This window comes from Crassostrea angulata, chromosome 2 (genome assembly GCF_025612915.1).
Source record: "Crassostrea angulata isolate pt1a10 chromosome 2, ASM2561291v2, whole genome shotgun sequence".
Lineage (NCBI taxonomy): Eukaryota > Metazoa > Mollusca > Bivalvia > Ostreida > Ostreidae > Magallana > Magallana angulata.
This window is the reverse complement of record NC_069112.1, coordinates 9879990-9933626: the sequence shown is the minus strand read 5'-3', so window position 1 is coordinate 9933626 and position 53637 is coordinate 9879990. Positions and strand designations below refer to the sequence as shown.

Genomic DNA, 53637 nt, shown 5'->3' with positions numbered 1-53637 from the left:
ATATATGGGAGGCAAGAAGATTTTTTTTAGATTAATACATTTTTACTATATGGCCATATGGCCCAACCCTAGAGCCTGAACCCTTGACCCAGGGGCCATGAATTCCACAATTTTAGTAAAGGGCTTCATGAACATCATAACCATGCAAACAGTTTTTTCCTTAAATGTGTGGGAGAAGAGAAGAAGATTTTTGAAAATTTGACACAACTTGTGGCACCCCGGGGTGGTAAAGCCATGAATTTCACAATTTAGATTCCTCTTACCATAGAGATACCTCACACCAAAAGGTAAAAATTAGCCTTGTAGTTTTTAAGAAGTTAAAAATGTAAAATTGTTAACGGACGACGCACGGCGACGTTTGACGAAAACAGATAGTAAGTTTACTCAGGTGATAAAAACATTGTTGTTCAAAGTTTTGGATTTGTAAACAACGATATATCAGATCGAATGTTTTAGAAACGATTTGTAAATTCAAAATAAAATACTCTTTTTAATCGGTTGACGTGTGAGCATGTATATTTAGTAAGGCGGGCATCCCTACACCCTAATAATAAAGAGGAATGAAATCCGTTAGCAGATAGAGAAAACCAAACTCCATGGCATTTTAGTTCTTCCTGTTAACTTTCCAGGCTACATGTTAAACTTCATTTATGATGTTGCTTATTAATAATAATACACATGCGGCGAATCAAACTAAAGACAGCATTTATATATATTTAAGATCCATATCTGCTTATATAGTATAGCACAATTAGTGGACATGTTCTTTTCATAGATCGCCTTGGCAATGATGCGTAAAAATCAGTACAATGTTGTTCGAAGAAGACTGAGAGGGAAAGGACCAGAAGTAAGAAAACAGATGTCGATACTTTATAATTATTTTAGGAAAAAGACATAACAACAATTGTGATTAAGATCAAGTAATGCTGCTTTCAAAATAATTGAAATGGTACCGATATGTTTACACATTTAATACGATGGACACCTTGACTTCCATTTCTTATACTCTGTCCCGAGTTTTTGCTTCCACCACTTTTTGCTTGATATTTCAATAATAGTAAATACCTTTGTGCTCAAACTACGTTCATCCACTAATATGAAAAATGTCCATATTATCTGTTTTGAAACGCCCCCTCTACCGCTTCAGGTTTCAATACACATCCCAAAATTGAAAGTCTACAAAGATTTTGCATTGCATCAGCCATTAATAAGCCCGGATGATAACGTTAAAAAATCGCGTGATGTATTCCGAGTGTATTCCGAATGGAGAAAAGATGTAAACATTTCCCATTATAAATCTCCGTAAGAAAATTGTTTTCGTTCCTGTGAAATTTTATGAGTGAAAAGGGATAATTGTTCAATGAAGATATCTTGGATATATTCCCTTTCATCAATTTCAATTGTATTTCTTTCACAGGTATGTGTATTTTTATTAAAAATCATCAAAAAGAGATGGAAGCAATAACTTGGGACAGACTATATCATGCACTATTAAAGAGTTTACAATAGAGTCGCGCGATCAAAAACAATCTATACCAATGATATATATTAACTTTAGACCCAATTAAGTCCTATAAGCAAATAATCAATGAACAAGATATTTTCATCCAATCTAATACTTAATCACATGTATTAGCCTTATATGGCTGTAAACATTATTAAGACTATAGTAACAAAACATAACGATATTAAATGTATCTATTAAGTTGCATTTATTTGGCTTGAAGGTATTTCACAAAGAAATCATCATGAAAATTTATTTTATGTATCTCGAAAGCATATGTCTCTTTTATTCTGTTTTTTACATCTAATATTATATCATGGTCAGGAATCAATTTTCTGTATTATGTCACAAGTATGACATAGCTGCAGGTCTGTAGCTCCCGGTCTGAAAAAATTCGGATGGACGACCTGGGAGCTACAGTGCCTCCCATAGTAAAAAACTGCAATTTACGGCGCACAAAAAATTGCGCTAGTTTTGGACTGATTTACCTTATTTTCACACAAATTCTTTGAAAACAATTAGTGCCATTAAATTCTTCAGACAATTTACTACTGATATTGATACTTTACTTGCCCCAGACTTTCTTTGAAACATGCTAACCGACCTCGGAAATAAAGTATATTAATTCACGTCGAGATCGAGAGTCGCCATTTTTACATGTTAACAAACTGCACCACTTCACTTTACAGGGCTGGTGATCGTGTTTAAAAGAATATCAGAGGCAAGTAAAGTGATGATATTTGTAGTAAATTGTCCGAGGAACTTTTTGGAATCAAACATTTGTACAAAATATGTTCGGAAATGTGATTAATCAGTCCAAAACTAGCGCAATTTTTTGTGCGCCGTAAATTGCAGTTTTTTACTATGGGAGGCACTGTAGCTCCCAGGTCGTCCATCCGAATTTTTTCAGACCGGGAGCTACAGACCTGCAGCTAAAGTATGACACAGCTGCGACGGAAGACCTAGTCGTTGCTTGCAACGAGCCTGTCTCTAGTAAACATTTTATAGAATTTTAAAAAAAAGCAGCATCTATTAACTGTTAACTGTTAACATATACTAATGATTTATTACATGACTTATATAAACATAATTTATAGTACGATGTAGGGCATGTTTGAAGAATTTTGCATTTACTGTTAAGGTCAACATTGCAGGTCTGAAAGTATTTATTTGTCATTCTATCAGTATACAGTTTGTTAATGTACATCGATTACTAAGACTACAGCGTAATTGATAAACATTGAACAACGTTTTTATCATGCAAATTGTCTCCAAGGAGGAGTGCAGGTACATTTATAAGACACAAGTTATTAAATTACTTCTACTTAATACTATTGTATGTACATAATTTATAAATTGCTGATGAAGGTTGTTTAGTATTTTCATTCGTTGATGTTTTGCATATAGTTAAAAATACGCAAAACGCGGGGCAAGTCATTATATGAATACTTATAAATTCAGGCGTTTTGCAAGCAAAATTTACAAAAATGTCTGCACCAGAGTACTTGCTTACACCTTTGGTATATCAACACAATAACAATCAACGCGTGATGATGACCATAAGGTATAATTGAATTTTAACTTATAAGTTATTATTGTGAAATTAATCAAAAACCCACATTCATTTTCAATAAAGAAGCCCGAAATAGCAGATATGAGAGGAAGGTTGGTGGGCACGCTTTTGCGGATCCATGTCAAGGACAGTTAGCATCAAAACATATACGTTAAGAGTGAATACATTTACTGCGAGTCTATTTAGAGAATAGTGGACGATTTTAGTTTTGATACACATTCGCTTGAGAACTTTCGAGAACGTGGTAACCAAGAACGCGGATTAAGTAATAAACGAAAAGCAAAGGACGGGTTAATCATGCATCGCATCGGGGGCAGATACCTTGAATCCGGCTTCTATTAATAACTAAAATGGAACAATTCATGCCATTTTAATTTAAATTCAAAGAAAAATTCCAGAACGGGGTGCTCGGAAACGGGTGTACTAACTGACATCATGGCGGAACGTGTAGGGCAAGTTAACCATCGGTGATTACATGATACGTAAAGTGTAAATGCCCTTGGCTTGCGCGGGGTGTCATCTAGTCCATAATAATAAAAATTAAAATGCATTTGAATCAAATAGTAATATTGACGAATATTAAGTTCACTTCTTGGAAATCATCTACTCAATAACAATATTATTTTCAACCGGAATGAGAATTTTGTAATGCTTTGAAAGAGAACGTTTTATTGAAATCAATCCTATGTTCATTCAAATTGTCAGTGTATATTTGTATGTCAGAAATACACAGAATGGTTTCTGTGACGATCGTGTATTGCAGAACAATGTAGAACCCTTTTATCAACACATCTTTCAGGTATGAAACAATTTAAGAAATCCAAGTCACCATAAAGAAGTTGGGATTTAAACGTGTGTACTTTGAGCTCTACAAGCACGTGCACTAATGTCTGGGCGACAGCCTATATACAGCAACCGACTCTGCTATCGATCGATTACATGATTCTCGGAATGCATCTATATATAAAAAGGGGCACAACTTTCAAACAAACAACTGAAATAAAATCGAGGAGATTCATGTTTATGTAATGAAAATGTACATATCCATTAAAACATTTGAGTTTTATAATTTGAATGATCTTTAATGTATCAGTGCATAAAAATAACCATTTATATAACTGCTTAAATGTGCAAACCCCATGGAAGGGTGTTGATCCCGCTAAAATTGTTTCTGCAAAACTGACTTTATATTATAAAAAACAATATCAAATCGGATGAAATCTTACTTACAATTTAGCTTTAATAATGCATCAGAAATGTTTCTTTCTTTACAAGTTTTGACCCCAAAAATTGTCTATAATGATTGAAGCAAGAACTTTTTTTTGCATACCACATGCAAGGAATCGGTGCATTTAATATCAAAAACTTTTGAAATACACTTTACACCTTAAAGCAAATTATTAAAAGATAGAAAACTAAAAGGAAAACTCGTGAATTTTCGCAATTTTTCCACACCTATATTTAAACACATATACCACTCCCTTTATTTGCATCATTTAAATAACAAAAAGATTATATCGTGCACCTATTTAATGAATCTTTTTCCAAAGCAGCTAAAGTTGGAGACTCTGTCAGTCATCTTTAAAGCTGAACCCATCGAACAAAATGGGTATTAAATTTGTACTAAAAGAGGAATAATTTTTTAGAGTAATAGGAAGGTCTTCCGTTCGGAACGGAAGACATAAATAAAGTAATATTCATTTTATTTATTTGAAACTATTGCTTAATTATGTCTATCAGAATTAGTTATAACATAACGTTTAGTAAATAGTTATATCAAAAGTCTTCGGATTTTTTATTGCCCCTCGCACAAGGCCTTATATACGGATTTTTATTTTGGTCAGTTGTGCGTTCATTTTCGTCATAATAAGATTTCGGAACACAACATTACTAAAGTGACATTTCGCTGGTCTGAATATTTGTTCAGCTTGCTCAGAAGTGTAAACCATGTGTTGAAAACGATTTTAAATTTCATGAAACATTTTTTATGACATAAGATCAACCAAGTATTCCTTTCTTCATCCTTTCTAGTTCTAAAGATATTTTCTTCTTTAACTTAATTTAAGATAATAGAATTTTCCACTCGAATACACATGTCCTAATTAAGACTTGACTAAATACATCATTAAAACGAATAGCAAACAAACTGTTTAGAGTATATTACAGTAGAGAATATGTACTTACTTCATTCAGAAAAAAACCGATTCTCTTTTTGAAACTGAACAGACGTTGAACACTCTTTACATTAAAATTTAATTAATATAGAAAATGCCTTTAGGTTGCAAGAGAACACATTTTATCAAGACTGATATAAAACTTGTTTTTATTAGGTTTTTCCTGAGCCCCCGTCATTAACCTATATCAAATAACAATGAATTAAAAAGGACGGGGGTTTAAATTTAAATTGTTTCGTAACCTAATCTTATAATGACAAGGTGTGTTAGGATGGTTTTCTGATGACTGTTTAGATTTTCTTGACAAACTGTTTTTCAAGCAGCAGAGTTTCTGAAGAATGCAATAGATGGCAAGAAAGATCGGTTTTGATTTTATTAAAGAAAGTAGCAAAGCAAAATGTAAATATTTTGTCCCAAAAAAATAAATTGCAGGTTCTGTCTTAAAATACAGTTCAATTATTGCTTATTTAATTTTTGCTTTTCTTTTAATGAAATCAACATATATCTGCTTCACCACAAATTAAATCAAATTGAGTACTGGGTACTTAAAGATAAACAAGTCAAACTAGATTTAAAATCATATTTGTTCTTGACTTGTGAATCATTTTTTGCAGTTAAAGCGTTCATTTTGCTAACTTGACTGTGAATGTGTATTGTCATTCGACTCCGCTGAAGTTTGCATAACAAATATAAAAGCTGAGCTCTTTTTTCAAAGAATGCTTATTTAAATTAAGTGGGGGTTTTCCTCTTAATATTTTGCACATATCAATTTACTCTTCCCCACATCCTACGGTTTCGTGGAAATGTGACTTATTTAAATTAAGTGGGGGTTTTCCTTTTTAAAACATTTTGCACATATCAAATTACTCTTCCCAACATCCTATGGTTGCCCAAAGAATGCTAGTGTGGACGACAAAGATAATGGGCTTACACTGAATATTTTCAGATTTTCTTTGAAATGTGACTTATTTGAATTAAGTGGGGGTTTCCTCTTAACATTTTGCACATAGCAATTTACTCTTTTCCACATCCAATGGTTGTCCAATAATAGTGTAAATATCACGATATTATGTATACATATTCAAGTGTCTTGAATTGTTATGATTATAACACAATTCGATTTTGTTGATTGAATCAAACTCGTGCTTACAAGACCATCTCATTGTACTCTAAGAATGATACCTACTTTCTTAAAAAAAATTAATGTTTCCTCCTATGTCTATCCAAGAAAATAAAAAATAAAAAACTCTTTAAATGACCAAATTCAGAGCGAAAGAGTCCAAAACAATTGGATCGGAAATAGGTACATCTATCTTAGTTTTATGAAATCTAAGATTTAGAAAAAATATGATACTTTTAGTGATGTTCGGAATTTTTTTTGAACTTTTGAATTTGAACACTGTTTGTTATCACCACATGGCACCCCAATGCCGACAAGACGATGATTCATTGTTCAATAATATATTAGGCCAAACATTTTGTGCTAATAATCGATCGTAATTCACATTTGATTCGGTGTATATTAATAGTCAGCTGTTCATGTTCGTGAAATCGACTGTTGTAGTTTATGCTAATAACATAACTGTCCACTTTGAATGCTATTCAAAGTATCACCTTATAAATTCTATATCATGGACGATATCATTGACGTTTTATAAACAAAGGTCAACCTAACAACGATTTGAATATATCTTAAAGTAAAAGGCAATTAAAAATGTTTGAGCGAAAAATCAAGACAAAAAATCTTAATGAAGAAGGTAATTTGTAAGAAACAATGAGGAAATCTTATTCTAAAGTATTTTGTTACGAAATTCAGTCGGGGAAAAGTTTATAAAGTAAATGTTTCACTTGGATTTACACAGTCATTTCAAATCCCTTGCTTGTATTGATCAAAAAGGCGTGGGTAATGACAGGGTCGAAGATGAATAAGAGGTTATTGTAATGAAGTAGAAAATGATATATCATTAAATGAAATTAAAGATGCTATAAAGACTTTAAAACCAGGAAAGAGTCATGGACTGGATGGTATATTTAACGAATATTTCATTGAATTCAAGGATATTTTGGTGCCTTTTGTATACACAATTTTTAATCTGTTTACAACAGGTCAATTACCGCATATAGTCCGGGCTTCTCTTATTGTACCACTTTATATAGGTGGGACAACTTATCCTGCCAATAATAGAGGAATTAGTTTTATTAGTTGTAAGACAAATCTTTTTACTTCAATTTTGAATAAGAGATTTATGTCATGGGCTAAGAGAAATGACCATTTAGACCATTTCATAGTACTGTTGATGCCATTTTTCCAATACAAACACTTGTTAACAATTACCTCTCGAATAAATGTAGATTCTTTTGCGGCTTTGACACTGTGGATAGGGTTAAATATGGAATAAAATTTCTATGTTTGGAATCAGAGGTACACCTCTGAAGATTTTACGTTCACTTTATAACAATATTAAGTCTTGTGCTTTATGAGATGGTAAGTTCTCATTAGTTTGTAAATAATCTTAATGTTTACCAAGGGGAAATAATCTCCTCTCTCCTTTTTTCTCCTCTATGTCAATGATTGCAAAATTTAATTTTTAAGCAATGGAAATGCCCAAACTGAATCAAAAGAGCTCTCCTTATTTTTACTGATGTATACAGACGACATTGTTATTTTTCCAGTCTGCTCCTGACTTACAGTCAATGTTGAATACTTTAAAAATTTATACACAGATATGGTCATTAATGGTACATGTAAATGTGAACAAAACAAAAATATTGTTTTTTCAGAAATGTGGGAATTTTACGAAGAGAACATGTGTAGTTTTATAAGTAAAAACAAATTGAGGTATTGAACAGTTTTTTGTTATCTCGGGCTTCTGTTGAATAACAATGCCAAATTAATGTTGTTATAAGAGTCTAAATTTTACTACGCTTTTGTTCCTTTTTGACACTTTTTTGTCACTTATGTTATGCTTACAACGGTTATGAAGTCTGGACTGTCATTCTGCCTCAGATATAGAAAAAAATCATCTTACTTATTGTAAAAACATACTTAATGTTAAAATATGCACCTCTAATGCAGTTATTTATCCTGAAGTGGGCAGAATGCCTCTGCAATGTATCAGAAAAAATAGGTATTTTAAGATACTGGATGGAGTTTTCATCATCAAAAAAATGCATTTCGAATTCATGTAATGTTGATATGTATAATGAAACTTTATGTTAAAACTAGGCTGCAGATATTAGTAACATGTTTTCAAGTATTGGACTTATGGACGTATTGAAAAATAATTTTTGAAAAGCCAGAAATTATTTTAACAGTCGCCAAGCAACGTATTTTTGATAAATATAAACAGTCTCTACTAGCTGATATAAATGCCTCTTCCAAATGTTCAATCTATAAATATTTAGTTCATCATTGTTCTTTCCAGTCACATCTAACAAAAACAAATTCCTTTACAATATAAGAAACTTTATACAAATTAAGATTATCATCTCATTGTCTTACTGTCGAAACTGCTAGATATAACAATGTACCATTAGAAAAACGTTTATGTCCTTTATGTACTTTAGATAAAGAAGATAATTATCATTTTATATTGAAATGTCCCTATTACTGTAACTTAAGAGAAGAATTCCTAAAGAAGTTTTATTATATTAAACACCTGTCGTTAAAAACATTCAACTACTCTCAACACAACATGTAAAGGATTTGTACTATTTAGGTAAATATATCAAGATATCAAGCTGTTGACTATAACACAATACAATACACTATTTAATCGTACGATTATCTCAACGTACAATAGATTAAGTGACCTGTATCAGGGTACTTTAAATATCATTCACAAGGTTAAATATTATAGTTGCAAAGTCCATCGATCAGATGACACGATCGGACAGAGATAACATTTCCACTTACCTGTATACTGGTTAAATCAATTATACTACATATAAAAGCTTAATACAGTGATTAGATATTCGTTCACCATTACTACACATGGAGGAAAACGTCAACTTAAAAGCAAAATATACAACAGCATTATGCTTCTGGGACTAAGCCTTATTCCTACGACAGTTTAAATAGTAAGTAATCTATCTTGTGAATTATTAGTTTAAGCAATGCGATTCTATAGATGTCAGATATTGTCGTTTGGAAGCTAGCCAGGTAATCATATATACAAATTATTATTCTACCTGTATATATATTCTATTTTCTGGACAATTAGAAAATGCGAAAGTCAATCATAGCATTTTGTCTAGCTCAACAGGTCAAAGAAACTAGTTATGTATCTATTTCTTCACTCAAACTTTTTATCTTAGTCTCTAAAATATTACCTTTTTCTAGAAATAAAACCCTCTCTTTTTAATTCAAGATTCAATCTATTACTCTCTATTCCTATATTTAAAAATGAAGAGTTGGTATGTATTCTGTATCTTGTTCCTCTTTCGTTTAACAGATTGCCTTTTATTGATACCAGATTCCTTATTTCATCATTTGTATGAGATGGAAAGCAACTGCTTTAGAGTACATCACTGTTCTGTGTGTTCCGGGGACACAAATTCCTTTTGTACATCGTGTCAATGTGATCTGTGTCACGAGTGTAAAGAAGACCATGTAAACCATCTCCTAACAATAGACCACAATGTTGTTATATACCATGAAAAATTAAACTTTCTCCCAAATCAAAACATTTCTAAGCCACATTCTGACAATGTTTATGGAGACAATTTGCAACTTTCTGCACACTCTGACGAGGCCTGTGAAAAGATATGGGTATGTTGCCAATCTTCTGACTGTTCCATTTGCAAGAAAAAGAAAACACACAGGCAGTTATATGTTAAAACAGCATCGGACACAAAGCGTCAAGTATACAATGGAATCATTAATGTCATTAGAAGTGAGATCCTCTTTAGCAGATCTGTTCTTTTGACAGGAATCAAATCTGATATCGAAAAATGTCAAAGAAAAATTTCCTGCTTTCAATCAAAAATAACAGTTAAGGCCCAAATACTGAGGAATCTCATTGACTATGTGCGTAACGATTTCATGAACAATGTGTTTTGTTACTTTGATTTCAAACACCGGTGTTTGAAACAGTTGATGCACATAAATGAACATATATTAGGCATACAGAAATTTGAACATAGACATGAGAGGTCAGCAATTAATCCGGTAAAGTTCCTAACAAAAAAAGCTCGCTTCCCAAAGAATCGTTATCTTAAACAACACATTAATCAGCTATCGATGATTGAGTCAATCAACAAGAAGGACGTAACGAATCTACTGAATGAAATAAAAATCACAGAAAGAAGAGTGCGAGAAGTAAAAAATGAGAGTTTGCTGAAACTGATGCCTGGCCCTGAGCTCCATCAATTTCTCACACTGCCAGGTGTAGATAGTTGTTATCATATCTCCCGAGTGACATCAGACCATGTATGGATCAGTGATGAAGGACAGAATCTTATATTGACAAACACAGACGGTGAAAATCTTCATCACATTGATGATGTGTTTGACGGTTATTTTTTTGGTAATAAAGTACACACGGTAAGCAAAGACGGTGAATTAATTTACATAGATAAAAATGGTAACCTTAAAAAACTGTCAAATGATCTAAAAACAACAACAACACTTATTAATTCAAACTTGAATTCGCGATGTGTGTATTGTTCCTTGATCACTGGGGACCTACTGGTTGGAGTCTATTACTCTGAAAGTAGAACAGGCCTTGTAATTCGTTATAACCACGCCGGACAACTTAAACAAATAATACAAAACGACACATATTTAAAGCCACACTCTGTAACAGAAAACAACAACGGAGATGTTATCGTTTCTCTGTGTGACTGTGGTTATAATTGGACTTGGGATGGTATTGTAGTGGTGACAGATAATGAAGGGGATCATCGTTTTACATACCAAGGGAATGGATATGGAATCTTTCCACGAGGAATCTGTACTGACGCGTTGTCACACATCCTAGTGTGTGATGGATTAAACTTAACAGTACACATTTTAGATAAGGACGGTCAATTCCTGTCTTACCTATTTATAAGACCCTCGGGAATATTCTCACCACTAAGTCTGAGTTATGATGTCAAAACCCATCGTCTCTGGGTCGGATCAGAGAACAACAACACGGTGTGTGTCTACAGGTTTATAACACGCCAGACTTTGCTGACCGGTAAGTTGACTTTTTTAATCAATTGTACATAGCACATTATGTAAAGCGATTGATATTTATAGTCGTTAAACGTGAGTAGTTGGTGAAATGTTGAAAAGAACTGCGCATTCTGCATTTGCTTTTCAATTTTGAACATTTTCTTACGGGAGCCCACGAAATAAAAATATAAGGTGGAATATGAGTATCACTTAATAATATTCCCATTGCTTTGCTTTAGAACAACTCTCCCTAGCTATAGTTTCTTGATCGAAACGATAGTTATAGTCTTTTATGTAAAATATACCAAAATATGCAAAATATGTACATTTTGCCTCAACTGCAAAAGAGGTGCGCTGTGAAAACAATTTATTGGATTTTTTATAATACCTTTATTAAAGCTTACATTATTTAAAAGTAGAGCTCGAAACCTTACCTGCTTAATGACGATTTTGAAAAAAAAAAATTTAGTCTCAGGTTTTTATAATGATAATAATATTCATACAGTTATGTTGAACAATCTGATATCATGTGTATGTTTTACAAATTACAAATACAAAACGATTTATAGATTTGATAATAAAATAGTGTCAGAAAGAAACCTTTTACATAAACTAAACAAAATATAATATTTGTTTACAAAATGATATTTTGAAATACGCGAATAAGATTTAGATGTAATAATGATAATACTATGTTTACAAACTTAGGAAATTATTTGTGAAGGAATATATTGTTTTAAAAATATGATGTTCATGTTTCTTTATTATGACACTTGTTTTCATAAAAGAGAGAGTGAAAAAAAGATTGGATATTTCCTTTGTTTGGTAGAAATAACTTGAATTATTAATTTTATAGATCATCCACAGATTAATAATGCGAAAGACTTGCAAAGTGACATTCAACCCACTAAAATAGAAAGACAGGAAGTGGAGGAGTGTCAGCTGAAACTGTCTTCTTATTCTAAAGAGCTTCATTCTTTTACGGTGACGGGTCTCCAGAATTGTGTCCACATTTCCTGTGTTACATCAGGTAGGGCCTGGGTAAGCAGTTATAACCACAGTCTCATCCTGACAAACACAACAGGTGTCACATTACATCATGTGCAAGACCTTTGCTGTCCCTCGGATTTTCATGATTTATATCTTGATTTTTTTCATGCTGGTGTACACACTGTAAATAGTAAAGGTGAACTGATTTATATTAGTAAGGATTATAATATCAAAAAGCTGTCCAAGGATATGAAAACAACTTCAACATTCATACAGGAAACAGAAAGTACATGGGACCCATACTGCGTCTGGTCTTCTGTTTCTACTGGGGATCTATTGGTTGGAATGTATTCCAAAGTGGCCCGGTACAACCAGAAAGGGAAACTGATACAGACAATACAACACGACAACACAGGACTTGACATGTTTTTGGAGCCTCACTTTATAACAGAAAACAACAATGGGGACATCATTGTATCTGACTGCAGCATCAGCATGTTCAATGCTTCAGGGTCTGTAGTGGTGACAGATTGCGAAGGAAGACATCGTTTCTCTTACACAGGACATCCACCAGGATCAGACCTATGGCCTCATGGGATCTGCACCGACGACCTATCAAACATTCTAGTTTGTAATCGGGGAAATATACACATATTAGACAGTTCAGGCCAGTTTCTGTCACATCTAGAACTTAAAGAGTATTCATTTCCGTTCAGTCTGTGTTATGATGTCAACTCTCGCCGTCTTTGGATCGGATCAATTTTTTCCAAACAATTGTTAGTTTGCAGCCATTATGAACGACAAGAGGCTATAAAAGGTAGGTATTTAAGATTGTCGTTTTAAATAGCTGTATATTTGTTTAATACTTGTTCATAAAACAAACTGTTAGACGTGTTAACATGTACCGTATGTTTAGTTGTGAACTGGTATCATGATTGCATACGTTTCACCTTGTTTAACAACAGGCCTCTTGTTCAGGTTAATGTGAGTAATTCGATTGTGGGGTGTTAGATTTGACTGGATCCATCTTAAGACTATGTCAAGCTTTAATGAAAACCTATTTTAATACATATGCTGATATTAATTTGCTCATTTTAAATGGGTTCTTTCTATGCATGGATAAAAAAGACGTACGTGAAAAATTCATTAAAAAACACTGGTTACAATTTTTTTAAATCACAAACAAAAATGAAAAATTGAACGTACGTAGACTAAACGAAATGCGAAAATTTTAAAAGAAATAGTTATTGACCCATACAACAGGAGTAAGGCTCTCACGTTTTTACATGGACAATAAAAAAAGCGTTCACATATTAAAGTAAATTATATCTTTCACCTACTCCATATTACTAATTTTGCACGAGTACTTAATTCTACGATTCAACGCTTTGAATCAAATTGCTAGAATGCAAAATCGCGAAAGCCAAATTTATACCATAGTCTCATTTAATTTCCACCTTTCCGAAAAAAATAAAAGCGATATTTTAACCCGCGTGGGATGTGTTTATTGCAATTGTACGCTTACAGGTATTCCTTTCTTAATGACAATACATTATGTGTACCAGAGGAAAAGCTTTCACATATTTACATGTACCAGAGTATAGACTTTCATGCACATGAACATATATGTGTACCAGAGTAAATAATATCACGTATTCACATGTACCGGAGTAATACCTTTCACGAACATATGTGTACCAAAGTAAATACATGTACTTTCACGTATTTATCTGTACCAAAATGAAGGCTTTCACTCATCCCCTGTACCCGAATGAATACTTTCACGAATTGACGTGAACCAGAATAAAAGATTTCACATAATAATATTACCACAGTCCAGGCTCTGACGTCTTTACGTGTACATGTGTAAAGTCGTTTATGTATTTACGAGTAACAAAGTAAAGACTTTCACGTATATATGAGTACACTGTACTGACTTCAAGTTGTCAAATCAACAGACACTGTGAACATTTTAACAAGTGACCAGTTAACTTTAGCTTTAGCTTTAGATAAACATCAGTGTGTTACCGAGAGTAGCCAGTAAATTCAAGCCATCATATAGCTTAAAGTCGAATTTGTGTCTGATTATAAAACAACTGTTAAGGCAGTATACTTATCGAATTACGTTAAAAGCAATCAGTTACAATTAGTCGTTTTCTTTCATGGACACGCGTTTTTTAACAAAAGCAATCACAAAGTAATTATACCGACTGTTGGGGGAGGGGTGCACATTTACAAGAATGTCGAAAATACAATTGTCATGCATTTGTTTTTTTATTGAATTTACTGTTGTATATGTTTCCTAAGTTAATGAAATGTTTCAGGTAACACCTGATGTATGAATGTTAATAAAAAATACATTAATGCTCTTTTTGTAGATGGTTATTTAATTTATTTAAATGTTTCCTTGGATATTTAATTGGATTGAATAAAGATGTTTACTTAGTTAATAAAGTCTTTCAATTATCTTTTTCTTTTCATCTTTTTCGTAGATGGTAAATCGAGCAGCCCAAATGAGGAAGAAAGCTTGTCCCACTCACGACAAACCTGATAATGGAGATGTATTTTATACTGACAGACTGTTATTTGTTCATATGTATACTGTGTAGTTCTTTGTTTTAGTCTAATGTTTTTCCCCTTTGTCCCTTATAGTTGTACTGTACACTTTCTCAGTCGATTTACTTGATATGTCGTAGAAATATAGTAGATTTGGCACAACCTGTCAATGCGTGGAAAGAATTTCATGCTTATGAAAATCTAGAGATACATGTAGAGCATTTTCTTCAAAACAGCATTGACAGGGGTGTATAGGCATGTAAAGACGTTTCAACACCCATCATCAAGCTTAGTTATGAAAATGCGTTGCTTATCGACAGACCCATGGCCTAGCATAGGAAAAAAAGTATCAACTGTATGGATTAGACAGTTGGTCATATTTTTTTTTCTGAACTAAAAACACAATGTTTTTATCGCAGTTATTTGATTTTCTGAGCACATTGGGGCCAATCACACAAAAAAAAACGCAAGAGATTTGTTAAACATTAAAGGTTCATTGACACACTTATGGTCAAATTTTATGTTTTTTCCTTCTTGATTAGAAAATGATCTTTCAAAATTAAAGTGTCAATCGTAAAGATATAGCATGACACAGAGCCCATAATTCTTTGTTATGAGCACGGCTCCTGCCATGTTTTTATTTAGTAAAACATTGGTTCAATACTGGTAAAATCTCTTCTTCAAGCTGATTTTTTTTATCTGCAAATTTGTTATGAACATAAATAAACAGTTCCAAGAGTTTGTCCATTAAGCATGGAATCGTAAATTTTTAAAATGCTTTTTCAAACAAATGTTTGAATCAGCGTTTTATACATTTATATTGGAATATATATTTTGAGAAAGCTAGAGGTATAGACTATAGACTGGTAAAATCTCTTCTTCAAGCTGATTTTTTTTATCTGCAAATTTGTTATGAACATAAATAAACAGTTCCAAGAGTTTGTCCATTAAGCATGGAATCGTAAATTTTTAAAATGCTTTTTCAAACAAATGTTTGAATCAGCGTTTTATACATTTATATTGCAATATATATTTGAGAAAGCTAGAGGTATAGACTATTTTTAATTATATTTCAGAAAACATCATAAGATATAACAATGCAAATGCCCTTCTAATTTTAGCCCAAAATCAGCTGTTTAAAGTGGACACCCCTATGAAATAATTTAGACTCGTCCATACAGGTGAATAACACACCTGAGTGACCACCCATCAATGCTTTTCAATTTTAGCTCTCAGAGTGCGTGGTCGTGTTCCACGTTCTCTGTCCTTTTCCCGAGTAAGCTTAAGTTATGGCACAAAGTCAACTATTTACTCCCGAAGCTACCGGGAGACATACGCCTACTTCAGATAGACTGAATGTTCAGGTAAATTTGTCAGAAAATGAACGTATATCCGACTTATCTTCGGAAGAAGAGTCACACTCGCCAATTCAGGGCACAAATAATACGCCATTACAGGGCAAAAAAGATATGCCAAGACAGGGCAAAAACAAACGACCAAACGTATCATGCGTACAGGGTCACAATGAGTCTTCTTCGGAAGGCGAAGAAAGAGAATGGCTCAACGAACGAGTTACTGAAAAAGAAAACGTACGAGTTAACAAGAATGTAAGTAAGAAGAAACGTAAACAAACCGAGAGGTCAGATTCAGATTCTAGTTCAGATTCAGACAGTGGAGAAGATGATGACTCAGAGCTCTCCGAGTCAGAATTGTTTAATCCTTCTCAAGTTTTACAGAACAAAGGAGGTGAGAAAATTAATCGTAGAATTTCCAAATACATAGAGAAATTTGCTAACGGTGGAATCTCTAAAACAACAAGACAAGAAATTACAACAAATTGTAAAACACCAAACACAAAACGACTGAAATCAAAAGAAACAGATCGATTCATTAAAAAACTCTTTAGAAAGAAGTTTAATACCCCAATGTCAAACAAGAAAGAGAAAGTTATCATAAACACACAGAATCGAATCCTAGATGCTACTGGTCCATTGGCTATTCTCTGGCAAGAAGCTGAAAAACTCAAGTCCGCGAATAAAGGCATTGACCCAAATGATGTTATAAACATTGTCCAAAGAGCATTAGTGTTAATAGGGAATGCCCATTACATTTATATGTCAGATCGTCGCAAGACTTTACTTAGCAAATTGCTTCCAGAATCAGTTGATTTGATAGGTGACAGTTCTGGTAAAAAAGCCTTACGTAAATCAAAGGACAAACTCTTTGGAAATGAATTTAGGAAATTACTTGCTAAGGACAGCAAGGATAACAGAGAGTTGTCCGAACTTCTTCCAACAAGAAAGCGTTTTAAATCTGACAAATATGCATCTGACAAGAAAGACTTTTTCAGATCTGGTGAAAAATCTCAACAGTTTTTTCGGACAGGGCCCTCGAACAACAGATTCCAGTTTGGGGGCCACAATTACAGAGGGCAGTTCAGCCAAAGAGGGAGGGGCTACAGAGGAGCCCCCTGATCTGCAACATTTACAAGGAAAACAGAGAATCAGTAAATCAGGTAAACTTTTTGAGTTCAATGTCTTACAAACCAATAAAGGAGAATATTCCTGTAGGGGGGGGGGGGGGGAGAATGAAACATTTCCTTTACAATTGGGAAAAATTATCAAAGGATCAGTGGGTATTAGAAACAGTAAAAGGTCTCAAATTAGAATTCATCCAGATTCCCCCAGTCCAAACAAAATTATCAAATTGCCATATAACTTCGAAAGAGAAATCCCAAATAGTGAGAGAAGAGATAGAATCTATGTTAGAGAAAAAAGCCATTTGCGAAGTAAACCAACTAAAGTCGGAAATCGGCTTCATAAGCCCCATTTTTTTGGTAGAGAAAAAGGGAGGGGGGCACAGACCTATCGTAAATCTCAGGGATCTAAACGGTTTCATGGTTTACAGACATTTCAAGATGGAGGGCATCAATCAGGTAAAAGACATAATCCAACAGGGGGACTGGTTAATAAAAATAGATCTGAAAGATGCTTATTTTACGATTCCAATTTACAAAGCAGATCAAAAATACCTGAGATTTCCCTGGGAGGGAAAGATTTACCAATTCCTCTGTCTGCCCTTTGGAATAACTGTAGCTCCCTGGGTTTTCACAAAATTGATGAAGGTCCCAATAAGCTTTCTTTGCCGATTAGGGTTAAGAATGGTGATTTACTTGGACGACATACTAGTATTGAACAAGACAAGGGAAGATGCAGTGTTAGATGGCATAAAAGTGAGAGAGATTCTGGAAAGTTTGGGGTTCATGATAAATTTCAAGAAATCAATATTCACACCCGTTCAAGTAATAGAATTTCTAGGATTCAAAATAGATTCTATGACAATGAAAATCTATCTACCACAGGAAAAGATAAAAAAGATCATAAAAATATGTCAAGAGGTCTTAAAGACAGACAGAGTATCTGTAAGAAAGCAGTCAGAGGTCATAGGGAACCTAACAGCAAGTTTGCAAGCTGTTCACCAAGCCCCATTACATTATCGCCATTTACAAACGGCCAAAAATCAAGTGTTGAAAAAAGGTCAGAATTACGATGCACTAGTTTTTCTATCTCGGGCAATGAAAGAAGATTTAACTGGTGGACCAACCACCTGAAAGAGTCCAATGGCAAGAATATAGTTCAGTTAATAGATCAGAAGTCAATAATCATTCAAACCGATGCCAGCAAATTAGGGTGGGGGGGGGCAGTTTGTCAAGATCTAAGAATAGGAGGAACTTGGTCAGAGAACGAGAGTCAGTATCATATAAGTATTCTAGAACTCCTTGCAATAACACATGCAGTGAAATCATTTTTAAAACAAAAATTAAATCAAGTTGTGCTAATTCAAACAGACAACAAAACAACAATGACCTATGTGAACAAAATGGGGGGCACAGTGTCCAGTCTTTGCAATCAATTAGCGTTAGACCTATGGAAATGGTGCATAAAAAGGGAGATTTTAGTGAAGGCGGAATTTATTCCAGGAAGGGAAAATGTTATGGCAGATTGGGAGTCCAGACATCACAAGGACTCAAGCAGTTGGGGGTTAGATCCTTACATATTTCAGATTTTAATGAACAGAACAATAGATTGCAATGTAGATCTTTTTGCAAACAGGTTAAACACAAAACTGGAGCAATTCATCAGTTGGCTCCCAGACCCAGAAGCAATAGCTCACAATGCCCTGTTACATCCATGGAAGGGAATAAAGGGTTATGCATTTCCCCCATTTTGCTTAATATCCCAGTGTCTAGCAAAAGTACAGAAAGAGAAATCAACTATCCTTCTAGTAACGCCAGCATGACCAGCCCAGCCTTGGTATGAAACAATACTGAAACTCTGCATTCAGAATCCAATTCTCCTCCCAACATTTCCTCATCTTCTGTTATCGGACAAGGGGGATCCCCACCCTCTAGTAATGAACAATTCTCTCCAACCACGAGGTTGGGTTGTCTCAGGAGATCCATACAAACAATGCAATTATCAGAAGAAGCTGAAGACCTTATCTATAACTCATGGGGGAAGGGCACAAAAGCTTCTTACAATTCAGCCTGGAAAAAGTAGGGTAGCTGGTGTGATAGAAGGGAAATTGATCCATTTTCAGCACCTGTAGCTCAGGTGTTAGAATTTTTGACTTACTTGTTCTATGAGGGCTTCCAGTATATAACAATTAATGTACATAGATCGGCTATCTCTTCTGTTCTTCCCTACGTCAATAATTAACCTATAGGTAAGCACCATTTAGTTAAGATGCTAATGAAAGGGATTCTTAGAGGGAACCCCCCTTTACCAAGATACAAAGACACATGGGACATAGATATTCTTTTGAGGTTCTTGATCTCTCTTCCAGATAACAAAGACCTTTCACTAAAGCTACTCTCTAAAAAGCTAGCTACACTTTTAGCCATTACAGCTCCTAAAAGAGTTTCAGAAATAGCTAGGTTAGATAAGAAATTTATGAGGGTGACCCAACAAGGTATAACATTCTACTTACCTGGTCTTTCAAAAACACAAACAGACTGCAAGTCTCGTGAAGTTTTTTATGCAAAGCAAGAAGAAAATCAAAAATTGTGTGTTATTGATTGTTTGACGGAATATTTTGAGAGAACTAAAGCTTTCAGAAATCCTGATCATTCAAATGATCCATTATTGAGAACAATTATTAGACCTCACAAAGGTTTAACCAGTAATACAGCCTCAAATTGGGTTAAAGATATGATGACCCTCTCTGGTATAGATACCACTAAATTTAAAGCGCATTCAGCAAGAGGGGCCAGTACAAGTAAAGCCTTTAGAAGTGGTGTTTCTGTTGATGATGTTATTAAAATGGCAGATTGGACTAATGCTGGAACATTTTTCAAATTTTATTGCAGGTTAAAAGATGGAACAAATAAGTTTTCTAGAGCAGTGTTGGAATTAGGTCAGTATACATATAATAATTTTGTAGCTTTGAACCTGCAATGTTATATCTTATGATGTTTTCTGAAATATAATTAGAGATTTTATGAGGGCATATTTGCCCGAAATGAAATATAGATTATATAAAGAAAACTCATAAAATATAACATTGCAATCCCACCACATCCCTCCCATATAATGGAGTTTTATGGGATGTTATTTAAAATTTGATTTTTAAATACAAATCATATACTTGATGCATATTCTTTTTGTTGTAGAAGAATCTGACGGATGATGCCGGTTGATCTCTGCGGGATCCTGTTTTTTGTACATGTATATTATCCTGATTCAAGAATGTCTCTCAAAGTGAATTTTGTGTATAAGTGTTCTCCTCTTAAATAAGGGCAAACATTGAAAGCATTGATGGGTGGTCACTCAGGTGTGTTATTCACCTGTATGGACAAGTCTAAATTATTTTATAGGGGTGTCCACTTTAAACAGCTGATTTTGAGCTAAAATTAGAAGGGCATTTGCAATGTTATATCTTATGAGTTTTCTTTATATAATCGATATTTCATTTCGGGCAAATATGCCCTCATAAAATCTCTAATTGTGGAGTAAAAACTGACATACTTGTTCCTTTTTCATGATAAAAAAAAACCATATTTAATATAACATGTATTCCAAGGCAATTCTAGAGGATTTCGTAAATCCCCAAAACAGGAATTTAATTTTACCTTGTAAACTTTGGGCCAAACTACTTTGAACCGATAGTGTGTGAGGTCGAAACGACCAGGCACCGTGACATAGCAACAAGAGACAGGTAAATAAAGAAGATTATAACATTAAAATGTTGGTCATTCATTCAAAATGCGCAATTTGATATCTAAAAAATAAGACATAAAATGTTGATCTTAAATCGTGTCCAATTCCCTTTAAGTTACCTTTTATAAAAAATATAGAGCGGAATTTAATATTGTAGTGACAAATTTAAAGGTATCAAACCGGAGAACATTAATAGTTAATTCTGAACTCACGGGAGAGTCACAGAAGAATTTACTGATTTATGACTATCATTAATTAAAACAACAAATAACAAAAAATACTGCAAAAGACAAACTTTTCTTCCATTCAAATTTCACTAATTAATTTTGTAGATGAACATACAGACAGTGTAAATGGTTTTTCCTGGTCCAGCTCAAGACAAGTCCGAGAAAGGCGAGTATTAAAATACTAAAATGTAAATGTGATGAACTGATTTTAAAGGAAAATATTTTTAATTATCTTTCGAAAAGTATACTTGAAATAGTCGCGTTTCGAGTTCATCCGGAACGTCCGTTTTTATTTGCTTTTTATCGCATCGATCACGTGATTTACAGAAAATGTTCAGCAGGCGTACTTCCGGTAAAAGTTGTTTACAATAGTTACTAAATGTCGTCTGAAACAAAATCCTATTTTTGTGTTGCGGAGGGATGTAATTCTGATGAGAGAAAAAGAGGAAGATATGGTTACATGAAAGATGTAAGATTTTACCCCTTTCCAACCCAGAAAAAAGCGCCTGCACTAAGAAAACGCTGGCTGGACCTCTTGAGAAGAGAAAATTACGAGCCAAAGAGAAACCACAGAGTATGCTCTCTTCATTTTAAGGAAGGCAGACCAACAGAAAATCATCCATACCCAGAGCTCTTTGCATATAATAATTTTAAGGAAAGTCTGAAGGTTTGTTTTGGTTTTGATTGCTAAAACATCCAAACGTTGGTATCATGATTCATCGATCAATTTCATGGATGTATATCGAGTGTCTTGTGTATCAAGATATATAGTCTAAAAACCTGCATCAAATTAGATGGAAAATGCTAATTATTTATGATATATTGTAGGATGAAACACAAAATTGAGAACTGTTTGAGCTTTGAACATTTTAATAAGTTGTTGAGTATTTATAATTTAGAGACACACATGCTAGTCTTTAATGCTTATAAGTTGTTATATTTAGATGCGTTCAACAACTTCAATATCTAAGAGAGAACAGTATATGGTAAAAGACACTCAGTTTGATATCTCAGTTCCTCCCCGAGTGGATTCCCCGGCTGCCAGTGAAAGTGTACTTGTATGTAAGATTATTTGCTGATATAAATTAAGTAGCAAAACTTGTGCTCAAATATTTTTCATTGTAGATCAATGAAAATACTAGTATTTCTGATTATTTAAAATGTACTTTTGAAAGCATGATTTCATTTATTTTTCATTTAAGTATTATTATTTTTCAGCAAACACAGATTAATAATGATAATTCATTGTTTGTTGCTGGAGTCAGTGGAGAATTGAATGGAAGTTGGCCAGTTAATCAAGAAATTGAAGTGACTGATCATGAGTGTCCAACAGTTGGATCTCTTTCTGTCACAGGTGAAAATTTTGATTTGAAAAAATAACATTTTTTTTAGATTCTGGCTTTTTAAATAGAGGTAAGCTTATTACACAAAAACTTACATTGAAAATATACTGCAGGTACTCATGTAGAAATGGACCACTGTTACATCAGTGGCAGCTTTTGCAGTAATGACATGTCAACCAGAGATATAGGAATCCAAACAACACTCACTACTGCAGATATCAAGGTTCTGGAGCAGAAATCAACCAAACTTGAGGATCACGAGAAACTCATGAGAGAACTTTTTGTCAACAAAGTTGTGAAAGATGACAAAAATGTACAAATGTATACTGGACTACCATCGAAGACAATCCTAAATGGTGTATATGGTATGGACTGGTGCACAATAAATTCAGTGATATTAAAATGTTAATACTTATTTTTTTTTTTTTACAACATGAAAAAAAAGTTGATCATAGTTTATTATTTAATATATTACAAAACTTAATCATAATCTAATGTTCTATAATAAGGTAACATTTTCTTATAAATAATTTTCCTCTCTATTAAGATATCTTGGAAAAGGCTTCACCAACATTGAAGTATTGGTCAGGACAAGGGAGTGCTGCAAAGAAAAAATATCAGAAAGACAGTCTAAATGCAAAGTCAGGCCCAAAAAGGAAGCTCAGCAGATTTCAGGAGTTTGTTTTAACTCTAGTCAGATTGCGACTAGCTTTGACTACATTTGTCATGGCAGATTTATTTGGCGTATCCACCTCCAGAGTTTCTCAAGTCTTCACCACCTGGATCAATTTCATGTTTACAATCTTTAAACCTTTATTAAAATGGCCTTCCAGAAATGTATTGAAAAAATTCATGCCTTCATCTTTCAGAGCTAAGTTTCCAAATGTAAATTGTATTATTGACTGTACTGAATTTTTCATTAAGAAACCAAGAAATCCAACTGCTCAGTCTCAGACATTTAGCTCTTATAAACATCATAATACTTATAAAGCATTGGTTGGTGTGTCACCTTCTGGTGCATTTTCATTTATATCAAATTTGTGGGGAGGCAATGTTTCTGATAGGTACATCACTAAGGAAAGTGGATTCCTGGACAACATACAACCTGGAGATGAGATAATGGCAGACAGAGGGTTTTTGATTAGGGATCTTTTGCTTCATCGCAGAGCTAAACTTATAATACCCCCATTCACAAGGAAGTGTTCCTGGGGTAAAGGTAAATATCTGTCTGCCTCTGAAATTCTAAGAACAAGGAACATTGCAAAATTCCGCATCCATGTAGAGAGGGCTATAGGAAGATTAAAAACATTTCATATGCTGTCCAATACCATGCCAACAAATTTAAAACCCCTTGCTGATCAAATGCTTGTCATATGTGCATTTCTTTGTAATCTTCAAAAGCCTTTGGTCAAAAAGTAAGGAATTGATGTCCCATGGTGGAATGTTTTACTTTACTTATAGATGACACCTGTGTTCAGAAATATTTTTTATTGTGTTCACTTCTTATATAAAATACATGTAATAGAACTTCAATGTAACAAGTAACATAAATTTCTTGAATGATAATCAAATAAAATCTAAGAAAATTGTACATGTCTCATTCTTACAAGAGTTGAAAACTTATGTGCAAGACATTAAAAACACATTCCTGCTGAGATATAATTATTTTTACAATTTTCTTAGTGCTCTAAAGAGGTATTTCTCAAAAAACATCTGAGATTTTTCAACAATTCTCTGAAAGACGAGTTCATCAAAATATATACGATCAACAATAAAGCCCTTTTTAGTGTAAAATACAAAATCACACCACTGTTTTTGGCACACACCTAGCTGGCCTTGAATTTGTACATACCATGGAGAATCAAATTTCAGTCTTATATTTTCATTTTCATCTAAGACAACATGATAATGGTCATCAATACAAGCATCTTTGGGCATTTTATTTTGATACAAGAAGGAACATTTTATCTCAAGTAATCCTTCACCACAACACTTGCACTTAATAACACCATCTGGGGAAGCCCCTAAAAATGGATAATCTGAGTCTACATATAAACCACATAACTTAATCTCTGCGTGTTTGTGCTGCTTTTTATAATTATCAAAATATAGCTGTCTAGCAACTGGTTCATGTAGCTTGCCAAATGCCATAGAAGGTACAGATGCTTTAGAAGTTTTCCTCATAATCATTTTTGAAATATAGTTCTCTTCATTTTCAGTAAATCTAAAATGTAAAACTGATGAAAAATGTGATGCAGTAATTCTACCGATTCTTTGTTCATACCATTCTTGATTTTCATCCTGCCCTTTAGTTTGATCTTCAATTTCAGTAATTATTTTCTTATCAAAAATATTCTTCAATTTTTCAGTTACAGAAAAAATGTCATAAGGGGGTAGCATATTCTTGCAGGCATCTGACATTGATGGAAGTACAACATTATCATCATCATCATCATCAGCACTTACAAAAGACTCATCATACAGTGTCTGTAACAGAAGCGCCCCTGTACCTCTACATAATTCATAGAAGTCCCTCTCATGGTTGGCCATGGGACCTTGAATGGGAACGATCGGGTTGTATGAGTCAGTAGTTGCGGATGTTGGTTGGGGATGCGTCTGGTCCACCCTCATATCAATGTCCGAGATCTTCTGGGGATTGGATTTCTTTCTAGGTTTATCCCAGATACACTGCATGTCGGTGCCTACTTCTGTTCCTCGGTCTCTGTGTCTCTCACAAAAACTTGATAAGGAGAATATAAAAGCAACACAGTGCTTGCAAGTTCCATTGTCCCTGAAAAAAAATATATAAGAATTAAATTATTTTTCATTTGTAAATCATTACTAAATACATGCAATATGAACCTGAATTATTCAATAATAAGAATGTGACTACAAATTCCTCTCTATACTGTATCAGTTTTGTGAGATTATGCTTTCATGGAAACAGAGAATACCATGAATGAAATGCAGGGTTGTCCCTTTACAATTGAAATGGCAGGGAACATTAAAAAAGAAGAAGGGTGTCTGGGGCTCCTCACCTAGCAGGAGGGTGAATGGGAATACCAGAATAATTGGGGTATTATGTCAGTATAGGGAAGGAAATTCCATGGGTCTTAGAGACAACCCTGTAACATATTAAGGTTACCTCAATCTGGAATATACTTACGCCACACAAGTGCATCCGCCTGACAAAATTTCCCCAGTTGTCTTGTTTGCCAAGATCCAGACATCATAAGGCTGGGCATTTTGTCTGGTCTCAGGCATGCAGGTTGCCCTCAAGTATATATATTCCTGATGGAGATGATAGGCAGCCTTGACATCATCAATATGGCAAGCCATGTGTAAACGATACCCATTATCCTGCTTATAAAGTCTTAGTCGTTCGTGAGTCCACCCACACCATCTCATTAAGTATACCAGCACATCACACGATTCAAAGTCTGGTACACTGGCCAAATCCTTACTCCTGCAAAAGTAGTATACACTATATAGATAGTATTTAAATATCCAATGCTTTGAAAAGCTCAGTTCACTTTGTGAAAACTCAAGTGGGTTTAAGTGTGTGTTAACCCAATATTGTTTAGTTTGATGTATAAATACTAAAAAGCTTTGTCAACATGGTCAATAGAAACAATTTTATAGAAAGTGTGAAAATGAAAGTCTTACCACTCGGTCACGGCATTTACAGGGTCCAAAATAATTTTGTCGTTCCCCACTGCCACCGTCCTGCGCCTTGCATCAAACACAGAGTACTCTTCTTCGTCATTTGCAGATGTCAAAACCTAAAGCCATCATTGCACAGAATGAATATGTGTTTAACCCGGTTATAATACACCACAAAACATCCATGAAAAATATGAATTTGAATTATTTATAAAATGTATGATAGGTACTATCATTTTCGTCGCTCTGACTACGAATGTCAAAATTAGCTTTTAATCAGGCTTCAGTGAACGAACGATTACCTCAAGACGAAGTTCCTCTGCAAGCTCACACAAGCGCACAAGGTCTATTTTCTTGCCTATACTGCAACTTATACCCCTGTCTTGCAGATACTTCTTTAGATCTGGTACTTGAAACCCGTAAAAATGAATTCGTTCTGTCATAGTTATGAGACGCCGTAAAACCGGAAGTTTACTTGCTGAACATTCTTGACCTGGCGTGATTAAACAACGAATAAAAACGTTGTTCCGGATGAACTCGAAACGCGGCTATTGTCATACATGAAATTGTAGCTCAAATAGACTTAAACAATGCTTTGTGTTTATTTTAAACGTTGAAGAATTAATTATGTTTAATCATAAAAACTTATTGTGTTCGTATATGGAGCTTATCAATGCAACTACATATTTTGTTTTTTTTATTTTTTTTCTCTTTTCTTTTTTTAACAGTTGTCGTTGATCTGACCTAATTGTCCACGACATGCTAAAATAAACGGACACCCGCTCAAGTCCATATTTTATTTGAACAAATCGTTACGTCACAATACAACGCTCGTACAGAACAAATTATTTTCCTTGACGATACATTTATATTTTGCACAAATTAACGTCACTTTCAAAATACGCATCTTCTTTCTGTTCATTATAGTGACAACATTAAATTGTCTGGATTGAACTTAATTTATGCCTAGCTATGATTGATGATTATAATATAATTTGGGGCAGTTAATTCTTTATTAACCGCTAAATGCATAAATGCTACCTTGTTTGTAGTCATTTTAGCTTTTTGTTCCTTTTGAATAAAACACTTATTTTATTTTTTTATAAAGCATCTTTGTACACATCAGGTAACATTTTCTTGAGATGAACTAGAGGTCGCATGCGATCAGTAAAAATCGATTTTAAATGGGTAGTTATATTCGAAGCTACTTGTTCAAAATATTAAAAAAGAAAAACAACAACTTGAATTCGTTTGTGTAGTTTGTTTGACATCGATCTCTTATGGGTAATTATACTTATATAAGTTGTTGAATTCTATTTCTATGTCTATATAACGGAAAGATTAGGTGTACCTTTTAATTGAGTTAGCATGCTCTTATGGTTACAGCGATTATACAATACACAAGATTTGCTCAATCATAGGTTAAACGATTTCAAAAGTTGAGTACATTGAATTTAGTCACGTCCCTAGTACAAATATGTTATAATTGAAGCTACCTGTACAAAATACTAAAAAAAACCAACTTGAATTCGTTTGTGTAGTTTATTTGACATCGAGTATTCTATGTTGGTTAGATCCAGGGAAACCAATGCCAGCCGCCGGTCTCATTGTGGTCTCTTCTCACTAATTATAAAGTGGGATGACATCCGGCGACTTTTCTCTTTCCCTGCTATCAATATTAGCTCATTTATTGCATCTTATAGCATTTAAATTTCCTTATTATTACCCATGGAAAATGCTCTTTTTTCAAAAAAACTATTTGGGTATATAAATTTATAACTTATATCTTAAAGGTAAGAAAATTAAAAGGTTTATAAGCCGTTCATTCGAACAATGAAGGCCATATACCAAACTTGTTATAAACTTTTATTTACAATTTAATACAAACATGATATAGTTAAAAGACGTTTTAATTATATGCATGTACTATTATTTACAATTTATATTTATATATACTTGTCGTGGTAGCTAAATTCGATATAAATCTTACAATGTGTGTTTTCTCTTAAAAAAAGAAAAAAATTCTGATTTAAATGGGCCAAGATATACACACTTAAAATAAAATAACACCCGTTTGCGCCCGCTTGTAAAAGAAAAACCTTATCAAATGACTTAAAGGGACTTGGAAACGATTTGAGATAAAAAAAAAAAAAAATTATTTATTATGTATAATATGGTGTACTGGTGCATTTTAAATGATTGACCAGAATATTGAATGTTTAAGTCAAGTTACAAGCGATATACAGAGGTAAGAATTGGTTGTTATGTAAACAAAGCTCGAGTCTTATAGTTGTTTACAAAATTGTATTGCAGAGAATTACCATTTTTAAGAAAAAATGACACGTGAAAAACAATTTAAACTAATTCAGTATCTTCTTAAATACTACTATCAACAACAGAAAGATACATTTGATTCAAAATTACACCAATACTATACATATGCAAAAATGAAAATATTCGAGCTTTGTTTACAAAGAATTATAAGCTCTGTATCTTGGTCATAACTTGATATCTGACTTCCAAATTTTGATAGGGCATTATAAACTTCTATATTTATAATCATAAACATTGAAAATGCAAAAATAAATTTTGGATAATTTAAGTCAAATCGTGTCTAAGTCCCTTTATTTGTTTACCATGAAAATGCAAGGATTTGTAGAATGAAAGAAACAAAACAATATACCATGCAATCAAGAATCAAGCAGTATATGTTACCTCGTTCAATCCATTCAAGTTTCTTTCGTTAAGAAATGGTGTATTTCCAATTACTCCTTCTTTTCCCTGATTTACAAAATGTTTATCATTTGAAATTCATAAAAAGGCAATACTTGCAGGAGAAAAACTTATCGGAAAATCAACAAAACGAAACATATAGACTGATCCTAAAAGTAACATTTTTGTTGAAAAATTAAAGGTTTCTTTGTTCATATATTTTTTTGTCAGAGGTGGCGGGTGTGGGTTACATTCGAGTCAAATTTGTGATTTTCTTACCGCATTTAGTTGGTTGCTTTCCATTACAGAAGGTCTGTCGAGGTACGTTACACCTAAAATGTGTTGTATCTAGTTATTGATCAATAATTCAGGAACTTGATAAGTAAACTGTTAGAGGAGGTTAACAACTCCAAGTAATTGTGAAATGAAAATAGGTAACTTAAGATACAGAAATGAAAATACTGTAGACAAACTATTATTCGCGATTTTTTTTTTAGATAAACTGGTTCGCGGCGACTAATTTTTGCGATCATGCCTTATTCAGACATGGCAAATATTGGTCCACAGCGAGAAATGTGAGAGACAAGAGGCTCTAGAATACCCTGCGAAGAATTCTAGCACGCACAGAGAAGTTGGTTTTACAGTATGCATGTGTTAGGCGATAAGCCTTCTTACATAAGAAAATTTATACGTTAGATTAATAGCAAATAGACAAGAAAAACAATTCTCAAAACTAATGATCCAGTTAACTTGTTTCCAGTTAGTCTATAAACCTGGCGTGTAAAATAAAATGAAAACCCAACTCAAACATAAACATCTTACCCTGAGCAGGTATCAAGTTCACCAACAAAGTGCCCAAGACAACAGCCAGTTTGAGATTGAGCGCCATCATAACGGTTTTAACTGAGGACAAGTGAATAGTCTCAGTCTTTTATAATGAAATAACTGCTCTAAATCGTGTTACATATTGATATTCGTGTCTACTTAAGTTTTATACAATATAACTATCATCCTTAAAAGCAGTCATGCGTTGAAACCATGACAGTTTTTTAAATTAAATTATATGGCGCAGATAAGTAACATCCGTATTTCAGATTCATTCAGATGCATTCCAAGGCAATTCTAGAGGATGTTTTAAATCCAAAAACAGAAAATATGTTTAATTTGTTTTGTATTTTTGATGCGCGTTGTCTCTGGAAATGGTACAAAGGTCTTGTATTTTCAAGGAAATGTAACAAAATATGATGTCCATGTGTTTATGTGTTTCTTTGCTATAAAAATATATTTGACGTCTTTTTGAAAATCTGCCAAAAGAAATATATTTCCAAAGTGTAACACTGTGCCGGATAATTATGCCAGTGCCAAGGTGGCATTTTTGCACCCGCTTAAGATGGAGTTTCAGAAAAGTCCATGTATACCAAATGATAGACCATTGTCTAGAGAGTATATAACCACTTTTGTTTTTAGTGTGTTTCACCTGACAGGTGAGATATTTACCTTTAAAAATAAATATCCCATAGGAAAATGATAATTCCCATAGGAGAATTGAATCTCCTACAGGAAATATTGATCATCCTATAGGATTTTTAAAAAGTCCTATAGGTGGCTGTTAAAGGGGAAGGAAACTAAAAATATATTGTACAATAAATCAATTAATTGTCATCTACTTTAATTGTAAATCGTATTTATTTTCATTAAAAACCCCGAAACAATGAATAGATCAAGAAAATCGATCGCTTAATTTAAATTTCCCGCCGCCATAGGGGCTACCATTGAACTTTAATCTATGACGTCACACCATCTATTCCGGTTTGTCTTATCAACATAACATCAGTATTTTCGCTTTTAATGACAAGTTCTGGAAAATTTGAAACGGTATTGATTTGAGACCGTTCTTTTACCTTTGCAAACTACAAACTAACGTCAAATCGAGCATGTTCGTTGAAATCTAAAAGCGGAGGATAGTGTCGGAGAAATCTCCGCGTAAATGTGGAAATTGTCAACAGATGCCAAGTATCATAGAAAATGTCTGCCGTCGTTGTTACGACATGGTAATTCCGACTTTAAAGAATGAATTTTAAACATCCCGATTACAATTATAACATTTATTCAGTTTGCGAAGAACTTGACTTGGAATAAAAAATTTAATCGAGGTCGTTTTCAACTTTGAATGATAGCAGCTGTCATTTACTTATGAAAATGCATATATTTATGCATACAATGATACATGTATTTATTCTTTAGATTGACGTGTATATATTTATACTTACAAGGGTTGCTCAGTCATAGGTTAAACGATTTCAAAAGTTGAGTACATTAAATTTAGTCATGTCTCTAGTACAAATATGTCATATTTGAAGCTATACTAGTACAAAATAATAAAAGAAAAGAAAACCAACAACTTGAATTCGTTTGTGTGGTTTATTTGACATCGAGTATTCTATGTTGCTTTTTTACAGTTGTTTTTGTTGTAGATTAGATCCAGGGAAACCAATGCCAGCCGCCGGTCTCATTGTGGTCTCTTCTCACTAAAGTGGGATGACTTCCGGTGGCCTCCCTCTTTCCCTGCTAACAATATTTACTCATTTATTGCATTTTATAACATTAACATTTTCTTAATATTACCCATGGAAAATGCTCTTTTTTCAAACAACCAATAACTATTTGGGTATATAAATTTATAATTTATATCTTAAAGGTAAGAAAATTAAAAGGTTCATAAACCGTTCATTCGAGCAATGAAGTTCATATACCAAACTTGTTATAAACTTCTATTAACAATTCAATACAAACATTATATACAGTTAAAAACGTTTTAATTATATAAATGTACTATTATTTACAATTTATATTAAAACACAACTTGTCATGGTAGCTAAAAACGATATAATCTTAAAATGTGTGTTTTCACTTGAAAAAAGAAAAGAAATGACGGTCATCAATGTTAAGACATGGCTCGTTTACCATGCATGGCCATCTTTCTTATTTAAGGTCATACGAGAACTATCTTCCATTTTTTCTTAAAAAAAGTTTATCTCCACAATGTGAAGATTTCCACTTAGTAAGATTATAATTATATTTTTGTTATATGATTCTTTTTTTATTTAGATAAAAAGTGTTCAACTGAAAATGTATAGTATGGCTTTATTTATAAGCATTCAATTGCATTTTGCATGCTATTTTAAGAAAAATTCGAAATATTCTAGCTCCGAAAAGAGCTTGGTAATGTACCCAGAATTTTTTGAGAATAAACATGCAGGTTTAAATGTTAATAAATATGCAATAAAATAACAAGGACAATTATATAAAATTGAGGAACGTCTCGTGTGTGCTTAAATGGGCCAAAATATACACAAACATAAAAATCAAAAAAGAAAAACCTTATTAATTTACTTAATTGTTTACCATGAAAATGCATGGATTTGTAGAGTGAAAGAAAACAATATACCATGCAATCAAGAATCAAGCAGTATATGTTACCTCATTCAATCCATTCAAGTTTCTTTCGTTAAGAAATGGTGTATTTCCAATTACTCCTTCTTTTCCCTGATTTACAAAATGTTTATCATTTGAAATTCATAAAAAGGTAATACTTGCAGGAGAAAAACATATAGGAAAATCAACAAAACGAAACATATAGACTGATCTAAAAAGTAACATTTTTGTTGAAAAATTAAAGGTTTCTTCGTTCATATTTTTTTTTGTGAGAGTTGGTGGGTGTGGGTTACAATTTGTGATTTTCTTACCTCATTTAGTTGGTTGCTTTCCAATACAGAAGGTCTGTCGAAGTATCTTACACCTAAAATGTGTTTCATCTAGTTATTAATCAACAATACAGGAACTTGATAAGTAAACTGTAGGATGAGGTAAACAACTCTAAGTAATTTGGTGGTAATGCAGGTGAAAATACTGTAGACAAACTATTATTCGCGACAACTTTATTTCGCGATTTTTTAAAGATAAACTGGTTCCCGGGGACTAATATTTTGCGATCATGTCTTTTTCAGACATGGCAAATATTGGTATCAACGGCGAGAAAGAGTAGAGACAAAGAGGCCCTACAGAACCTTGCGAAGAATTCTACCATGCACAGAGAAGTTGGTTTTACAGACTGCATGTGTTAGGTGACATGCCTTCTTATATAAGAAGATTTATAGGTTAAGTCAATAGCAAATAAACAAGGAAAAAACCCAAATGTTCAAACGTTATGATACGGTTAACTGGTTTCTAGCAAGTATATAAAACTGGCATGAAAAATGAATTGCAAACCCAACACAATCATAAAACATCTTACCCTGAGCAGGTGTCAAGTTCACCAACAAAGTGCCCAAGACAACAATCAGTTTGAGAGTGAGCGCCATCATAACGGTTTAAACTGAGGACAAGTGAATAGTCTCAGTCTTTTTATAATGAAATAACTGCTCTAAATCGTGTTACGTATTAAAAATCGTGTCTACTTGAGTTTCATACAATACTACTATCTTCCTTAAAAGCAGTCATGCGTTGAAGCCATGACAGTTTTTTAATTAAATTATATGGCGCAGATAAGTAACATCCGTATTTCAGATTCGGAAAGGAGTGGAGGTTGTAAGGCATGAACTGATTAATCTTTGTTAATCATAAAAGTTGAACGTTTCAGTGAATAAAATTCAAATTTAATAATTCGTACCTAGTAAAGCTCTGAAATTTGGGAAAAAATACAAAACTTATAACAACACAGCAACATTTACAATTTAAGGACATGTAGTTGCTTACCGGAATTATTTAGAGTATATTTTCATTCTTTTCTTTATTAGGTTTATATTTCATTTGTCAGGTTTTCATTTGTAACTATAAAACTCGTTCAAAAATTTTCTCTACATCTTAACTATAGCTAAACTATACATGTACATGCACTTTATACATGTATATAATATCAGATTTTTATAGTCTTCAAATAACAAAACTATTTCCCTCTTCATTTGATTTTTCCACAATATACAGTTTAGAAATAAAACACTTTCTCTGATTTGCAAGGAATCGAATCTTAATGTATTTTTTAAAAGTTTTCTAGATTTATTTTGTAATTAAGATAATCCCTTTTATCTTAGTCTTAACCTCACAAGCATAATGTTTAAATGCAATTTGTGCCACATGAAACAAAAACTAACAAAAAACATAACATTTAAATAAAAATTTGACATCTAAATATATCCACTTCTGTCGGTAACTTTTTTTGTTTTTGTTTTAAAAAATGTAAAAATAAACAAAACGATGGAAGCAAAACAACATTTTCTTTAATGTACGATAAACAATGACATACAACGCCCTGAATTGTAAAAGATGAACATAAACAGTAATTGCTAAAAATACCAGAGGTTCAGACACGTGGGCAACATTTTTAACTATAATTCAAGGAGGGGGCTTGATATCTTAAAATGTTAGGTAGGTCTGATGGTTTGTTTGTTGATCATCCAGCCTCCTTACTAGCTTGACAATATGAATAATATATACATGTTAATACAATAATACATGTGTGTACAACTTCTGAAATTTTTTCCTCTGAAAAAAAAATAATAAATCAAATTTCAATTTAAAAAACCAATCTTACTCTTAAGTGTTCCTAATGACTTAAGTTTGATTTTCCAAATAAGATACAAGTACACAGAGAGTTCAATTAGGAGAAAAGGTCAATGCATGTCTCATCTCTTACAATTTTGATATGATACCATCATGATGATAAAAAAAATTATATTAACTCATATGAAGCGTGTATTATAATTAAAATTGACTTTTCAACAAATCTCATCGTAAACTAGAATTAGCTCAATTCTAAAACTCATTATAACATATGAAATGGTGTTTGGTAATAGGATGGGCTGAAAAAGCTAATCAACACTCATATTCACATCCATCAGATGAATGAGAAAATCCAACTGTAACAAGAAATCAAAAATGTAGTAAGATTCTTTAATACAAAATATGAACTACTTATTATTTACAACAGTATCTCTAGTAAAATTTACCACAATCTGTGTCCAACATTTATCCCCTACTCTCTCTCTCTCTCTCACTCTCTCTCTCTCTCTCTCTCTCTCTCTCTCTCTGTCTCTCTCTCTCTCTCTCAGCACCATCTGGCAAGGTCCTCTTCACAGAGTTGTTTGGCAATATTCACATCCTAAATAAATGTGTAAATTAATCATAGCATCAGATCTTTCCTCTTTTATCATAAACTTTATTTAACATTAAAGAATAATATTTAAGGAGGCTTAATAGTCAACAATTTTCAATGAGATATGCATGCCTAAAATTTCAAATATCATATTTATGGCCATAACATGTAATTCAGTGAGGAATAATTTCAAATACACGTATGTGTCAAAGGTATGTCCATTTCCTCTTTTAAGTATACATTTCATTAAAGGCCAACTGCTTTTAAAAATGGTTTTAAAGTAACCCCTTGGTCAGTTTTGAAAAGATCTGGTTTGAAAAGATTGATAAATTTAAAATTTCTCTAGAATTTTTGGCGTAATATTTAGATAATTTCCAAACTTCTGTTCCTGAGATTTGATATACACGATCTAAAGAAAGATCTTTTTGCCTTATTTTTTGCACAGGATATATATTAAGGCTCTTAAAAACTATCTTGATGTTTTGCTTAAAATGTTCAATTTTACAAATCTTCATAAAACTAATTCAATTAATGTATGTCAAAAAGTGCAAATGCTTAATTCAATTTATCAATCTTTTTTAAATCTGACAAAATTAATGCCAGACAACTTATTTAAAATAAGTTTTCTTGTTTTCAATGTAATATATAGGGGGAAAAACAGATATAGAAGTTACACTTCGTACTTGAGTGTACGTTAGCTTTAAAATTAAATGTTAGGTTTAATGCAGATTTCATATTATTATTCATTTAATAAATGTGTATTACTAAAGTCATTAGTAATCTTTTTTTTGCGTTAAGTTTAGGCCACTTTTAGATTACATGTTGTGTTTCTTTTTCACGAAATAATGATTTATAGCTGCAGAAAAAAATCATCTTTGAATATTAAGGAGGTCTGATAGATAATTCCTTGACACCCAGCCTCCAAAAGATACATATCTAGAAAAATAAATACTGTGGAATCATTAGAATTCGTTGTGACTCAATTTTCGTGGTATTCTTGGGTAGTCCTCTCCAATGAATTTACATCCTCCACGAAAACAATTTTGAAAGAGTTAGTTTTCTTACTAAAACTGAAAATTTTTGAAATAACAACCCCACGAATAAGAAAAAAAACCCACAATCCACGAAAATTGACCCCCACAAATTTAAATGATTCCACAGTACCTCGGACCCCGCACAGAATTGTGTGACATACACAGAAAAATTTATAAACAATATAAACAGGCTACCTTCTCTCCGTTTGTATCCACCAGCTCCACTAGGTGGATCTTCTCCCCCGTGGATAGCGTCTTTGTCTCCACGAGTTTGGCCATCAGGACTTTCCACATGGCGGAGTAGGTCATCTGTTCAAATCGGTCCACCACCGACTCCTCCCAGGAATCCCCATCTGTTGAAAAAGAAAGTAAAAGTTGTGATGATAGGTCTGCTTGAAGGTAACTGGAATTTCAAAGACTACCTCAGCAGTAGAAGTTACAGTCTGAATCAAAAGAATTAAGAACGAGTGGTTCTGGTTATGGTTTTAGCTAAAACTTCAAGTCCAAACAATTTCTCTGAACATGCTGAATTCAAATCAGATTTACTTCACCTTGCAGAAGAGAGCTTTTATATAAGAAATGAACAGATTTTGTTCACGTCCGATTGTATTTGATCCCTTCATAATATTTAAAGAATAATTCCTTATTATTTAAATATTTAATACATAATTTTCATGAATTGTGCAATTAAATGTTTAAAATTGTCATTGATGAAATGTATTTGACTTAAAATTACAAAATCAATTTGTAATTTTATCACAGAGAAATCCACAGGAGAAAGTTTACAAATATCTAGTAATAGCTCTATCGTAATCAATAAGAAGGATACAATATGTAAAACTTGTCTACTTTTTATTTTGAACAGTGCTCGTTATTACAAAATTTTATTTCTAATTATGTGCAGGAAATTCCAATTACCATTATAAATACACTTGTTTAAATAGCAAATAGAAGCTAAATCAAGTCACTGTTTTTGTTTTAGATTTTTTATCATTTCAGTTGTCCAAAATCATGCATGGTGTAACCTAAGTCATTTTATTTTTATCAAAATCTTTAACACTTTCAATGGTTGTTCATGTGTCTTGTTTACCTTTTGGACAAATATTGGCCAATTCACACTCTACTGCTTGAAAAGGGAGGCTTAAAAATTGGGATCTGAAAAATAAGCAGATATTATATTGGTTGTAAGCTTTAAAACAACATCCTTACTCACTCCAAAAATTTTTTAGGGATTTTTCTGTAACAATTTTAGAAAGGTTAAAAGGTCGCTTATTGTTTCTTGAACAACCAATTTTTCTTCTTTTTTGATAAAATTGATGATTGTCATACATTTCTGAAAATGTTTAATTTTTATTAGATCAAATCTATTTATTCAAACAAGTTAGGACCCTACAGCTAATATAACATGACGCCAACAAACTTACTGTAGCACTCGGACTTTGGCCTTGTCCAGGTAACAGCTGTCTCCATAGTCAAGGTAAAACAGGTCAAGCTGGTCAGGGTCGTCTCCTAGAAAACCACACACACGGGCCCTGTACCACGATGCGTCCTGATCAAACGGAGCGGCTACCAAGTCTCCAAAGTTGACTGTATCTACCATGTCTTCCTACAGAGAGAGAGAAAGTATTAAATACTTTGGAGTTCTTCAAATTCGTAGGAACCAATTTTCGTGGACTGTGGGTTTTTTTGCTTATTCGTTGGGACGTTATTTGGTAAATGCTTCGATTTTCAGTTTCAGCTTTCAAAATCTGGTTTTGTGGAGTATGTGAATTCATGGGATAAGGCTACCTTTGAATACCATGATTGAGCCACCACAAATTTTATGATTCCGCAGTATTGAAATAAATTCAAGTTAAATTTCAGTTTATTTACTAAAGATGGTATATGAGGTTCAGAACATATTATACAACATAACAAATAGTCAGAGGAAAAGGTACATCAAAAAAGTGAAAAAGTACATCAAAAAGTGAGTGAATACAGGTATCATGACAGGTATACATTATTGGCTGGCAAAGATGGGAAACAGAATGACAGATGAGAAAATACATCCCAATATTATACCATGAACGTTTCAGGAACTGTACCATGGAACTACAGGTGAACAAATAATGATGGACAAAAAAACTATAAAGGTATTACCCTACAGAAAGATAGGTAAGTTAACATATTACAGTGATACGCTAAGGATTGATAATGTACTGTTGTCTTGTTCCATTATTGAGATATATTTAATTCCATACCAAAACCAAAGACCACATAAATGCTAAAACAGTTAATTTGATAATCAGTTAATCCGATAATTTTTCTCTGAAAAATTAACTTTTCTCTGAAAAATTAACTTTTCTCTGGAAAATAACTTTTCTCTGAAAAATTAACTTTTCTCTGGAAAATTGACTATCAGTCGAAGCAGAATCCTTTGTACTAAGTTCCTACTAAAGGACCAGATTCAGGGTTTAGAACGAGATTTGGTACCAGTATTGTCATACATTTTGTCCCCTGTTGTTCTGTGGCGTAGTACTGAAACTTTCTCACCTGCAGATTTATGTCATTGCACTGGAATTAGCCAATCTGTCTTTAAGTGAAAAAGTACTTTGACATGTTATTTTTTATGTTTTATAATCTGTGATACTGTGAAGTGTTTTCAGTGACATAGCACTTTGACATATTATTTTATATGTTTTATAATCTGTAATACTGTGAAGTGTTTTCAGTGACATAGCACTTTGACATATTATTTTATATGTTTTATAATATGTAATACTGTGTTGTCTCACCCATCATAATGTGGCATAGCCCTGTTCCATGTTCTTTAACTTATCTCTTACATAGTATGGAGACAGTTCCATGGCATAGTACTCTGACAACTTTCAGTGGCAAAGTTTCATATTCGCTTAATTGTTGTACTGTAGCATAGCATAGTTATATGTTTTCCCTGTCTTACCCTGGATTAGTACTCTCACATATTATTTTAAGTGTTCTCTCACCTGTATTTCTGTTGCATGGTACTGCGATATACTCACCTTAGTATTTTTCTGTGGCATAGCCCTGTAACATACTCACCAATTATTGCCGTAGTACTGTGATATGTATTCTCACCTGTCTTTCTGTGGCGTAGTACTGTGACATACTTTTGACGATCTCGTCCAGTCTGAGTGACATGGAGGTCAGTATCTGGACAAAGAAGGTTTGGGGGTTAGCCACCGAGGAGACGTACACCTCCACAAACTCCCGCCCCGACGGCCAGGAACACACCTTGTCTGTGTGTAGTGAAGGCCCTGTAACAAAACATCAGCCTGAGTTTGAGGTTGTATAACAGAGTTTTACCATAACTGTGCTTTATCCAAAATGTTAAAAATATGCTATTATGTTTCAAAATAATTTAATTTTTATGGTTGTTATTTAAATGTACATGTATTTTGATTGGCTAAACAAACTCTTCTATTAATATGGGTTAAATAACTTGCCAATGAGACAATACATTGTTTAAATTGCAAGACGTATTTAATCCACTTGATGTTCCTTTAAAATTTCCTTCCAATTAACATCTTTTTTTATAATAAAATTTTACGATAATGCATCTATTTTATGATGGTTTTAATATTCTATATGGTTGTAAAAAAATCAAATAATAAGAAATGATTTTTAGATAATAAAGCAAAAACTGCTTATTATATAATTTTGTGGTAATCTAGTAAAAAATAAATCCATTCCTTAAGTAGTCTGAAAACAAAAATCATTGAAAATCTCCTTACAAATCTTTTAAACAAGAGAACAAATACAAAAACATAATCATATGTAATACTTTATTATTATCAAATATCAACTAATATGATAATTTATTTAATCACCTGGTTCTGTTTTCTCCAATGGTGTCTCTTCTCTCTTGAAGTTTTTGTTATCTCCTGAAGGCTTGGTGCGCTTGTCACGATTGGCCTCCATCACCGATTTCTTGGCTCTAAACACTTTCTCTTCCTGCAGTTTTTCCTCAATCAAAGTCTGGCAAAATAAATAATATATCAATAGTTTTTGACTGTTTATCTAGCATCTGTCATGGTGTGTCAAAATAAATAATATATCAATGGTTTTTGACTGTTTATCTAGCATCTGTCATGGTGTGGCAAAATAAATAATATATCAATAGTTTTTGACTGTTTATCTAGCATCTGTCATGGTGTCATTTTGTGTAACATATGTTTTAGAGTTTTTATTAATTATCTTTTAGATTATAAATTTATACATTTAGAAATTTATTCAAGGCAGTCAGACACTTTTGGCCGCTACCTCATGTTGCTTTTGTCTTCATACTGACTATCTAGTTGACTGTCCACCAGTCTGTCAGTAGACTACGCAATATCGAGCTAAATTTCATTCTGACTCATTTGGCATTTCAAGAAATAGTTATTTTCTTATCCTGTTCTATTTGACTTTGTTCTATTTGATTATTGTTGATATTTTATAGTTAATTCAAATCACTTAATAAATTGTAAAACCTGCCTTCGAGTTATAGCTCTATGCATATTTGACTTACAGGTCAATATAAGCCTAATAACTATAGGCTGACCCCCTGTCTCTTGGGTTGGGCCTATACGAGTTAGTTCCCCTTATCCTATGGTGCCCTTCCCCTTCGGTGACAGATGACAAACCAAAACCTTCAATTTAATTAAAAAATTTTTAGCAAGTGATTTTCTTCAAATTTTTCTCTGACAAAGACAATTCACAATCATGTATTTTAACAGCAGAAAAAACAGTTCACCGGTAGATTAATTAATATGTAAAGCCAAAAAAATATCCAATTTGATTCAGGTACTGCAGCATTACGGTACTGTAGCATTACAGAGTCTGTAGCATTACAGGGACAGAAGCATTACAGGTATTGTAGCATTACAGGGACAGAAGCATTACATGGACTGTAGCATTACAGGGACAGAAGCATTACAGGTACTGTAGCATTATAGGGACAGAAGCATTACATGGACTGTAGCATTGCAGGTACTGTAGCATTACAGGGACTGCAGCATTATGGAGATTGTAGCATTACAGGGACTGTAACATTATGAAGACTGTAGCATTAAAGGGACTACAACATTACAGGGATTGCAGCATTAAAGATACTGCATCATAACAGGTACTGCAGCATTGCAGGGACTACAACATTACAGGTACTGCATCATTACAGATACTGCATCATTACAGGTACTGCAGTATTACAGGGACTGCAGCATTGCAGTGACTACAACATTACATGTGCTGCAGCATTACAGGTACTGCATCGTCGGAAACCCACAGCCAGTCTCGCATATGCTCAGTAAGCGTATGCGAGACTGGCCATGGGTTTCCGATGATGCAGGTACTGCAGTATTACAGGTACTGCAGCATTGCAGGGACTGCAACATTGTAGGGACTGCAGCATTATGTGAAATGCCTACTCACTAATCAATTTTATTGCAATATTTAAAAGGGGTGTAAACAGAACTAATACTACCTTTCTGCTTAGTTAAATTAGAACTAATATGATGTTGTGCCTAAGAAACAATACATTTAATTTGATGGTCTCCCAGGGTTCGAATTAATCTAAAAATAAGCCTAAGCTCATATGTCAAACATGCTACTCATTAGTTAAAAAATCTAAAATTCAATAAATCAAACAACATATCAATCCAATACATTGTCCTGGTAATTACCTTGGCTAGGTCTATCTGTTCTCTAGTCCCTGTTATCTGGATCTCTCTGTCGATGTCCCGGTATTCGTCTTTCGTCCGGTCAATGAAGACCCTGGCGTTAGATGACCTTGAAATGCCCCTTATTGTGTCTCCATTTCTTCCTGTTAACACAAAAGCAAATGCCATAAATGCCTCACAACCCATACACCAATGATTCTCTTCATTCTGCTGAGTGCACTCCCCAGTATAAACATCCAAAGCTTACTTACTTAAAACAAGTACTAAACTGTAGATTCCTAATTACATGCAAGGAATTAATATCAGCGTAAAATCACGAGATGCACATCTTGCAAATTATGAAATCTCGCGATTACTTTCTGAGAGTTAAAAACTAAATATTTGTTTAAATTTTGGATAAAAATTTTACCATTCAAAATTTAATATCCTCACAATTTTATATAAAAAGATGGTATTGGGGTTTAAAGTACTTGCCAGGGCTCTACATTAACTTTTTTTCCTACTTGTCCATTCGAACAAGTGACCAAGACATTTACTTTCAAGTCCGAACTTCAACTTCACTTGTCCGAAAAATTTTCAGTATTAAAGATCAAATATTGTCAGCTTGAAAACTACAGTTCTATTTTACTTATATAAAGTCTTTTATTGATTATTCTAGCTATAATCAATAACCTGACTTTTTAAATGGAAACTTAAAATGTCTTTCCTGAATGTATTTGTTCCATATAACATTAAACATGATTTGTCAGCTGTAGCTTTGTCATGGCAAATTACAAGACATTTGAAATTTAGCATCAGTTTTAAAAATACATGTAACTGTTACATTGATTTCTTAGCTGTTTTATAAACTAAACATGGAAAGTCATCATAGCCTATCAATGATGAATGAAACCTAAAATAAATTACATTTCCTTCCATAATCCTTTATCTTTGCTACCTTTTCTTTTCTTTTTCTTAACATGTGTGTTTAGTACTTTGTAAGAACTAAGATCCACACCTTTACAGTTCAATATTGAAAGTTGTTTGAAATTAATGAACTTCAATCCCGACCAAGCGTAACTCAATTTCATTGCGATTTGATGTTGGGATCGAAATTCGAAATAACTAATCGATAAACTTATAACGAGACTATGGATAAACTTATCACAAAACTTTCTTCTTCTTTTTTTTTTAATGTTGGAGACTTCTTTACATAAAAATGCACTTGTCCAGTCGGACAAGTGGCAAGCAATATTCACTTGTCCGTATATTATTTTAACTGGTACCGGACAAGCGGACAAGCCTTATTGTCGAGCCCTGCTTGCATAAAATAAGAAATTTACAGTTTCTTACAACATATTATAAAGTAAATTCCCCAAAATGAACACACGTACCAATTATTCTACCGAGCGCACTCGACGGGACAAACATCACCTCAGTGAGAACCACGGGCATGTTGGCCACCAACTCGCGGATGATGAGCTCGGCCCGCTGAGCGGACTCGGCCGAGCCTCTGATGATAATGGTCCGCTGGCTGTCCTTGTCCGACTTGTTGTCGTCCTTGAAGTTAATGCGTGTTCCTGTCGTCTTCTGTATCTACAGGGAACCAACCAAATCGTTGACTTTTAGGAATAATACTGAGTGTATACTTCAGACAGGCTGACTACAGGGAACCAACCAAATCATTCGGTATTGGTAACTATACTTTGTACACATACATGCATAGGCATGAAAGTAAATTATTTACATATATTCAAAGTAATTGAATGTAGTGTAAGAAGTTAAACAACTGTATTTACTGAACATCTTACTAGTACATGGAATCAGTGGGATCATTGAATGTTAGAATATAACTACACAATACAACTGGACTTTTAAAAGGTTCGAAAGGACACTACCTAACTTTGTTTCGACGATCAGAATTTAATGCTTCAAAATTCATAATTGCCAAACATGAAATAACTGAAAATATTTCTATTTCAAAACATTCTGTTCAAATAGATAAATTTACTCTCTCACTAGAATGCTTGAAAGCACTGTTACAGGCAGGTTCACTGCACTGAATCAGAGTAATAGTTGAAACTAAGTAGTTATATCATTACATTTCCTTACTTCTCTGCTCTTGGTCTAATGACCTTTTGACCCTTTTGATGTTGTCCTACTGACCCTTTTGATGTTGACCCCCTGACCTACTGACCTCCTTTATGTTGGCCCCCTGTCGCCCTATGATGCTCCCCACGGCTTTCGGCGGTACATCCAGTTCTATCACGGTCTGTTTAGACGTGGCACTCTGTCTCTTGTCCTCATCCTCATCATCGTCATCTAAATAAAATACAGAAGTATTATATACCCATTTACTGGCTGTGGGGACAATAGCAAGTTTATTGTTTCATGAGACAGCTACTATTTCATGAGACGCAGCCAAGCCTAGCTGAGCGTCTGTTGACAATGGTTTTCTTGGGGGTGTCAATTTCAACTGTTACCCTCCTAAAGAGGCACTATTTATTTTATTTTACTGAATGTCTTAATTTAAAAAAAAAAATTTACTGCTGACATAAATTTTAAAGTGAATCATAAGGGCATAATTTACGCGCAGGTAAGTATTTGTTGTGTTACCCGTTGCCAAGTGTGCTGCTAATGCTGAGGGTAATAAAGCATTTTATAAACAGCATCTAAACCAATTAGATTTCAGTATAATAAAATTAAATGTTAACTGTGACAGTAAGTCAACCTACCCTCAGAACTTGTCAGTAGCCTGTACAACACGAACACAGTACTGGTCAGTCCCAGGGCCCCCGCCACCAGCAAAACTCGTGTCAGGTTCTTCATGACAGCAACTTATGGGTCATCTCCTATACATAGCAACAAATATAAATTTTAGTCTTATATCATCATCACTGCACCTTAAAAAAATTTTTTTTTTACCTTTTCCTGAACGACTGATAAAAAATACCTCATTAATAAATACGTATTTGTTAATTTTAGGCTAGCAATATACCCTCCTACTTTTTTTTTTGCACACTTTGGAACAAACATATTCTTACTTACCAACCCATCCTATGAACAAAAAAATCAAAGACCAATTTAGTAGAGGACAAACAAAACAATTTATTTTCATTCAAAACAAATTTTACCAGAGATTTGTCGCTGTGCGATTGAAGATTTTTAAATCCCGCTTCACGCATGCTTTCCACTTTCATTTTCAGGTTTTGTATATCGAGCCCGATATAATTTATAATTTATATATTTAATATATATTTCTAGCTCTTGTATCAGGCACGTAGCATCAGGGGGGGGGGGGGGGGGGGCAGGAGGGGGGGGGCTGCCCCCCCCCCCCCACACACTTTTTCTCGCAGCAACAAATTTCAAAATTTACATATAAAAAATTTAATTATCATCGAGTTGCCCCCCCCCCCCCCACTTTTTTGGGAGTATGTAAAAATATGATATGAAAATAAGAAAATGAAGAGTGAAATTGATGTTTAATTCTACGCCCCCCCCCCCCAACGGATTAGGATTTTGAGATTTGTGAAAACTTAGAATTTTCCTTTTTTTTTTTTTTTTTTTTTTGCTTGTCAACATTTTTTGGATGAGTCTGCCCCCCCCCCCCCCACTTTCAAAAACGATGCTACGTGCCTGTGTATATACCAAAAAGTATGTCTGTTGCTTTAGCGGGTATAGTCTTTCCATTCAAAACATTCCAATGTGTAGGTCTGCGCGGGGTGTGGATCTAATTTTATTTCAATTTTATGTCCTGCTGTACAATTTTCTTTTAAAAAGTAACCCATGTGTACATTAATGTACAAGTTTTTAGTACATGAACAGATGAATCAGACATGTGCTTCGTTCTGATCACTCGCTTTTCCACCTCTACAAATGATCCATATTCCGCTATTAATAATTCAACCGCTTATATTTGTTACAAATCAAATGAAATTAATTAGATCCTAATTAATATGATATATCGAACTTAAATATCTCTCTTGCTGAAATTTGATTTAATCGAATTAAATTAAGTGCACGACTATATACATGGAAATACTCTGTAAATCAGATTCTTGCAACATGCATTTTTTTTTATGTTGTATACGTCTCCCAAGTGAGTTAGTCCTAGAGAGCATCAACGTCTGATATACATATCCATTGAGTTGTGTGTTCCGCGAGGGGATAGAACTCATCATGCACTCAACGAGTCGGAAAAATTCATACACAGGTACACCATCACAAAACCATTAGAGATTTCTTGTTATCATACACACGTTTTGATCATGTTGTGTAAATCCCTATTTCATATTTTTTTTTCTAACACAAAACGCCTACAACATATCATTCGTAAAAATCCATTCTGACATCGAAGTTTAATATATCAATTAGTGATATATAGTTAAGAAAAAAAATACATGATATAAGTGATATCCACCGCACATTGAGATAAACATGTGATGATATAAGTAATAAGGAATATATCATTCTTGGAGTATTATGAGATCACTACGGTCGGGAATGATCAACTTACATGTATCTATCATTAAGTCCTTTATTGCATGGATTTAATCACCCTAGACTGTATTTTTTCATTTCATACATGATAATCAAATAATGATTCCATACTTCTTGATAAGGTTGCACAAAAGTTCCATGGCTGAGTTAAAAAAGCGTTCCGTGTCAAGTGACCGCAGCGGGGCACAAACCAGCAACCTTTGGGCCTCACGCCTATGATCACAGGCCTGGGTATACCATACTGTGTTTTATCTTAAGTAACGCATATTTTCTGTAAAGTAAAGCATTTCATCACCTGAAAAAGTTAAATCTAAAATGTATATCTAGGTGGCAATTTTTCTTTCTTCGACAAAGTGTGTGTGCTTGGGGGGGGGGGGGGGGGGTAGCCTGCCAGAACTTTCATACTTTAATTTCAAGAGACACTCAGTGCATACACACCAACTGAAAGACATTTAAAGATCATACAAGGATTATGACGTAGAATACACATGTGCATAAATGCATAAATCCGTTTGATGTTAATAAATTCCGTTACCAAAAATGCACGATTACCTGGTTAAATGTCTTAAACAAACAGGGATCTAGAAGTCATTTAAATCTGGTCCCATACTGGAGTCTCGCGGGGTCTTCCTCCCAGTGTCAATATGCTTTGGTATTTAAATCAATAGATCGATACACCATTTCTTGGTTCCACGAATACCTGTACTTATTTACCCACACCTATGTATACCAGAAACGTGAATTCTCGAAACTCGGGCTTGAAGTGACACAGGTTATAAATCTTGCTGGAAATCTTCCGAAAAAAGGGTAAATCTTTTATATTTATATACCAGAAAATTTTACACTAAGTACATGTGTATAACTCTACTAACAAGTATTTGTCAAAAAGAATTAAGAACGAAGTTTAAATAGCAAGTTATTTTGTATTTCTTTAAAGAAAACTAATTTAATTACATGGACGTGTAGTGACGTGTAATATAGTTACCTTCCTGCTTTTTGGAGGACCGGATTTGGTCATGGCAATTTTTTGATTATATACATGTATATGAATTTCCCAAATACAAGAGCTCCGAATAAAGATATGGTAAAATATTCATTCTTTCCCCATAAAATATTTGAATTTTTCTTTACTCAATGATGTTTTTTTTATAATCAAGCATATCGTATATCGGGAAATTTTGGGAATAGCTTTTAAAGAAGACATATACCCTTACACGAGTCGAGCAGAAATGCCATAACTGCTGGAAAAAGTTTCATCACCGTTAAGCATTATATACGATGATGAAACTGTGATTCAAAGATTGGAGAATAAAATTAAATTTCCAATACATCATTCTTCAATGGGTGTGTCCCTATACTAGGATCTTGAGTTTAGGTGGTGGGGGGGGGGGGAGGGGTATTCTTTATAACAGCAGAGCCTCTTCACTATAATACACGTATTCCTGACTAAGTGATGAGATAAGGGGAAATGCTGTAGACGACCCATGCAGCCTCCTTAATAAAACAATAACGTTAATTCTGGAGGAAAAACTATAGGCACGTAGCATCGTTTTTGAAAGTGGGGGGGGGGGGGGCAGGCTCATCCCAAAAAAAAATTAATTCTAAAATCTTCAAAATCAAAATCCGTAGGGGGGGGGGAGGGGGACGACTAGCGTAGTATATAACTTCAATTTCACTTTTCATTCCCTTATTTCTATATCAATTTTTTACATACTCCAAAAAAAGTTGAGGGGGGGGGGGGGGGCAACTCAATGATTTTTGTTGCTGCGAGAAAAAGTGGGGGGGGGGGGGGCAGGCCCCCCCTGCCCCCCCCCCCCCCCCCCGATGCTACGTGCCTGAACTAGTATATATATTCGTCTTGAAAATAGATAATTATAAGGTATCTGAAAAACAAAACAATTTTAAACTTACATATGTACATATGTAATTCTTAAAGTGTGACTGCTTACCATATTTCGACGGAATAATATACAGAAATGTTTCATTAATCAAAATTTGTACAGAAAATGTCTCAAGTAACTCAGAGAAATATAGCCTATATATATACATTAGTTAGGGGGACAACATTTGAGATCGAGGAGATCGAGTCCCTTTTAAATATAAATTGATTTTTGTTTACAGAACCAAGGGACACACTGGGCTAAACAAATTCTAAACGAATTGAAAGAAAATGGCTAACCGAATAGTTACACAGAGAGAGAGAGAGAGAGAGAGAGAGAGAGAGAGAGAGAGAGAGAGAGAGAGAGAGAGAGAGAGAGAGAGAGAGAGAGAGAATATGTGTGGGGGCAGACCCGCACAACCCTCCTTCCCATATGTAGAATCGATTATGAACAAAACGTTTACATTCAAACCAGGAAGCAAAAACCTATATAAGTGTGCCCGTTAATCAACTTAAGGTAGAACGTATGAAATTTCAAGAGGATCCAGTATTATATTTGTCCCGATCTTTGTATAGGACAGACACTTTAATTGTTCGTCATCTTACTCTTTAGTTGATTTTCTAAAGACAATGAAATTGCTAATAATTGAAATGCATATTATAATTTAATATAAAATCACAGACACAATAAAAAATGTGCTTGGGGAGGGGTGCTATTTTTACAGTACTTTGTTTCATCAGATCTGTCAATCTGTTTTGTTTAAAGGTTCGAATGGATGGGTTTGTGTGGGTTTTTTTCGTTTTTTTTTTTTTTTTTGGGGGGGGGGGTGGTGGAATGGGGTGGGGTGGAGGTTCATAGAGGGAGGGACCATGAGCACGTTGTTTTTTTTTAAAAATCAATTAAATTACTTACACATATAACCCACAATGTTCTATATAACTATGTCTTGTCTTTATTTGAAATATTCTAAAACAGATTAACATCTCTATTAAACGACTTCCAATCATTTCAAAGCTGTCTTTCAAACAGGCCAAACTTAAATTCCTCCCAGCGACTGATAACTGTGCAATAAAATTAGAGTATGCTCTTTCAGGTCAAGATTTTATTGTTTACAAACGATTTCCGTCTATTTTATAGCGAGGTATTAAGAGGACTGGCCATTCTAAGGCTATATTTACCTCCGTTATATAAAGAACTCTATATAAATATATAGAATAATGTTTAACTTTCATGGCTTTTTTTTAAAAAACAAATTATAGTTTATTGTTCAAAACACCATAATGTATTTAAAATGTTAAGGCAAATATTACAATTAATTTTTTGACCATCGAGTCTCCTTACAACTTTTTAAGCTAAAATTAATTTGGAGAAATAAAGGAATGAATTCTGGATCACTTGTAAATAATATTCTAAAAATGTTGTTCACATGAATCATATGACGCTCTCTCTCTCTCTCTCTCTCTCTCTCTCTCTCTCTCTCTCTCTCTCTCTCTCTCTCTTACACATACATTTATATAACATGCATATACACACGTACTTGATTTCATGTTCTTATTAATACGTCGATTCCAAACCAAAGTTTTGTGTAATAATATATATATATGAATTTTTATAATTTCCTTCTTTCAGGATAATGACGTCATAATATGCCATGAAATTGGGCCACACTCTACTTGTGTCTTTTATTCTTTCTCTGGTCATCGAAAACGTGTGTAAGTATGTAACCAAGAAAAATTATCGACTGGTTAATTGACTGATTGATCAGTGATACATGTAAAATTAATGGTTTTTAAATTTAAGGAACCATGTCCACTGGACAAGAAATATAACTCTAAATCAACTTACGATATCGATTTATCATTGACTTTATATTTTCTGTAATTCATGGATAGCGTACAATAGGCCTATCAATCCACAACTGTTACTATTGCTCAAAAGCAAAGCAAATACGTACATGTAATTAAATTTAACGTTCTGTTGTTAAACTTGATAATGGAGATTCAAATTAATAAGACTTTTTTGAATGAGATTTCTGTTCAATTGATACTGTCTTATAAAATGTCGATTGAAGAAAATTCAGAATATAAACGAGTAAATATATTGATATTCCCACAGACGGACAGACGCAGGTCAATGATGGGTCATCATCTAGCCAGGCGCAGCACAGGTATGACACTATTTTGTCATCCTCAGGTGCTTGAGGACAGGACACCTCCACGATCCCCGCTCTATATAAATTATATCTATCGATGCATGGGTTTAAATTTTTTTTCTCAAAATGCTTGTTTTAGGGATTTTTCCGAATAAAGGAATAAATTAGTTTAGAAAGTCATAAAAGTATAATTTAATGAAAAAAAGTAAGGACCCAGGAATCTAACCTCGGGGGTAGGAGTGAGGGTGTGGGTGTGCTCTGTCTTCAAGCTTCTGTGATGTCATCATACAATGTAATTTCTCGAGCCTTTCCAACAACAAGACATCTTGGTCGTTAAAAACTTATATATGTACGCCCCGGGGATCTATACTTAATGGTTGGGGGGGGGGGGGGAGAGGGGGGGGGGGGTAGGGGGGGGTGTGCACTGTCCTCAAGCACCTGCATGTGATGTCATCGTAACTCCTCGGGCCTTTCCGACAAGTGGACTTCTTGTCTGTACAGCCTGGTGTGTCAAAGGACTGACGGTATCCCCAAAATAAGCATGTTGCTACAGTTGTGTAAAATTTTGATATTCAGTGAAATTCTCTGAGTTTATCAGAAAATTGTGACTGCGTCATTACTTTGGTCATCAGCCAGTACCATATGACCGGTTAAAGAAATAAATTATTAATAAAAATTATCAATTATTTAAGTGATGTCAGCTATAGACGATATATTTTTCCGTTTCTATAGCCAATCTTTGTGTCTATTTTTAGCAATGAGATCACAGCCATCATCGTGACCGCGGTGATGTGCGGCCTCGGTTTGATTCTGTGCTGTACAGGGATCTGTATCTGTTGTTACGTCAAGTGCTGCACCGGAGGTGGGTGTTCTACCTTAATGTTAGGGGCGGATCAAGTTTAATTTAATAATTTAAATAATTCAATGAAACATTACGATAGCATTGTTGTCCCGGGGTTAATTGGTGTTTTAATAAATATCTTTAAGTGAAGGACGAAGTCAGTGTGTATTTTTTTTTTATTCACTCAAGACCAGCTGTTCACAGGTTTTTGAGGTTCAAAATAAGTACTGTATACTATAGTATACAAATGTACACAAAAAACAGTCATGGATCACACGTACAATAGAAGTAATTGGAAGTATACATGTAATAAAGATAAAATGTTGCGTTTACAATACAGTAAGTTGTTTAATGTTGCGTTTACAATACAGTAAGTTGTTTAATGTTGCGTTTACAATACAGTAAGTTGTTTAAGTTTATTTTGGACTCTAGAAAATTTTCTTAATAAATCTTGACAATTTTTTAAAGTGTTCGTTATTTTTTTGAATTGCTGTCCAGTAGGGGTGCTTGAAATCACGAGCGGACCCAGTATAAATTACATATACTATTATACATGTATATTATGGTCCTCGACCCCCGTGACCTCTATTTTTATGTCACAACATGGGGATTTTAACCCAGTATGAAACAGTTTATATCGCCAAAATTCCTGAGGTCCTGAGCTCGAATACTGCAGGCACTTCTATTTTGCAATTGTTTGTTAAAATTGTAAAATTTGACTTTCCCCTGAACCTGTGTCATTTTTAGATCAAACACATGCGACAAAACCATATTTTCAAGTTTATCGCTTCAACTCGATGAAATCGAAATAAAAGTTCGGGGTGTTCGAAGAAGATTCGAGATGTTTGTGTGCATTTTGAACCTCAAATACCAGTGAACTGGTGTTGAGTGAATAAAGAATTGAATTGAATTGAGATGAAAAGGTTACCTGTAAGTATTAACTAATGTTTTAAGAATAGTCGATCTCGTTTCAAATTGATGTTTTTTTCTCTTTTATTTTGCAGAGGGATGCATCATCTAGATCTCGTCATCGATCTCGTGCCATCGCCGCCATTTTGTTTTATACATCTTTTTTGTTCTCTTTAGTTGATTTAAATGTTACAAGTTTTACACAATAAAATGATCTGATCCATGTAGTTAGTCCCAGTTATTCCTACGTCGGAACAGTCTCTGTGCACATGTAGAACAATATTTCCATTTTCCACTGTCGTTGTCTGCGAAAACACAGCGAATCGATTTTGTAATAATGTCATCGATGGCTATTTTAATATTTAGGCCTAATCTTTCAATTGTTGAAAGTTATATGAATAAAAGTAATAAGGAATCATTTTTCGAATACTTATGAAGTGGTCAAACACAGTCGGACAAGATCACGTTTCGGGCTTCATGCGCGGATCTATACGGAAATCAGGGGTCCAGATCTCCCCTGCAAAATTCAAATTTCTTTAAATTACATTATAAAATTATCAAAAATATGCCTCGGACCCTCCGCTGGCAAACTCAAATATAACCGTCTGACCCCCCCCCCCCGGGGAAAATTTCTGGATCCGTGCATGGGTTTTATTGGATTTGATCACCGCCGACCGTATTTGATCACCTCATAAAACTCAAAGAATATTTCCTGATTCCTTAAAAAGAGAAAGGGCCCCAGTCTTCACAGACATGCAATACAAGGATTCCAACATTTACAGATATAATTCTGTCATGGAAATATTCGGCCCTGTTTTATTTTCACCCCTTTCGCCCTCGTTGTCAGCGACCATGACTGGGCGAATTCCTGTGTTTCAAATGATCTCTTTTTATAAAAACACAGAATTTAAAACTATAACGCTTAAAAAAAATAAAAACACCAAATTGAAAGTTTTAATCAGAGTGATTTATATCAAATATTTTTTTCAAATAAGTACTAAAATGCATCAAAATCATTAATCTCAATAGAAGGCAAAAACAATTCAACAATCCTAAGTCATACTTCTAATCAATGAAACTAAGTACTATTAAATTGAACCAAGATATTGCTTGTTCAAAAAATAAATAAGGCCAAAATAAAATTATTGTTTCTTTAGAATTGCCTCCTGCTTCATTAATAAAAATACACCCCTCCCCCTCGATAAATTTTCATGAGCAAAAAAATAAAGTTATTTTTTAAACGCAGATATTTATTTTTTTAAAACAATTTCTAATTAGTTAAGCTTCAATATTGTGATAAAAATTCCCTCCCTCCCTTCTGGGTCTATAAACCTCAAGGCGGCAATTCCAAACAAACATTTTTTAAAGAATGGCCTAATGTATATCAATAGAG

The 53637-nt window shown here is 33.7% G+C and overlaps 5 protein-coding genes and 1 pseudogene across 6 annotated transcripts in view; 3 read left to right on the top strand and 3 right to left on the bottom strand.

The window, feature by feature from the left end:
• Positions 1 to 10257: 10257 nt before the first annotated feature.
• LOC128172975 (uncharacterized) lies at positions 10258 to 15415 on the top strand. The gene is made up of 3 exons (XM_052838718.1): positions 10258 to 11433; positions 12268 to 13218; positions 14894 to 15415. The coding sequence occupies exons 1-3, from the start codon at positions 10296 to 10298 to the stop codon at positions 14950 to 14952; spliced, it is 2148 nt and encodes a 715-aa protein (XP_052694678.1). The 5' UTR covers positions 10258 to 10295; the 3' UTR covers positions 14953 to 15415.
• Positions 15416 to 16277: 862 nt separating this feature from the next.
• Positions 16278 to 20862, top strand: LOC128173025 (uncharacterized). Its single transcript, XM_052838780.1, has 4 exons — positions 16278 to 16703; positions 17308 to 17472; positions 20326 to 20372; positions 20629 to 20862. The coding sequence occupies exons 1-3, from the start codon at positions 16427 to 16429 to the stop codon at positions 20328 to 20330; spliced, it is 447 nt and encodes a 148-aa protein (XP_052694740.1). The 5' UTR covers positions 16278 to 16426; the 3' UTR covers positions 20331 to 20372; positions 20629 to 20862.
• Positions 20863 to 21666: 804 nt separating this feature from the next.
• On the top strand, positions 21667 to 23092 carry LOC128173017 (THAP domain-containing protein 1-like; annotated as a pseudogene).
• Positions 23093 to 24218: 1126 nt separating this feature from the next.
• LOC128172985 (uncharacterized) lies at positions 24219 to 26957 on the bottom strand. Its single transcript, XM_052838734.1, has 4 exons — positions 26711 to 26957; positions 26412 to 26527; positions 25912 to 26211; positions 24219 to 25536 (listed from the first exon to the last, which is right to left on the bottom strand). Exons 1-4 carry the CDS (start codon positions 26849 to 26851, stop codon positions 24414 to 24416), a joined length of 1680 nt encoding a protein of 559 aa, XP_052694694.1. The 5' UTR covers positions 26852 to 26957; the 3' UTR covers positions 24219 to 24413.
• A 6900-nt stretch (positions 26958 to 33857) lies between these two features.
• On the bottom strand, positions 33858 to 45168 carry LOC128172991 (tudor and KH domain-containing protein-like). 2 transcript variants are annotated; one of them, XM_052838741.1, is made up of 11 exons: positions 45097 to 45168; positions 44698 to 44814; positions 44160 to 44284; positions 43357 to 43558; positions 41987 to 42126; positions 40154 to 40301; positions 39402 to 39580; positions 37730 to 37911; positions 37396 to 37460; positions 36501 to 36658; positions 33858 to 35277 (listed from the first exon to the last, which is right to left on the bottom strand). In XM_052838741.1, the coding sequence occupies exons 2-11, from the start codon at positions 44789 to 44791 to the stop codon at positions 35224 to 35226; spliced, it is 1347 nt and encodes a 448-aa protein (XP_052694701.1). In that variant the 5' UTR covers positions 44792 to 44814; positions 45097 to 45168; the 3' UTR covers positions 33858 to 35223. The 2 variants fall into 2 exon arrangements, with proteins under 2 accessions (XP_052694701.1, XP_052694702.1); XM_052838742.1 differs by lacking the exon at positions 45097 to 45168 and adding an exon at positions 45011 to 45029.
• An 8343-nt stretch (positions 45169 to 53511) lies between these two features.
• Positions 53512 to 53637, bottom strand: part of LOC128173030 (uncharacterized) — a 77323-nt gene continuing 77197 nt past the window's right edge. The window contains exon 79 of the mRNA XM_052838782.1: positions 53512 to 53637. This exon is cut by the window's right edge and continues 1140 nt beyond it. The gene's annotated coding sequence lies outside the window, so the exon portion shown is untranslated.

What these genes read in the sequence shown, in the direction of transcription:
- LOC128172975 (XM_052838718.1), top strand. Translation starts at nt 10,296, where the DNA reads ATGAACAATGTGTTTTGTTACTTTGATTTCAAACACCGGTGTTTGAAA. An exon ending in ACGCCAGACTTTGCTGACCG is followed by an intron (nt 11,434 to 12,267) that starts GTAAGTTGACTT and finishes TTAATTTTATAG; the next exon opens with ATCATCCACAGATTAATAAT. An exon ending in ACGACAAGAGGCTATAAAAG is followed by an intron (nt 13,219 to 14,893) that starts GTAGGTATTTAA and finishes TCTTTTTCGTAG; the next exon opens with ATGGTAAATCGAGCAGCCCA.
- LOC128173025 (XM_052838780.1), top strand. Translation starts at nt 16,427, where the DNA reads ATGCCAAGACAGGGCAAAAACAAACGACCAAACGTATCATGCGTACAG. An exon ending in AGTTTTACAGAACAAAGGAG is followed by an intron (nt 16,704 to 17,307) that starts GTGAGAAAATTA and finishes AGACTTTTTCAG; the next exon opens with ATCTGGTGAAAAATCTCAAC.
- LOC128172985 (XM_052838734.1), bottom strand. Translation starts at nt 26,851, where the DNA reads ATGACAGAACGAATTCATTTTTACGGGTTTCAAGTACCAGATCTAAAG. An exon ending in GTAAATGCCGTGACCGAGTG is followed by an intron (nt 26,212 to 26,411) that starts GTAAGACTTTCA and finishes CTACTTTTGCAG; the next exon opens with GAGTAAGGATTTGGCCAGTG. An exon ending in GGCGGATGCACTTGTGTGGC is followed by an intron (nt 25,537 to 25,911) that starts GTAAGTATATTC and finishes ATTTTTTTTCAG; the next exon opens with GGACAATGGAACTTGCAAGC.
- LOC128172991 (XM_052838741.1), bottom strand. Translation starts at nt 44,791, where the DNA reads ATGAAGAACCTGACACGAGTTTTGCTGGTGGCGGGGGCCCTGGGACTG. An exon ending in AACAGATAGACCTAGCCAAG is followed by an intron (nt 40,302 to 41,986) that starts GTAATTACCAGG and finishes TTATTTTGCCAG; the next exon opens with ACTTTGATTGAGGAAAAACT. An exon ending in GCCAAAGTCCGAGTGCTACA is followed by an intron (nt 37,461 to 37,729) that starts GTAAGTTTGTTG and finishes CTTATTTTTCAG; the next exon opens with ATCCCAATTTTTAAGCCTCC.